The sequence below is a fragment of the Platichthys flesus genome, chromosome 4, assembly GCF_949316205.1.
Source record: "Platichthys flesus chromosome 4, fPlaFle2.1, whole genome shotgun sequence".
NCBI lineage: Eukaryota > Metazoa > Chordata > Actinopteri > Pleuronectiformes > Pleuronectidae > Platichthys > Platichthys flesus.
Window position 1 is genome coordinate 12,044,111 of NC_084948.1, and position 60,948 is coordinate 12,105,058.

General features: G+C 41.0%; 4 protein-coding genes across 5 annotated transcripts; 3 read left to right on the forward strand and 1 right to left on the reverse strand.

Annotated features, from left to right (window-relative positions):
- Positions 1 to 5,410: 5,410 nt before the first annotated feature.
- On the forward strand, positions 5,411 to 8,336 carry zgc:162730 (uncharacterized protein LOC564559 homolog). Its single transcript, XM_062385491.1, has 2 exons — positions 5,411 to 5,570; positions 6,045 to 8,336. The coding sequence occupies exons 1-2, from the start codon at positions 5,538 to 5,540 to the stop codon at positions 7,320 to 7,322; spliced, it is 1,311 nt and encodes a 436-aa protein (XP_062241475.1). The 5' UTR covers positions 5,411 to 5,537; the 3' UTR covers positions 7,323 to 8,336.
- Positions 8,337 to 31,226: 22,890 nt separating this feature from the next.
- Positions 31,227 to 36,041, forward strand: zgc:114130 (uncharacterized protein LOC570332 homolog). The gene is made up of 2 exons (XM_062386185.1): positions 31,227 to 31,606; positions 33,069 to 36,041. The coding sequence occupies exons 1-2, from the start codon at positions 31,550 to 31,552 to the stop codon at positions 34,311 to 34,313; spliced, it is 1,302 nt and encodes a 433-aa protein (XP_062242169.1). The 5' UTR covers positions 31,227 to 31,549; the 3' UTR covers positions 34,314 to 36,041.
- Positions 36,042 to 40,998: 4,957 nt separating this feature from the next.
- trappc6bl (trafficking protein particle complex subunit 6B, like) lies at positions 40,999 to 44,389 on the reverse strand. Its single transcript, XM_062386008.1, has 7 exons — positions 44,152 to 44,389; positions 43,757 to 43,854; positions 43,246 to 43,313; positions 43,050 to 43,167; positions 42,497 to 42,580; positions 42,231 to 42,324; positions 40,999 to 42,026 (listed from the first exon to the last, which is right to left on the reverse strand). Exons 2-7 carry the CDS (start codon positions 43,850 to 43,852, stop codon positions 41,995 to 41,997), a joined length of 492 nt encoding a protein of 163 aa, XP_062241992.1. The 5' UTR covers positions 43,853 to 43,854; positions 44,152 to 44,389; the 3' UTR covers positions 40,999 to 41,994.
- Positions 44,390 to 44,478: 89 nt separating this feature from the next.
- bloc1s3 (biogenesis of lysosomal organelles complex-1, subunit 3) lies at positions 44,479 to 47,386 on the forward strand. 2 transcript variants are annotated; one of them, XM_062386005.1, is made up of 5 exons: positions 44,479 to 44,563; positions 44,722 to 44,837; positions 45,039 to 45,219; positions 45,691 to 45,791; positions 46,685 to 47,386. In XM_062386005.1, the coding sequence occupies exons 2-5, from the start codon at positions 44,724 to 44,726 to the stop codon at positions 46,865 to 46,867; spliced, it is 579 nt and encodes a 192-aa protein (XP_062241989.1). In that variant the 5' UTR covers positions 44,479 to 44,563; positions 44,722 to 44,723; the 3' UTR covers positions 46,868 to 47,386. The 2 variants fall into 2 exon arrangements, with proteins under 2 accessions (XP_062241989.1, XP_062241990.1); XM_062386006.1 differs by lacking the exon at positions 44,479 to 44,563 and having other exon boundaries at positions 44,588 to 44,837.
- The last annotated feature ends 13,562 nt before the right edge of the window (positions 47,387 to 60,948 follow it).

Below are 60,948 nucleotides of genomic sequence, written 5' to 3' on the forward strand. Positions count from 1 at the left end.
ATACTGCACCCCAAGTAACACCTGATGGCTTTGTCGACAGTGGTGTGCGATAGAAAAAGTGTTGCATATAGAAGTGCTGTATGAATTTATGGGCAAACTGACAATACTGTATATAGAAATATAGTTTATTTACCACACATACTTTTGATGACTTTGCTCTATTAATCAGACCTTGTTTCTTTATATAACAGCATATTATCAAAAGATTCAAACTTGATAAAACAAAACTAGAGAGCAGTTTTTATAAATGAGCAGTTGAGAGATGAGTTGACAGTCCGGAAACAGGCTTCTTTAAATGACTGATTTGTCACCATACAGTTCTTGAGAAAGGAAAACACCCAATGACTGCTTCCCTGTTGCTCCTCGGCACTGACACATACCCCCCAAAATTCGGACCAGTCATCAACCTGCCAGATTACTGGTAGTGGCGTCCATGCACGCAGCCTATGGTCTGATGTAAACACAGACACATGCAGCTGTGGGGGATTTCGCAAAGTTCTTCACCTTTAAAGCATAGACTGACGCCACAGGGGAAAAAGTAATGAAACTGAAATGAACATTTGGACATTGGAAAAGTAATTTTGTGTAAATGTATATGTTGGATATACATATTTTTGTTGTTTTCTACCATTACTGGGTGCCAAGACAACATAGTGAACAGTTCATTTCTGTCAAATAGACTAATAAAACAAATAAAAGTAAATGAGTAAACTGAGATTCAGTTTCACACCTCTGCGGCTTGAAAACAATGGTGTTGACTACGTGACTCTTGCATTAAAGAAGAAGAGTTATCCTCACAGTAATGTGTTTGCACATTCACTGGTTTGCAGTGAGTCCAATCCATGGGGCTCCAAAGTCCACATCTACTGGGGCATTATGCTACACAGAAACATCCTTATCTGTTACATGAAGCATATGTGATAACGGTGGAGACACTGTGTACCTGCTGCTCCGTAGACTGTATTTGGAGAGCCGGGTACTTTCCCCCGGACCCACCTCCCGCACGTAAACTCGTCAGGGAGATTAAACCTCTTGCTTACTATCTCTCCTCCCTCTTCATCCTTCGTGACCATCCCTCCATCTCTTCATTCTCTCTCTCCTGACAAATCGCCTGGCAATCTCGGTCGCAAGAGCAGCCGTCTGGGGTTACAACATGTTGGATCTGCTCCGAGACTGCTGCTAAGTAACTGCTGAGCCCGGGGCTGCTAATGTGTACACTGTTTGGCGAGTCACCATAGCAATGTTACGGGAGGACGAGGTTAAATATTTGCAAAGTATCACTTATTAGAGGCACAGGCTGGTCAAGCTATAGTGACCTGGGCCTTCATAGGAGAAACTGGGCCGAGGAGAGGAGGATCACAGGAAATGAAAAATAAAAGGCGAGAGGGGATCGATTCTGTCACTTTTAATATACAAGCACAAGCTACCAAATCTTTTATATGCCTTTCATAACCATTATCATCACAGTCGTTACCAATCAATTTTGGTTTCGCCATAATGGAAACCTGGGCCGTGTCCAGTGTTGAGCTCACCTGGCTGACATCATGAGCCATGTGCCGGTGACTTTGCAGTTTGCAGCCAGTCCAGGATGAGTCAGAGTGAAAAGTTCCCCAGATTCCCTCTGAGTGGGACCGACCACAGCCTGGTTCTCTCTCCACAGAGGAAATCCTGAGGGATGAAAAGAAACCAGGCTCAATAAATACAAGGTTGTTTCAGCATCATTACAAAAGTTATGTATTCATAAAGAGAACTGGAGAAGTGATTCAGTTGTTTTGAACAGTAGGGCTACCTTCCTTTCATAATTTACTGTAGGCTTTTGTCTTGTATATTTCTAAACATAATATAGACTTACATTTAGATGTAATTCTACGTATTCTTAGATATTCAGATTATTCAGCAGGCATACTGGTACTCCATATCAAGGTCAGGGTGGGAAGCAATGTACTTGAGAATGTTGTATTTGATGTACTTTACTTTCCCAATACTCCAGATTTACCTAATTCATATCTCATTAACAATATGAGATCATCTTCATTCTGTTAATACATTAATACATGCTTCTGATTATATGTCTGTGTGTTTAACTATGATATCGACTGTAGGATTAAATGATGAGAATATTTTGCCTCTGACCAGAACCATCAGTAACATTGGAATAATTTAGTTTGAGGTAAAAGTGTTTCTTTGAATTGATTCTAAAGCGTTTCATCCTGTATGTAAGAGGCCTAAAAGTAGCTCTTCTGACTGTCTGTGTGTTGTTGACCACGGATCCAGTCTCCTGATGCTGTTCAATGTAATGACGATGCTATATGGTTGATAAACACAGACCTATACCAGGTAATGATCCATCTACACTGCCTGGTCACATTACACAGTTGCAGGGCACAAAAAGCACTAGGAGGATGTGGGATATTTTCGGTGTGACCTTCTCTTGGTCTGAAAAGATTTACAGTAGACACACTGAACTTGTATTTATTAAACATTCAACTTTGACAGTAACACAGTTCCTTTTTCATCCTGGTGAATCCTTTTGAGGAATACGGTCCTTATATCATCCCGACAAAGTATACCGCAGTTGTTGTAAGTTTTCAAATTGAGCAAGATATTTCAAAGACTTTCCAACCCCTGATCTCTTCAGCTATTACGGAAACGTAATTTTCTCCAATGGATTTTTTCCAAACTCACAACCTTTTACCTCCATTTCTCAAATTACAGATTTTCCCACAGTATACTCATACTTCATACATAACTCACTCATGTGATCAAGCCCAAACATGTTAGGAGCCTTCGTTTTGCACCGTCATGTCATTTGAAAAACCTCATTGTAAAACTTGGCATTGAGAACTCACTCACTTAGTCACCAGAAAGATAAAAAACAACAACTTGGACGCCACCGTCAGCAGGAATGCTCCTTTAAGCTTGTGATTGTGTGAGAATGAACGTGTGTCTGTGCATCTGTGTGTGCCCGTGCATGTGTGTGTGCCCCTCCCTGTCAAGAGTGACTTTCAATGCAACTGAGGCAAGATATAGAACAGAAACAAGCAGGGCGAGGTAATCTAAATACACACACACACACACACAAAAACACACACACACACACACACACACAAACACATATTTACAAGCGTGTAAAGAAACACATACTACAAACATCATTTGCTTCCCCTACCTCATCGCCAGTTCGTGTAAAATGTCTTGTGGGTAAAGGGGAGAACTGGGACGAGAGTTGCGGTGAAACTTAAAGCTCAGGGTTTCTTAAAGCAGAAGTGGGAACTTACTTAGTACATTTACAATACCTACTTATATATTAATGTATTTTAATTTAATATTTTTTTTGCTTCAATCATAGGACAGTTGTAGATACGTCTTAAAAAATTCAGACTTTATGGTCAAAATAAAAGATGACATTATAAATAGACTATATATGAAGAAGGTATACTCCCCCACTAAGTCACGTATAACATTAAAATACTTTATTAATACATCAGTAATTAAACTCAATTTCTGCAACGACAATATACTAGTACAATTCATATTTCTACTTATTTGTAACAGTAAATAGGAAGTGAAAGGTTTGTGTAATTGTAAAAATACATTTTGAAATACTGCTTACAATTAAAAATCCATAATAATTAAAAATCTAACTCTGTTGTATGTCAGTTTCGTCACCTCGCGGACCATATTAAATTCCCGGGACCTAAAGCAAAATTTGATACCTACATTTTAGCTGGATAAAATAACTTTTGATTAACTTGACATTTCACATCTGTACAAATTTTGGATTCCCGATGTTACTTGCGGTGGCCACCCTTACCCGTTTACTGTTAATTGTAGCCCCGTTTATCCTTATTGCAGTGCCTTTTCTACACTTGCACAACATTTGTGTAGTACGCACTGTCACTGCCAGGACTTAACATGACTCATTTGAGTGGGTGGCACATGAAAATAATGTAGTCACCCGATGTGCTGTTATCAGCACAACTGCCTTAATCTCAGAAACGAGACAGAAACTGATACGAATGTTAACATCAAACAATGGAGTCTATTTGATATGTTAGTTGGGTTAGGCTGACTCTAAACAGGCCAGGAGATTCTTTCTTTTTTTATTTCTCCGCTTCGTCAAGCTTCTAATTTAATTATTGAATAGTCAGCAAAAGTAGAAATATATACATTCTAGTGCACAAATGGTAAAAAATTAGACGCTTTTGTTCAGGTTCATTTTGTTTGGACTATTTCGTCCGGTTGCTCATTTCATACTAACCTCCTGAAACGCAAGGGTTTCGGCCTTCTACAATCAGTACCTCTAATGATGACTGGAAGCCCTTAAAGTCGGTGTCACTGCTCTGCGAGAGTATTAGAGTTCTCAGTTTTAAATCCCAGAAACGAAAGGAAGTAAAGGGGAAAAGTAGCTGCATATATTCTGGTAACAAATTACAACCAAACAAGACACAGTTATTCATCGCCTCTCTGTGGGTTAAAAAACACTCCGAAACTCTTTGGTTAGGGATTTCTAACACTTCCTATAAACCCACAATTAGTCACAGTGTGTATACTGTAAATATTTGTGTACATTGCTCTACTTCTGCTGCTCCACTCCTGTAGGATGAAAACAATGAGGCCCAAAATAAAACTGTGAAAACATTCCCAGAGCTGGGATGAGGCATCCCTCTCTGCCTGATGGAAAAGAATCACATACAGAATCATGATAAAAAATAATAACATATTATTGAGGATTGATGTAAAAAATATATTTCTTTAAGCCAAAAACAGCCTGGCACCATATTAAATATGAGACTTTTTTATATGACATCCTAACCCCAACTCATCACTGTTTTACTGTGGTATTATCTTTCACACTCTTATAATATCTCATGTTTTACTCACTGGCTTTTAATTCCTTCTTATTTTCCATACATTTTATACAAATGCTTTTATGTTCATTGTATGTTCTCATGTCCTTTATATAAATGGGTCTTTGGAAAGCACTTTGAGATTTCATATATGATAGATACTTCATAAATAAAGCATATTGTTGTTCGTATTCTTGTGTATTATTGCTATCTATCTATCTATCTATCTATCTATCTATCTATCTTCATACTTATCTGTCTAAATAAATCAACTTATTATTATTAATATTATTATTTATTTTTTATTATACATTTACAAATAAGGGATCCATAAATGGAAAGAGCATTTAGGTCCTTATATCTGAACAAAAAAAACTGAAACTTTTCACCCAGCTGGCTAAAATTATACACTTTTCTTTCTTGTTTTTTTTCTGCTGTAAGTTTAGGACCCGCCCCTCGACTCAGCTTTCAGGGTGAGATCAGAGAGGGGCGGGTCATCCGGGAACTTAGCGAATGGAAACTCCTCCCAAGGATCTTTCTCAGCCTTTATAAAGCGTCAGCCGGCGGAGCCACAGACAAAACTTTAAGTCAGGACACAGGTATCGAGCAGCGAGCCCCTGGATCAGAGCTGAAACCCTTTTATCCTCCTCCTCCTTCTTCTTCTCCCTTCTGCGAAAGAGGTACAGCATGTCCGAAATGCTCGACGACATCTTCAGGAAGGTGAGCGCAAAGCTGTTGTTGTGGAAAGAAAAATGGAGCTGGAGCGGGTTAGAGCTCTGTCACTCCCTCCCCGAAGAGTTTTTCTTGTTGTTGTTTGTTTACTCCTGCTTCTTGTTTTGCTGTAATCCGACAGAGAAAAGTTTTGAAACTCCGTAAACTCACAGAGGATTTGCTTTAGTGTGAAAAATATAGAGATTAAGGGAGGGAAATTCCCTTTCCCAGATTAAGTTCATAAATTAACATCAAGTTAATTTTTTTTTTCATAACTTTTGTTTAGACATTTTTTGTGTGCTCTGAAGATAATTTTTTTCTCTTCAAATAAATGTAAATATTAAAAAAAAGGAAATAAATCTTAGAACCATGATCTAAAAATTATAAACCGTTCCAGTGTTTTTTTAGTTTGTTTATTTGTTGTTGTTTTCCAATTAGAAGTGTTGAAGTTTGTATAGTGACAGTCTGACTCCTTTCTAACAGAACTTCCTGAACTTGTCCATGGACGAAGCCATACTTGCCACACAGTCTCAACTCAAAGTCCCAGGGCAGAGTCGCCTGAAGCGGTCGCCCTCCCTCTTCGACCCCCCCTCCCTTCCCGAGTCCTCCAACCACAGCTTGAGCGACGAGCATGTCAACGGCGATGACAGCGGCAGCCCCTTCTGGCCGACCAACATCTGGAGCCAGGCCCCCATCTCCAGACCGAAGCAGCCGCCCTTCAGGCCCGACCGCTCCATGAGCCTGACGGAGTCCAGCAGCACCCTGCTCTCCTCGTTCGCACAACTGAAGAACCTGGAGGCTTTCCCCTTGGGTCCTGCGACGACTGTGGCACCCCCGCCGGGCTTCCCTCCGTCGTCCTCCTTTTTGGCCCAGATCCAACCACAGCTGTCCTCTAACCGTTACAAGACTGAATTGTGCCGCGGCTTCCAGGAGACCGGCAGCTGCAAGTATGGCACCAAGTGCCAGTTTGCCCACGGCGAGGATGAGGTGAGGGGACTTAACCGCCACCCCAAGTACAAGACTGAGCCGTGCAGAACCTTCTACAACTTTGGCTATTGCCCCTACGGCTCACGTTGCCACTTCATCCATGAGGAGAAAATCAGTGGAGCTCCGTTTCCCTCCAAATTCGCAAACCAGCGACAGCCAAATCCTTCATGTCTCAGTGGTCAGAATCCACGCCACCAGCTCCGTCAGAGTGTCAGTTTTGCTGGCTTTCTGGAGTCTTCACGCAGCTCCTCTCCTCCATCGTTCCCTTCCTCCTTCAACGATCCTAACCTGGGCTTCAGCCGTGCTCCCTCTGTTTCTCCACCTCCCGCTGATCTCCTCTCTCCGGTGTTTGCCGACTCCCCTGCACTGGGAGCAGCATTCCAGTTTGGCAACCTTCAGACCCGAGCCAGCGCCGGAGACATCCACAACATTCCTACCATCCAGGAGCCAAAGGCCTCGCGCTGTGTGTGTGGCCACGGGAATAACTTTAACAACAGCAGCAACAACAGCAACAACAGCAGAGGGTTTGGCAACATGGAGGCTGACGGGCACCACCAGGACAGCAACACGCTGTTTCCTGGCTCTGGAGGCCACGGGGCTTTCACCAAGCCTGCTGCACTCCAGCGTTTCTCCTCTGAGGACTCCCTGGAGGACAGCTACAGCAGCTCCAGCGGAGGTTCCAGCGGAGGCTCCAGCGGAACCGAGTCCCCAACGTTTGACGGGTCAGCCACCAAGAGGCTCACTGTGTTCGAACGTCTGTCCCTGTCTGACTAAGAGGATGCGAAGGGGAAGAAGAGAAGAGAAACTGTCTGGACTTTCTTCAGAACCAGATCTAATCGGGACAAGTCAGCTTTAGATGACACAACAACACTTAAAGCATCTTAATTTATCTTAGCAAAAATGTACAAACTACAAATACTGAGATTAGTACCCAAATGTTTCAGAATCTATTTTTATACTTAAAAAGCCTATCAGACCTTTGTATGTGGTCTTCCATAAGAGCTTACTCCTCTGCAGGTCCGGACAGCGCCAGCAAATAGTCTGGTTTGTAAATTGTTGATTAATTCCAGTGCCTTAATGATAATACTTGCTCTCAGTGCCACAAACAGTGTGTTTGATTCTGTAGCCTTAATCAGTGAGACCTGAAGTGTGTCATTGATCCCATTTTTATCTGTGATATGCACTTTACAGCTGATTCAAATGGGAGAAACTGTCAAATCTCCCAGTAGCATTCAACCAAAGCTTCATACTTCACTCTGCCTGTGTGTATGTCTGTGCGTGTGTCTGTGTATATGCATGTGAGGCTGTGTGTGTGTAACCATTTTTCTAAATCGGCCTGGGGTGCACAAGTAAATGAATGAATGCTTAAAGATCAAAATAGTTAAATGAATGTCAGTGAGTTTAGAGTTAAATATTAGTCTAAGTCAGAATTGTGACTTATTTTTATTCGATTTCCTCCTGTAAAACGTTCTGTTTTCTAATTTGTGCGCTGCACCCCGTCCCCCTCTTTGTTTGAAAACCTGGTTCAGGGACTTTTAACACCACAGTATTCCTTTTGGTTATTGGTTGCCTTGTGTTGTTTAACTTAAAAACTAATATATTTATTATGATATTTATTTGTGTTTAACGAATAAAAAAATGTATTTTGTACTTTATTTATGGAGAAATCTTTCAAGGTCTGTGAAATGCCAATGTGAGTGGGGACAAAAGCAGTTAAAAAAGAGAATCTTATATTTTTAATTGCCTGAAAGGGACAAAAATAAAATCTGAATGTATAAAGAAATGAAACTGACTTTGTTTATTCTGTGAGAATTTGATACTTCCTTATTTCGCCCTACATTTACAAAAAAAGGCCACAAACATAACCGAGTATACATTATTTTATAAATTGCCACTCAGATATTTGAAGGAAATGACTGGCAATGCAGCATGTTATTAATGCTGTAATTAAATGTAATTGGTTTTAAGAATTTACTATTTTCAACCTCATGAGGAATATAACCTAGTTTTTTTGGGGTGAAATCCAACAGTAAACTCAAATCTTTAATAAAAATATATTACTTGAGGTCGTTTAAACTAACCTGAAGGTTTAGGATCAATTTGAGACAGCACATTTCATATTCATAAGCCCAAGGAGTTATGAACACTCCTGCACTTTACACTTAAGACTTCATATGAATTTATTTAACCTCTACTGTTTTACAACGGAAACGAGGATTGCATGTGGAGTCCTTTCCCCTGCTGTGTTTAGTGGCACACATCATCTTTGTTGTGTATACAGTGCAGTATTTAGATCACCTCACGCACGGCCACCATCACACGGCCTCTCATTTCCAAGTAAAAGCAGTAGTGTTTTCTGAAACACTACTGAGCTGTTTTCAGGGATGCTCCATGTATTTTGTAACAAAATACCTCAGTGATCTCTACAAATACAGTTTACGTGCGCCAAAATTCAGGTGGTTGTTCATTGGTCAGGAGCAGCAACCAAAGCTCTTTACACTCTTTGAGAAATGTTCGACTTTATGGGGATTCCACACATTCCAAAACTTCATTAGGCTTAATGTCAGAGATTAGAAAAAGGAAAAATACTTCTGGATGAATAAACAGCTGATGACAGCGTTTCCATGTTGCATCTACAAAAACCAATACAGAGACTTCACAGTAGGCTCATGGCTGTACCAGCCTACCAGTCTACAGACCTAGGATACAAAGATAGAAGACATGTGTCATGACCCTGTGCCCCGAACTCTAAAAAAACGTGTAAACAGGTTTTGGATTGTCTGTTTTGGAGCATTTTAGATCATGGACATTATCTTGTTTAACTTGTGTTTTGGATTTGGGTTTAATTTGTTTTACATTCTGAATTCTGTTTCCTGTTTTATTTTGAAATTATGCTCCACCACTGTCTCCAGCTTGATTTCCTGCCGTTGTCCAGTTTTCACGCTCTTGTGTTCATCTGCACCTGTTCCATGTGAGTTTTACCTGTGATTCCTGATGCCTGTCTTCCTTTCATAAGTCTCTGTGCTTCCCTTTTTCTTTGTCAATTAATTTCCTATCTGTTGTTTGCACCAGTGCCTTTTCACATAGTGTTTCTCTGTGTTTAAGTTTATTTGGACTTTTGATTTTTTCGAACCCTCCCTTTCTTGAGAGAACACAAAAAGATACTTTTAGACTTATCTCCTGCATTGGGCTCCACCTGTTCATTACATTGCAACACAACAGCTCCTCAAAACTGAAGCAACCTTGTAGCTGGCTGCATTATAGTTCATAACACCGTCCTTTCCTGTGTTAGTGGAGTAGAAATGGACAAAACTAAAAAGTCAATGCAAACATCAAATACCTCTTGTCTAATTAAGGTAATTATTATTCCCAATGTGTGAAACGCCACCGTTAATATCCGGGATATTTTAGCTATATTTCTGGATAGTGTGAGGAAGTGGAGACGTTTAATCTATCTTTGTATACAGTCTGAGATTGTAATATATAAACTAATGTATCTGCAAAGACACACCTGCTTAATATTTGGTGCTTTTGGACAATGGAGAAAGTCATTGGGTTAAACAAATCTTTCTACACTGGAAACTTTCAGTTACTGTTATATCCAGCCTTCAACCCATTTGATGGATCACCTGAACGTCCTGGGCTTACTTAGTCGACCGAGGTTTATTGGCTGAATGACAGAACCTGTTTAGGACATGTGGGATTGTGTAACGCACATTTGCAAGTTAAGCAGAAGTTCACGAAAGTACCCTGTTGCAATTTCCTCATTTTAATTCCCTGAGAGGTCTTGCGTTGAACAGCGAGTCACCACAGCCAACACCCCTGTACTGTGTAGCAAGCCGGCAATCTGGACACAGTGTTAGAGTAGCAGCTCATGGTAACTGAGAAACAGACCCAAACATAAACAAAAGAGGTTTCTGAAATATCGGATGATCAGTCTGAAATAGTTTGAGATATTTCTCCCTTTTTTTTGGCCTTACAACATTGCACAATCTTTGCTGACTGAAGTGAAACATAAAGCAGATGATGATTTGCGGCTGGAAAATGTAGTTGCGGAAGTCTCTGTTTGTGGACGGTCTACTGAATCTGATAACCAAAAGGACATGTGGGGGCTTCTTATGAACTCCAGGGCTTGAGATATGGCCGTAGGGGGAGTTTATATTTTCCGTGCAACCCTGTGGCTGCTTCCCCCTAACTTGTACTGCTCCCTCTCTCTGTGTAAGCATGCAAAATGAGCATGTGGAAGAGATCGGATTCTACACCTCAGCTGGTTTTGATCAATTCCTAATAAATACTTTCTTCTTCTATTTTTGACCCTAGTGTCTGGTGGATTTAAGCTGGTCTCAGCACTGTCATTGGTTCCCATCCACATCCACCCAAATGCTGGTGTTGTGTGTCTGTGATGAGAGAACACATGGTGGCTCAACAACAAGTGTGTGTGTGTGTGACAAAAAGATGTGACACATTTAGACGCTATCCAATCCGAACCCAGAGGAATTCATTTTGTCTTGCCGCTGCTGTAACTTCGGGGAAAAATGACATGAGGTCAAATTTCATCAGCAATGGTAGTAAAAGCAACAACTCCAATAATCCAACACTGATAAACGACGTCATCAAACAAGGTCTTAGGTGTTCTTGGAGAAGGTTGGCGGTTTGATCTCGCTTTTTCCCATTTGCATGCCAAAGTGTCCTTGGGCAAGACACTGAAGTCAGAATTGCCCCTCATAGAAAAATTGCTGCCCATAGATTGCACTGTGTAAATTTGTGAGTAATTGTCAATAAACCTCCATGTAGCCCTTTTCTTACTATTGAAAGACCCCTAGCAGATAAAGTTACGTATCATATACTTACCTACCAAAAATGTCCCCTAATGTATTTTCCAATATTTTTTTTTTTTTTTATATTTGCTTCATATTTCTGTTCTCAAGCTCTCATGACAGACGCTCTTGACCGATATCATATCTTCATTTACTTAATTTTGCCTCAGGCCACCAGAATGGTTCAAAAACCCCAAAACCACAGTGGAGGAGTCACAAAACCAGGGAATGATGTGAACACACCAGTGAACCCGCAGTTAATGTGAGTACATGTTTTCAGTGTTCAGTTACTTTTTGAAATCAGTCAGCATGAACACAAAAACATATTGTTTCTTGAATGAAACAATGTAATGCAATGTTTTTCTTGAGACCAAACCAAGCGACCAAACTACACCCTTAAGGGTTCTAATCATCTTCTACATAGTTGTGTGTCTGTGCTTCTAAATTGAGGTACACACTTTAAGGCCTACAAATTATATAAACATGTCTGAGGCAGCCTTTAGTCTCAGTTTCAATATGACACTTATTTGTCTGTATTCCACACTAACTATGAAAATGCTAAGTACACTAGTTAATTTGTATCTGGGTTTTAGACACTCAGTAGACCTCTGCTCTGACCACTTTACTGTGCATTGTGTCTTTAAATCTGGTTTCCCTTTGGACCGGTGGCAGGATGTGTTGCTATGGTGATGGACAATGACCAGTGAGTGTAAACAGTAAAAGACAAGAAAGAAGGGATCAGGGAGTTGTTTGTTTGTTCAGAAATATTAACCTCCCAGCCCGAGCAGACTGGTTAAAGTTCACTAAAACTCTGTATACTGGAGTCACGTAGTGGGACAACAAGTTAAAATGAGATATCTTTCATCAGAATGTGTCTCAACCTCACTTCATGTGTAAAATAATGAGCTAAATCAATGTGCTAGGTATTCATTGAACTATTAACTATCAATTGTTAATTTTGATTTAGTATCACTTTATAATGCCCTAATCCAACAGCTGCTACAGGTCATTCTTTACACACTACCACTTTCTGTGGAGCTGTTAATAATCAACCACAAATTTGCTGGTGTCAAATATCTCCCTTTACACAAGTCACCTGATCCTGAGCACTGTACAAACAAACACACACACACACACACACACACACACACACACACACACACATATCCAAACCCATAAACGCATGCACACACTCGCGCATGCACACCTAAGAGATAAAGTTCTGAGCTGGGCGGAGATCGGTTGAATTGAGGTAATTACATATGATGCAGAGTATGAGAAGGAGAGAGAGAGATTCTTATCCAAAGATAACATTAAGCAACAGTCTGAGGACAACGGTGTCATTCATGCAACTCACAGCTGCAAGAAAAGAAACTGCTCCTGGGAAAATCTTTTCACTGTGATCCTAGAATGAGGAGTTTTCTGTCAGTGATCTCTTTTCAGTTTTGCCGGATAGATTGATTTTCTTTAAACGACTCACATAATCACATTTCTACCTGCGAAATCACTCCTGAACACCGATCCTTCCCTCCTTCCCTCCTTCCCTCCTTCCCTCCTTTCCTCCTTCTCTCTTTCTCTGTCATAACCTGCAGATGAAGCATTACGGTTGAGTAATCTTTCAACTGCAAACCTTTGTCCACCATTCAGAGAATGACGCAGGGCATTATGTAACTGTTCATTGGAAAACGTTTCCTTGGAAAAGATAAAATGCCCTGTGGGTTATTGCACCTTAAAGTCTGTAAACTGAGCGTTGAGCCAATATTCCACCCATAACCACCTCTTCCAATGAGAGTTACCAACTGTCTGAAGTGTGTGTGAGTGTGTGTTTGTGTGTGTGTGTGTGTGTGTGTGTGTGTGTGTGTGTTCTGTGTGTAAAAAATGAAACCAAAACGCTCCCTTGGTTTTTCCACAAGCTTTATGGGTGTGTTTCTTGGCAGTGTATCTCCAGATGATTAACTTTTATAGCTGATCAGTCAAAGGTTAAAGGTCAAGTTGAACAAATATATGGGTTAGTGCCCTTATGGTAAGTGATGCTATGAAGATAAAGTCCCAATGAAGACAGAAAATGTTGCCATGCATTCTTACATTTTTTTTTCCAGATATCAATACATGTTATAGGGCTACAGACATGATGTTTAGCTTAATTAGCAAATAATCTCTGATGATCTTGGCTTTCATCAGCTCCTATTTATCTGCCTATCTCAGTTTAAATACCAGACAAAGACACAGACACTAAACATCGGTCACTTTTCAAAGTAAATCCCCATAAAGACAAACCAGTTGCATGTTTTATGTGCTAGCTGAACGATGTATTGATGCTAGAGTGTGTTATCAGAACAAACCAGCAAATCACTGACAAATACTGATTATGACTTAAACATAACAATAGTGAATACAAGTTAAATGAATAGGAAAGATGACTAACTGTCAATTTCTGAGAGAAAATAAGCAAACATTTTGTTTTAAATGAAGTGAAAAGGGTATAATATGTTAATCAGTCATCATGCATATAAGTCATGACTGTTGTGCAATCAGATTATTATCAGTTTCTCCTCCGAAACACCAAAACAAATCATGAGGAGAAATAAGGCGAAACAGCAGCGTCAGTCAGTCAGACTGAGGAGGGAAGGAAGGAGGAAATGTTTGAGTCGTGACATCAGCAGCCGAGTGGAAGTGCTATCCTTTTATAGCCATGTTCTCTCCCTCTTGCACATTCCTCAGCTCCAGAGCTCAATCCAAACCTCCTCCTCCTCCTGCCCTCATTTCATACAACATCACAGCTGTGAGGCAAACACGGAGGACAGGGGGGGGTAGAGACGACGGAGGATGAAGAGGGCGGGGGGTAGAAAATGGTAAACTAGAGGACGCAGGAAAAACTCCCTAAACTCCCCTCTATCCCAGCCGTCCTGACCACTTCCTCTGCCCCCTCGCTCAGCTTTTACTTTCACTGGCTGGTGTGATTGAGCGCCGGCGGAAGAGCTGAAGGAAACCATGACAAAGTGCTCTATATTTCCTAATTCACAGGACAACCATTCAATAAATGTGTCTTGAAAAGCCCCCTAGACTCCCGCATAGTCATCAGGGGGGGGGGGGCGTGATACGAGTCAAACACAAACCCCTGTCCTGACATGGAGTGTTTCTTCAAGCGTTATGTTCGTAACACTGCTAATAAGGAAATGCATGTAAAAGTGAGAAGATGGGACTGTCAAGGTGTCAAGCATTTAATGTACCCACCTGTACGGACGTGTTATAAACTAATTGCAGTGACCTTCCCATTGTACGGAACAGGAAGTGAATCTAGATGTGTTTGTACAAGTAACCTACAAAGCACAAACAGCTACCGTTGGCTGTGGCGCAGATATTAAGTGACTTGGATGGAATCCAACTATTATGGATTAGGTGCTGATTTATTAAGACATGAAAAGTGCAACAATATACTTTATTCACACAAATCAACTTAGGTGTCAACAACACAAGTGGTTCTTTAGATGCTGTCACATTCCCCAAGACAGATGTTGGAAGCAGTGAAGAATCTTACGTCCCTACCAGAACCATTTTATTCTCATAGATGATCCTTTATATTGAGGAAATATGGCTAAAACTTATATTTGGAACGAGGAAAATAAGGATTTGGGAAGCTAACTTGAAGACATTTCGCTTCCCTCAAATACTGTGCCATAATTACATTTTTATATTGCCAGAGAGCAATAAAACAAAACTGATACATTGAAAACACAACTGAAAAGGCATATACAAGTAACATTTACAATAATATGTAATATGTATATTTATCTTATTAATTTCCAATTTAGTCATTGCAATTTCTTTCAATTATATTTTCAGTATTCGAAAAAATGCAACTCAAACTTCACTTCACTGACATAGACTTGGAGCACAAAAGGCTGAGTTTCATCATATTCCTTGACTTTGATTAAAGACAAATAACTTGCTTATCTATCTGTCTGTCTGTCTGTCTGTCTGTCTGTCTGTCTGTCTGTCTGTCTGTCTGTCTGTCTGTCTGTCTGTCTGTCTGTCTATCTATCTATCTATCTATCTATCTATCTATCTATCTATCTGTCTATCTGTCTGTCTGTCTGTCTGTCTGTCTGTCTGTCTGTCTGTCTGTCTGTCTGTCTGTCTGTCTATCTGTCTATCTATCTGTCTATCTGTCTGTCTATCTGTCTGTCTGTCTGTCTGTCTGTCTATCTATGGCTATTTGTCATTTCACTGCCTGAACACATTTTGCTGACCTGGATCAGTGACAACATGACAGCTTGTTTATGATTTAGATTCATTTAACTTTAGTCTCCCATGAGGGAGGTGTGCCACCCACTGCAGCAAACACTCATGTGGTTGGTATCAGAAGATAAAGACCAACAACACCAGTTGTCCAGATTGCAGGCCTTGTTGGTAAATGATATCCAAACTTTTATGAACTTTGTGCCTGATGTGATGGGTTGCACCAACTGTTGGGCAGAGGAAGAAAGTCCCTTCAGACAGTTTCACATCTGTTTGTTTTATTAAAATACATATTTCACAACAGGCTGGCCTGTACACGTTCACTGCACACTTCCTGTTCACGCTCAGTACATGCTTCTGCTTTTAGACCTCACACTTCCTGTTTTTTCTTGATGCGGTATGAAAATAAATGAGCCCTGCGTCAGTGTGTTTATTAACCACAGATGTGTGACCTGCACAACAGAATAATAACATCTTTATGTCATGGAGAATAGATAATTTTATCGTCTCAGACATCAGCAGAGGAAAGAAACAGTTTATTACGTGTGTGTGTACGTCTGTGTGTGTGCATCTGTGTGTGTGGGTATGCATAAGGCCTACATTTGATATAGCATTGACTATGGTTACTGTTGTTTTATGGATAGGAGCCATCGCCTGTATGGAAATCTGATCTCTGTTCTATTCCTTAAAAAAAATAACGCCAATGTTGACAAACTCTGTTTTCTTGTCGATGAAAACCAAGTCCAGTGTGTTATTTCTTCTGGATGGAAAAATCAACATGTTGGCGGGGCCTGGGTAAAACTGTCTTTGGGTTGGCATGGTTCAAATCCCCAAGAATGAGAAATCCACCTGGGTGGGCTGTCTGTTTCTCGCTGACAGCCTGGTACAGTTCACTGAGTGCCGCCTCTGAGTTTCTTTTTGTCAGTTTTGAACCAGTTCTATACAGAATTGGTTTCATATAGGAACCAACCCACCAATACACCAAGTGTGGAGGCATTCAAATCCAGACTTTGGTTCCTAGTAGTTTCAGAAAAAGTTTCAGTTTTTAACAAGAAATGTCCTTTATGTACTTGCTCAATGTAAAACATCACAAATGTTTATCCGATTCCTCAGAATTCATTGTTAAGATGCTGTCATCCGTATTGCGATCGTCACTATTGGTCACAGACCCACAGTGACGTATCCACAGAGAAATATTAGCAGAGCTAGAGTTTGTTTCAGCTCTGAAAGGTGTTAAAACATTGCTGTGGTTTTATGGCAGGCCACTTGGCTATTCTAGTTCACAGTCGCTGCTATCATCACAGTTGTTTCCGATGCACCACCAAAAAGCAGACAGATACATTTAGAGACTAGCTGGTGAACACGGGTTTTGCAACTATCGGGGGCCCTCTGAAGACGGGCCAAAGCTAAAAGGAGAGAGTGAGGATTGGTCTTAAATTCATCAGGTAGATACAAACACCACTCCGAATGAATGCTTAGGTTTAAAATTATACCATTACTTAAGCCTTTTCTCCACTCGTCAATAAACCTACTAGACACAGGTTTTAATCAGCTCCGTCTCTGATTGGCAGCAATGTAAATGTGACACGGAGGTGAACATCCTAATTCGGCAAGACAGCGAGGTGACAGAGCGAATCAGTTGCCTGTGTGTCTGTGACATCGAACACAACCTACTGCGGTAGAAAAACAGAACGGCTCCTTCAATCCTCTGGAGAAATTCAAAGTTTTTCAACAGTTTTACCCGTGTTTCAAAAACCTCCATATACATTCTAGTTATGGTGTAAAAGTGCTTTCAATGTCAAAGTGAATCGGCAGCTCTTGTCTAAGGAAAGCATATACACCATATTAGACATTGTAATTAAGATCATCTCACAATTTCACATCTTTCAGCAGCACAGAGACACAAAAAGGTATCTGCAAAAGGTATCAATATGTTTATATTATAGATATTTACTAAAAGTCTGATTTATTTATTGTATTGTTTGATTTATTAATCCCATTATATCTTTATCTTCTAATTATTATATGACAATTGTATTACATATTTAGCTAATCAGCTTTATTAGGCTCCATATAAAAAGTTACAATAATAATTTTTCCACGAGTCATAATATCACACCTTTTGATATGATTTTATTCCTCAGAACGCTAAAGCCCCTCTGCTGAGGGAGCAGTATCATAGCTCGGTCTACTTCTTGTCTGTGGACGTGTTATTTTAGCTCCAGTGTTTTAGTCTTAAGCTAAAATCAGCAGTGGGCTTGTGGCTGCTGAGCCAATTCATGACACAGCACACACATCTTAGCCTGGGGGACAATAGGCCTCTCTGTGAGGAAGCGCTCACACACACATATGCACATATACACACACTGCTATGTTTAAACAGGTGGGCAGAAAATGAAGTGGTTAGCGAGGTGTGTGTGTGTGTGTTTGTGTGTGTGTCTGTGTGTGTGTCTGCACACGTCTTTCTGTAGTTATGATGACTGATTTTAGTTCAATACTATAATTTTGACGATATTTTGACTGGTCCTCACAAAAAGGAGAAGCGTTGTTTTAGGCTTTAGATGGTTTCAGGGTTGGAAATAGGTTTGGTCTAGTGTTAGGCTTTGGCATTTAGTGGTGATGGTTAAGGTTAGGCTGAGGGGCTAGGGAATGCAATTTGTCAATGAGTGTCCTCACAACTATAGAGAGAGACTGGTGTGTGTGTGTGTTTGATTATTGAAAGGAAAGGAATGGATAAGGCGTATGTGTGTGTTTAGCCTTGGCCGCCCTCCCAGGAATACATACCACAGTGACACTGGCAGTGCAGAGACCAGCAGAATTCCTTCTTATGAAAATAAGCATCATGGAAACATAGAGAGAGGAGAGGAGAGGAGAGGAGAGGAGAGGAGAGGAGAGGAGAGGAGAGGAGAGGAGAGGAGGAGACAAAGGCAGGAATATCACAAAACTGGAGATAAATGGAGTTCACTTAAACACCCATGTAATACCTTGTACATAATGTATATGTTATAAAACAGTAACCATAATAATAAAGATAATTCAGTTTTTTTATTTAGTATGTACTTTATACAACAGGTGTGGACTCAATAGCAAAGGAGGAGGCCTTCGTGGGACATGTACAGGCTGAAGGCTGAATCCAAACTTTAGTCAATCATCATTAAACCTGTAGTTGTTGTTTTTTATTCCAACATTAAAGAGAGTTCCTGAGCACAATGTTAATGTTACATCCGCAGCACTTGATGATATCATCTTAGCTTACTGGGTTATATATAGGGCGAGCTGTTTTTTTAAACCTTGACCCGGCTGCTTTGTTAATACTTCCTGTGCAGTTCTCAGTGGATTGTGGGATAATTTAGTCCAGGAATCTGTTTTTTGAAAGAGCAGATGACATCAGATAACATCCCTGACAGAAACAGAACATTACTGACTTCAAGATGGTTCTTATTAACAGCCGAGCAACAAGTCGAGTGACTAAATCCACTTCTGAACAAAAGATGTTTTGACAACGCAGATCATATCTTTTTTTATTCAATGAAATCATAATCATAATGTTTTTTGTGCGAGTTCTCATTTAGTTTTATCTAATTTTCCTCATGAAAAATAAGCATTATTCAAGACAGTGTTACTTGTCACACATATACGCAGTTTAGTTTAAGGAGTTTTGTCCTAGATTACACCATAGTGTGCCAATGCTCATGTTGAACATATGCAGAACTCTACAAATCTCCAGCTTGGGATTTCTCAATCACAATCGTCATAAGAAAGCGGTGGTCAGGAAACCAAGCAAATACCCTTACCACACACACATATCATGCTGAGGCAGCAGTCACACATGTGGTTCTGAGCCGGAACAGCTTATACTGGGAAGTTACTAACGGTCAGGCATGTGAGCTGTGTGCATGTATACATAGAGATGGCCTGATGAGCTTTTGGGAAGTGACTTTGTTGTGCGTGAGGCATTGACGGCTGTAAAAAAAAAAAAGAGGAAGTTTGGCATCTGGTGACGCTGGGCCGACGGTTTGGCTAGCGGTCCAAACCAAGTGCTAATGAGCGCCCTTTAACAACGGGAATAAACTGATTGGGGATAGTGGTTGTTCCCAGAGGTGGGAGGTTTCTCTGCTCCTATTTGCTCCCAGGAGAATGTGGCCCAGTCTCTAGGTATGCTTTTACCGCAGCTTTACAAACACACACACAAACCATTTATCATGACATAATGTTTACATTTCTGTGGCTGGAGAGCTCCTCGGGAGACAGAGGAGCACATCACCTAGAAACGGCTTCCAAACAACAAAAACTGAGCCTGGACGAGTGGATGTGATCATTTCTGTCATCGCCCTTTGACTTTTCAGAGTAAAAAGACACTGTACATGTTTACACTATCATTTCAAAGATGTCAAATTAGCATTCTTTACGAGCTAGGATGAGTATTTACAGTTGTGTATTGTTTATGTACTGTAACTATTCACATGTATCAGGCCATTTCCACTGATAGACATCCAGTAGTGGGACATAACAGAGTACTGTGCTTGAGTACATTTGTATCCACCTGTTCTTTGCTTAAGTTAATATATTTTCAGGTATTTTACACTTTTGCTCCACAACATATATCAGCAGCTATCTGTATTTCTGACTTCACAATGCATTACATTACATGTTCATGTTGTTTTACTTATATCAATAACAAGAGAGGAATTTGTCCACTGATCCAATCAGAGGGGGCAGGTAACATAAGACCCCGCCTCCTGCAGCAGCATCACATGATGTCTGTATATTGTCTGTATTTCTACAAAGCTTTTCTAGTCTAGATTATGGCTCAAATTGCTTTACAGTACCGTTTTTCCATTCACGCACACATTCGAACAGTGCAGCTCTCTGCCACACAACACTCCCACACTAACGTCACTGGCGAGGTTCAGTGTCTTGCCCACGGACACTTCAGCATTCGAAATGGGGTCAAACTGTTGACACTCTGGTTTGTCTATGACCCATTCATAGAAAAACCAGTACTTAACTAATACTTTAAGTATATTTTAATAGCAACTGCTTTCTTACCTTTACTCAAGTATATATTTTCAACATGGTACTTTCATGATATCCACTTCTCTGAGTACATTTTTGTAAGTTATTTGTACCTTTACTTAAGTTTGATGTTAAGTTTTTGATCCACCACTAATAGACATCTCATAAAATGTTTGATTTGAAAAATCTTAAATATGTCTGACCTATTTGCAACTAGTTTAAAGAAGAATACATTATATTAGTTATTATACAATAATTCTTAGCAAACACTGGACATTACATTTTAAATTGTACAGCATACATACACATCTTTTATTAGGAAAATTTGGATTCAAGCACATGCAGACAATCACGTGGCGAAACAATTGGAAACTTCACTGCTGTAATACGCAGACAGTATACATGCACGCTGGTACAAAACATGGAAACTAAGTTGGAACAGGAAACAGTGTGGTGCAGCACAGACGGCCATGAGACACAGACACCTATGTATTGTATACGTACATACACACACACTCACACACACACACACACATCTGAACTCTCATACCGATTATTACAAGTTTCCTGGATACCAACGTGCTGGATAAATAAAAGAAAATGGAAGACGTCATTTGATACCAGGCTCCAGATCCATCAATATCCCTCTGATCAAACACACCGATCAATATTATGAGGTGTTGCCTGGATACAGTTGAATGAGCGGAGTGTGAGAATATACAGACCAGCAATCATCCTTTGGAACACATTCAGCTGCAGGGAGACATAAACACACACACACACACAAACACTGACGCTCACATCTGCACATCAGCAGCTATTGCAGCATTCCTACTCTTCAAACTGGGTTAGTGGAAAAATATTTTCTACCCAGAGTAAATTTCACACAAACAAACTCATAAACTTGATTATACCATCATATACAACTTCTTGCACACGCACGGTGTAAAGTGAAGGCAGAAAGAAGGTCGCATGGACCTATCGTGCCCGAGGTGACGAGAGGTTGGAATGTGATGGGAGTAAGAAACACTTTCATGCCAAATACATCAATTCTGAGGGAGTTCGAATATCCGTACATACAAATTCATGCCCCACTTCTGTCTGAATCGTAAACAGGTCACATGCTGAGAAGAACGCATGCTCACAACAAGTCTGCATAGATTAACACACTCATAACACACTCACACAGACACACACACACACACCCTGAACACCCTTTCAATACAATTTCTGCAAGGCTGCAAGGTGAACAGGCATCGCTTATAGTAAATACACATCGAATTTTATCAATCTGTATTATTGCTCAATTTACCAAAACGATCATATAATAAAACCAGAGATAAACAAAGTAACTGTTTAAAGAATCATCCTTTTCACAGTCACACAAGTGAACATGTTATCTACGCACTGATGTCTCTGTCCACAACAGCAAACAGTAATGTTCCCTTTCTCAAAAACTACGAATTTAGGCAGAAAAACCAATGAACCAACACCACAGTTCTACGCACAGAAATCCCTGACCCTGGGCAAAGTAGCAGCTCTTTAAACAGCTCCGGTAAATAAATATGTTGCAACATGGACTCTTATGACGCTCGTTGTGCATTTGGCTGAACGGCGTCCAAACACCTGACATCACTCCGCTGTCTGCCCCTTCATACCAGTGATCTCGCTCCTCTCGCAGAGGACGCCAGATGTGTGAGGTAATGACAGGAAAAACCCTCCCCTATAAGATTTTACGAAAGTAGATATGTTTAAATGACTTTTATCGTTATGTAAAGTCTACTTTGGGCTGGATTTGTTTCATTAACTTAAAAGACAAACTGTTAAAATCACATTTATGTCTCTCTCATAGCAGCCAACAGACTCTCTCTTCCACTTTACACCTGACAACACACACACACACACGTGTCTTTATGACTTCAGAGGGCATTACATTGATTTCCCCTAACCCTAAGCTAAACCTAACTCTTACCCATCATTAACTCTTGTCTTGAACTTAAACTTTAATGATTTACCTTATTGGGACTTGCTGGACAAGTCTTCAAAATATGACTGTGAAAACAGATTTACGTCCAAACTACAAGAGTAATACCTGGGCCACACACACATACTCACACATACACACACACACACACACACACATACGCACACACACACAACCTATCTCTAACCTTTACCAGGACAAATCATTCCTTGTCTGACCTTAACCCAACCACAATTCACTTCTTACCACAAACCTTAACCAGGAGCTCAGAACTGCTGTTTTGTAATATTGGGACCTGGCCTTGGTCCCAATGGGGTCAGTTTATGCAGGAATAGGTCTATCTATTGAAGACACTGACAGAAACACAGAGGTCTGATTAAATCCCTCTGTGTGGAAACAAAGATTTAACTATTCCATTTAGTTTTTCGGTTGAAGAGACGCTCCAGGAACTGTTGCTTCATTCACATACTGTTGGAGTGGCTCACTTCCAGAGGCAAGGGTTGTGTCAGTTCCACTGTTCGGCCCTGAGCCTCAGGCGGCCTCATGTTACCTGCACAACTCTGACTCCGAAAATCTAGTTCTTGCAGGTCTATGATAATATGCCCATAGAGATGAATAAATACACATGTACAGCGTCAGATAACACATGGCGTTTCTCCTTTCACTAAATGGAAACTGATTTTGTCAAATTACTGAAATATAACCGCCTCACTGAGGTCCAAAGAACTTATATGGAAATAGTGCAACAGCTCCTCTCGGTGGTGAATCAGACGGATTCTATGTCTGCATGTGTTCATGCTCTTTATCCCTGTTCACTTCCTGTCTGTACTGTTGCTTCACCAATCAGCTGTTAATTTGGTTCACCAGGGCAGAGAAGTCCTTTAGAAGCTCCTGCCATGAGGTGGAGAGGCCTCCAGGAAAACTGCTGGATTCAAGCTGGCTATTTATTTTGTTTGTCTTTCAATATTATTACATTACATTACATGTCATTTAGCTGACGCTTTTGTCCAAAGCGACTTACATTTTTAGAACACTCAACATTTATGAGGGGACATTTTAGGGGTTCAGTATCTTGCCAATGACACTTAGGCATGCAGATGGGAAAGAGTGGGATTCGAGAACACCCGCTCTATCCCCTAGGCCACGCTTTCCCCAATATAAGAGATCCCATGGTTTGAGAGGCTTTTAGGGTTTTCTGACAACTTTTGGGAAATTAAACAATATTGTGTGAAGTACTGTAAATGTTTATTAAACAAAGTTTGTCACAGGGGTATTGTTTAAACTCACACCATCAATCCATCTCTCTTTCCCTTGCCGTGGCACTTTGTCTGAGCCAAACTAAATCTCAAAGTGCAGATGAAACACATTTTATGATTAACCAAAACTAGTGAGTGGGCCGGTCTCATCAGAGCAAAGCATCAATCTCGATATGATTATAGTACATCCAAAAGCCGCCCTGTCACACTGTGAGGTTTTAGCTCAGAAAATCCTTCTCTCGGTTTAATGAGCTCACTGTGCAGAGGGGATGACAGCAGCATAGCCAGAATACACCAGCAGTGGGCAGTAGAAAGCAGCAAATACAAGATCCTTGTTTGATCATACAGAGGATGTAAATGTACAGTTCTCTTCTACCTCTGTTTTGCTACCAAACAATGTGAGCTTAATATACACTTTATATGGCCTTCTCTAACAATATGTCACACAAGCCACATCTATTCTTCTTTGTAAATACAAAAGACTAGTTATTTACAATGAATACAGTCAACTGTGCAATCAGTTAGCTTGAACATTATTACACCATATAACTAATACTTATAAACAGAAGATCTGAATATGCTGTAGCAGACCCCACCCTCTGAAAAGCCTCTGCTGTTGAGCGATGGGGTCGGGTTCACATCCCAAACATGTGAATGTTGAATGGGTAAGAGACAGTGGACCTGTGCAGCCCAGTGAAGCACAACAAACACACAAAAACGAAATGATAATTTCTTTGTATGTTTTTATCAAGAAAGAGCTCTACACAAACTGAGTCAAGGGAATACATTATTATTATAAACAGGATTTGAAAAGATGAATAAAATGCTAGAATAGGATAAAAACATATGAGTGTCAATAAACTAAGATATTATGAATCATTTTACATTATAACGCAAATGTATACACTAAAATGGAGGGATCAGTGTCATATTTCTTGCCAAAGAGTAGTAGAGGAAGCACTTGAACATTCTACATCAGTAAAAGTACAAGTAAATAGATGAAGATGTATACTCAAGTAAAAGAAACACATTGTCTTTTCTGCTAAGTACTTTCTTCTGAATATATTTAAAGTTAAAGTAGCCTAGTCCGGAATGCAACTTTCCAATACATTTTTATGGCTGAGTCTCGGCCTCTTCCAAATCCATTTCAGGTGCTTCCTCGTACTCTGGCTGCAGGAGGCAGGGTGTAACGTTACCTGCCAGCTCTGGACCAATCCAGAGTAGAAAGTAACGATATCTACTGATATATGTAGTTGAGAAAAGTGAAAAAGTACCTGAAAATACAGATATGTGAAAAATTGATTTAAGTACACTAATAATGCATTGTGTTACATCCCATCAATGCTAAACTGAGACAAAGAAACCTTTCCTCACAGTTAGAGTATAAAAATACTTATCTGCTGTTGGACCCCGAGTTTACACAGCATCACAAACATTACATTACATTACGTTTAATTTAGCTGACGCTTTTATCCAAAGCGACTTATAATAAGTGCATTCAACCCCGAGGGTACAAACCCAGAACAACAAGAATCAAGAAAGTACAATTTCTTCAAAAAAGCAAAACTACAAAGTGCTATAGGTAGTGCCATTTAAGTGCTACTTAATTGTTAGTTTTAACATTTTATTCATGGTATAGAGGAAGAGTTTTGTTTTTAGTTTGCGGCAGAAGATGTGTAAGCTTACTGATGTCTGAATGTCCATGGGGAGCTCGTTCCACCATTTAGGAGCCAGGACAGCAAACAGTCGTGATTTTTAGTGTTTAGCTCGTAGTGAGGTAGCAGCAAGCCGATTGGCAGAATTAGCAGAGCGGAGTGAACGGGGTGAACAGGCTGGGCTGTAACGTTTGACCATGTCCTGGATGTGGACTGGACCCGATCCGAACACAGCTGACTCCTCTTTTTTCTAAAACACTGTTCAAAGAACGAACGTCATGACTGTCACACTCTCCCTCCACCCTGACTCATTGTCTCCTCCTGCCCTGTCTTCAGACATTTGTCACTGTTCTCTTGTTTTTCAACCTCCGCCGTCCTTCTCTCTCCTCTCTCCTCTCCTCCTCTCCAGCTTTCTAATTGAATCCACAGGAGTGAATTCCAGCAGGCAAGAGGAGAGGCTGCGGGAGGGGTGATGTCAGAGGTCAAAGGTTGTGTTATGACCCTTGCCTGGTGAGTAGAACCCTGCTGTGCAGTGTGTGTGTGTGTGCATGTGCACGCATGCGTGCATGCGTGTTTGTGTGTGTGTGTGAGTGTTTTTAAAACAGCAAAGAGGGTAACTTGTTGAGTTACTTCTTATGTATTTATGCATAAACGGACATTCCAGTGCAGTCACTCCGGTTATCATGTTTATTAATGAGGCGCCAGTCATGTCTTCATGCTGGTTCGTGGCTCTGTACAATACACAAATTTGATGTCATTGAACTGCTTTAAAGATAACATCCATTCGAAAGAAATTTAAATAATTTTCTCCCTTTGACGTAGATAAAAATTCCTGAACACAGTATCGTAAAAAATAAGTTATGTCTTAATGTAAAGGTGGTGTAAGCTATTACATCTCGTACACTGAGAGCAATACGATTTCACTGTAAGTAAAACTCTCCTCCTAAATTACAATCTGAACCCCGACGACCATTTGTTAGAACAAACATGCACAAATGCACACTTTCTCTCTCTCTCTCTCTCTCTCTCTCTCTCTCTCTCTCTCTCTCTCTCGACGAATGGGGCAGGGGGTACATTGTGATAGAAGGAAGGTGCTGAGGAGGAGGGGGTGAAGAAAAAGAGAGGAAAAGAGGAGCAGATGTTCATCAGTTCTACAGACCCCCTCCCGCTCCTCCTCCTCCTCCTCCTACCTCTCCCTTTATTATTTGCCTGGTAATAGTGGCCTCTTATCTGAAGACGCCTGTTTGAGGCTGTTGAGGAATGACTTCTCTTAATCATCCGAGTTTCAATGGGCTGAGCCTGCAAGTGTATGAGTGTTTGTCACTCTCTGTTACAAACACACACACAAATGCAAATGGTGCTATAACACAAATGTTTTACTCCACATATTGTCTGCAGATTTCCACACATCCACACACACGCACACATACTCTCAAAAATACACAAACTGTTGACAGTGTATGGTTGCGTACAACCCATATGAAAATAGAATAACAAGCTATTCAAAATATAAAGAATATGACTTATACACATATGTGTATAACATGGTATATTAACTGACTCTCACTGGGCATACTTCCCATTCTCCCTTTTTTCGGACAAACTATAAATTACTTCATCATTTCAGACCATTTATTTAAAAAAAATCCTGCAGGATTATGTGTGGAGAGGCGGCACCCTGCAGTCAGCAGTCTTTGGGTAACCCCACACCGCCGTGTCACCTCTGTAAATCTCCTCTAATATCCAACAGATGTTGCATGCAGCAAATCCCACTGCAGGAAAGGTCATGGGACAGAGTGAGGAAACGCGTCCCAGGAACCTATCTTTATGTATCTGCTCGATTGATCCCAAATCTGGAGATAAACCTGTTTGAGCATGGAGCCAGTCTTACTACTCCACCTACAATCCTCCAGTTCCTTCCTCTCTTTCTTTCTCTCTGCGCACTCTCTAATTTCCTCTTTTTTCCCCTCTAAATAGCCCCCAATCCTGCCCCTTCATCCCCCACCTCGCCCCCATCTCGTTCCCTTCTATCTCACCCATTCACCAGCCCCTCCATGTGTGTGTGTGTGTGCGTGTGTGTGTGTGCGTGTGTGTATGGGGGTTGAGTCGCGGAGGGCGGGCCATTAGTTTGTTAGTTGGTTCTGCAGCTCATTGAGCTCATTGTGCTCAGAAGGCCCCTCTATCCCAGCTGGACTCAACAAGGAGTGCCCCCCCCCCCTCCTTTTCCTTCAGAAAGCCCCACCACCACCTCAACTCCACCACCCCCCACCCCTCGCTGCACTCTCAGTAATCCCTAACTCGTCCCGAAAAAGGAGATTTGTTTATTGAAGTAAACTCGACTCGCTGACCAAAAAGCTTGTTTACAGATAACAGTTGTTTGCTCAACCAAATTAACAGAAGGGCCTGGTTACCTCTAGGCGTTCGTGCTGTTGACATCTCGCTAACAGCTTGTTGTTCACAGTGGTGGTCTTCATCTCAGTGTAAACAGTAAACAATTAAAAATAAAAACAAACAGGACTAAACACTTAAAGGCAATCAGCTGAATAGCCCAGCATTTCGTGTGAGTTAGACCCGAAAAGTCAGTCGCAATAGAATTAGGCCTTGTTCCCTTCTAAGCATTAAAATGCATATGGTTGTATGATGAGAAGACACAATATCTGGATGTGGTCAACAAATTAGTTCCTATACGTAGGATGTTGCTGTGGCCTGGTTGTTAGGATATTGTATAGACATGAACTTCTGGGAAATGCGTCCGTCTGAGTATTTCTGACAATCACAAGTCAGAGCTTACAATCAAGGAGGATTATTAGCATAATTGGCTTTCTTCATGGAAGACATTTTGTCATGTCACAGTAGAGCTGTTTTCAAACATCCATGCCAAACTATCTCCCACATTTTTCAAAAATTGCGTTTCATATGAAGAATGCAGCAGGAGACTGTCCGCATTAGAAATGTCAACAACATTAGGAACATTTCTGGAGCTTTCAGCTGACGGTTGGCATCTGATCATGCACGAGGTAGGACTTGATGTATAATTCCACTGCTGATATCACTTGTTTTCGTCGATAGTCTATTGACACTGGCAATAGACCAGTAGATGGGCGTCAAAGCCCCTTTTTCTCATGCTGACCTCTTCAGTGGCATATTGTACGTGTATGGATCCTCTTTTTCATTCTAAGATATTTGTATTCTTCCAGTTTTCCAGTCTGTTGTAGACTAGAAGCGTCATAAACGTCCACTCTGAAATTTTCCAGTAATTTCGCTCACCACAGTAACTTACTCGACCATTTACATTTACATAGACCCTTCAACACTATATTTGGACTTCAGTGTATCGTCTGAAAGCAGAATGTCTTAAATCCCCTCACAGCCAATCGTGCATAATCTACAACATGAACAAAAATCATCTTATCCACCCATACAGAATAGATTTCTATTTCTATTAGTTGGAATTCATGCGGGGAGTCGTGTGGACCTTTTTCACATGTCCTGGACACTGTGGACATCAGGACACCACAGGTATGTGAGGAAAAAAACAACTCAGGTTAACGTACAAACTCACAAGTCAAAACACGGCTGGATCAGACAACCCTCAGGCTGTGGAGCAGTGGAGTATACCCATACCATTACATCATCACAAACAAGAGGGGAGGGGGTGTTGAGACCCTCTGTCAAACACACACAAGCCCGCATACACACATAAACACACACACTCACACACACACACTTAATGGTGACCACTTGGCTGGACCAAAACAAAGCTTTTCGGCTGGCTTTGTTCTCAGCGGAGCTCATCTTTGTAAAGGGGCCTCCGAGCGCAAACCAGATTTCTTCTTCTACTTCTTAAAAATACACAATCATGTTTCAAAGCTACATTACAGTACATTCCTCTCCCATGCACACATATTTAGATAGGTGGTAAATACCCTCTATGTTAAAGACGTGGTACTTTTCTTCTATGCAAACATCCTTGTGAGTACAGTTTGAGCAGGACCTTCCTCCAGAGGGGAATCAAACCTTTATATCCGGCCACAAGCTCCACTGAACTTTATGCAGAACAAACTGTAAACTGTTTCTCTCCGTGAGGCTGCCGTTAGCTGTTCACCAACTCGACAAGCCGCTGTGGGCATGCTGCTGCAACGCTCCTTACGATCCCAGAGGTGTGACAACTTCACTCCTGGCAGACCAGCGAGGGTGTGTGTGTGTGTGTGTTCTGAAAAGTTCTATCTTTGTGAGGACCAGACGTCTGCAGTCATGTGAGCAGAATGGGCCCTTTATCATCCTTGGCAATATTCTTTAGGCTCAAATTTAGGGTAGTATGTTGGGTTGTGATTATTGCGGGATTTGAGATAAATGTAAGCTTTGAGTTTAAGGTGAAAGCAATTTGTTTTGACAGTTCCCTTGCAAATGCAGAGGAACAAGCCTGTGTGTGTCTTTGAGTGTGTGTTTGGAGGGAGTGGGGCCGTCTGCTACTCTCATGGCTCTGCGGTGGAATTTTTCACACATCCACCTTTACCTTTGAAATCAAAGTCTTGACTCCTCCGTGTCTGTCTCACAGTGATAGCCTGTCTCCATTCTGTCGCTTCTTCCCATATGTTCAGTTTCTTCTCTCTTCTGCCTTTTTGTCCCAGCTGTTGGCTTTTTTTCTTGTGGGTGTTTGTCTGCACACATTGTATGTTCCTTGCAGCTCCCTTTGTTCTGTAATGTTTCTTTAATTTGTTTTAGCAACTGGTAAAGAAAATCCTGAATTGGCCTCTTTGTTCGGAAGCGCACCAAAATGTAATGGGTTCTTTCCTAACCCATTCCACATCCTTTCATAAAGTTCTGGTCAAATGCTGGTCACAAACAAACAGACAAATAATCGGAGAGGGGTGAAAACTTGACCTCCTTGATGAAGGTAATAATAACATATTAGTGCAAGAAGGAATAAGAACATCAGTCATAATGATCAAACCTCAGGATGATTGCATGGGGCCTTATTATTTTGATAGCAAGAGTTATACATTTTCAGTTTATCAGACAGAACTTCTTATAACATCAAAGCCTCTGTTCCTCAGCCAAAGTGCTTTACAATCATGGAAAAGTAAGGTAACACAAGCTTGGATAAAAAGATAAATGTCATATGTATGTAGCCATGACAAAACATCTATATGTACTCTGTGCAAATTTGTATGTTCTTACCTAATATAAAGAGGTTCTGTCGTTTCTTTTAAGTTTACGGACTGAATTTTGTGAAGATTATGGCTTCTTTGTGGATCACTCAATCAAAATATATTTATATAGAACCTTTCATTCCATTCAAATCCAATTCAAAGTTCTTGATAAAACATAGTATGTTAAAATGAGTTAAAGACATTCAGATTTAGAGACCATTGCATACCAAATCAATCAATAATAGAAAATACAAAAATAAAAGAAAGAAAAACAAATTATTATTATTATTAAATAATTATTTTGTTATTCATATATATGTATATTTATACTAACTTTCTTTTAATAATAATAATACAAGTAATATTATTAAAGATTGTAATAATAATGACAATATTAATTTAAAAAAGACTACACAACAACAAAAACACACAAACCATATAGGTGGGTTTTTAATTTATAATTTATAAATCACTCTATACTGCACTTAGGTACTGATTTAAAGTATTGATACTATTTCATTGTCCACGTAAAACCTGCAGGTAAAACCACATCTCATCCAATGTTAAACTCAAGACGCCAAATCATGTTACTGCTTAAACTTTGTTGATAAGAAACGTTTGCCCTTTTCTCCAGTGGGGGGGAGGTGGCCCCTCAGAAAGTGGTGCACGGCCCTGGCGGGGACCCTCCTCAGACGCGCAGGATGCTGGGAGGGGCTCGCGGCTCCGTGTTAAATCCACACGTGGTCGGACCGTGGAGCTTGTTTGGCTCCGCAGACTCTGCTGGAAACTTCTGACCGACTCATGCCAGCGAGTGTCCCTGCTCGTCGGTCTATCACTGCGGGGACAGACGGGACCGGACCCGGCTTCACGAACCCAGCGCCATGCCATCTTTCCCCAAACTCGAGCAGCTGTCCGACCTGGAGCAGATGATGTGCGAGGTAAGCGAAGGAAAAGCAGTTAGTGAAAAAGTTGTGGAGCCAAAAGTTTGCTAGCTCTCTGCAGCGTGTTAGCTTAGCTGGTAGCCACGCTGCTAACTTTACGCCAATCGCTCCCCTCTTCCCTTTAAAAAAACCCAGCTTCGAATCTTTATCAACTTTATTCAGTTTGCCTGCTGGTGTGAGTTTGTTGATTTAAACAATCTCCGTTGGCCGTTTGACGCTTTAAAGTGGGTTAAAGCGAAGTTAGCATGGAAGCTAACTGGTCACAAAGTGAGAGCGTAGAGGAGGCTGATGTTAAAACTTCCTCGCAGCCCATTGAACTTCCTGCTCCGGACCTAGGTCACTCGTGTAACTAGTCTTGGTCGGACCAGTTTAGGTAGTAGCTTGTTACCACTGGTTAAACTGAAGTATCGAGTCATATCTCAACTCTGTTAACGAAAGACACGTTGAATGAGAACAGCTTCAACTTCCGGAGCAGTTGTTGCATTAAACAACCACAACTCTCGTGTTGCAGTTCCCTTGTGTTTAACCGTGCGACTGTACGTCAACTCCAGTAGTTTTCACTGGTTCATATTGTATCGTATGTGGTCCAACGTCTTAAGTTTCCATCACAGTAGAAGATGCTTGTGAAGTATGGGCACATCAGGATTTAACATGGTATCAGAGGCTGACGCTGGATATCCATGTTTATGTAAGAAATAAGATGGTTTTTTAGCACCTTTAGCTCAAATGCCTGCAATGGATTCATTACTTAAATTGTTAATTTCATTTTATCTCTTTGATTCGATATACTTGTAGGAAAGGAATATAAATGGTTAGGTAATCAAATCTTTGTTTTAAATTCACCAAGAACTTATTTTACACCAGATATTTAAGAGGAACTATCCCTATCAGATTATAAAGGACGAGTCTCATTAGACATTCTGATGTCTTAAGTTATCCTTATTTTCACATTGTAGACATTTTTTACAAATTTTTACCTTTTTGTTTTTAGATATATTCTACTATACAGTAAATAAATCGTGCTGTACTTAATTGTTAATTTGAGTGCGGCTTTTGTGACCATCATCCATAAATTTGGTTCTTTTGTAAAGATTTTTTTTCAGGGTGTAGAACACAATGGTTTCACAATGCAGCTTATATAATCAGCTGTACTTGTTTATATTTTTGAATGAGGAAAACGTATAAAAGTTAATATTTTAAAAACATCTGTCAAGGATGCTTAAGATAATTTGTAACCCTGTTGGATTAAACATATGTGGCCAGTTATGGCTATTTTGCATATGTCAATTGTAGCTTTGAGTGTGGAAATGAAGTTTAACAATTGGACTTAAAATTCATGTTTTGTACCCAAGAAAATTTCAATGGGAATTTACTATCTCTAAACCAAGAATGAGCTGCAGAGATTTTGGACATTCATTCTAGAGTTGTGCAGCTAATGTTGTGTTGTCTGTTCTTACAGCAGTTACTCAGTCTGGACCTGATGGAGCCCAACAGGCCGCCACCGTCCCTCAGCCTGGAGATGAGAACACCAGGCTACATTGGTCAGCCGCGCAGCAACACATCGTTTTCCCTCTCGTCTCTCTCCTCTCCCACTGATCTTTCAGAGAGTGTATTTCTGCCCTCCAGCCAATGGGGGCAGCAGTCAGAAAGCCCACCGCCCTCCCAGATGGCTAATTCCTCCCAGTGGGGGAAGTCGGCCTTTCTTGCCCTGCGCTCTGTCAGCATGGTGGAGACCAGCAGCACCACAGCAGCAAGTCTAGGCTGGCCCGGGACAGACTTCCAGCACTCCCAAAGTGACAGCCCCACTGCACTGAGCACTAGCTCCTCCCTGTCCACTTCATCTCTCTCCACTTCCTCTTCCTCCTCACGCTATAAGACTGAACTGTGTCGCTCTTTCACGGAGAGTGGGTTGTGCAAGTATGGCGGCAAGTGCCAGTTTGCCCATGGGCAAGATGAGCTGCGAGATCTCAACAGACATCCAAAATACAAAACTGAGCCATGTCGTACGTTTCACACCATCGGCTTCTGCCCCTACGGGATCCGCTGCCACTTTGTCCACAACGGTGATGAAGAAGAGGAGCAGCAGTCCTTCTCTCGTTCAACCTCTTGCTCCTCAAGCATTCCTCAGCAGCCACTTAGCTCCTCTCGCATGCACAGGCCCCCTCTGGTTAGACAGAGCTTCAGCTTTGCTGGGTTTCCCTCTCCTCAACAAGCCCTTCAGCACACACTAGCTGATCATCCCCCTTTGGCCGCCTCCTCATTCAGACCTGCTCCCCCGGCGTCTCCTCCTTCCTGTGCCGATATTACTGACCTCCTCTGCCACGCCTTCCTGGAGATGGACTCTGCCTTTGAGGCCTCACCTGCTGACAAGTTCCAAACCCTCATGGGCCCAGCCATCACAGCAGATCCCCAGTCTCCATTCCTCCCTTCCCCTGACTCCGGCTGCTCTCCCTGTGGGCCCTCACCAACTGACTCCCCTTCCCTGAGACAGAGTCCTGACGCTCCTGGGGTCTTTTCACGCCCACTGGGCGCCCGCTCCCTGTCCTACACCTCTCTGTCTGACCAGGACCAAGATGGGAGCAGCTCTGCTAGCTCGCTCAGCGGCTCTGAATCCAGCAGTGGCAACAACGAAAGCAATGCCCGACGTCTGGCAGTATTCAGTCAGCTCTCTGTTCCTGATGATCCTGCTGAGGTCTGCCTTTAGGCTGCAGTGTGCGGGAATCACAAACATTTACACTGACATACATTCAGACACAGACATGATGTCCCCATTGGACACAATACATACAGCACACACATGGTGCTGATAAGTTTTACACATAAATCAACATTCCCCTTTCACACACTGCCACTGGACTGACGCAACGTTCTTTGCACCGTTGTGGCCTTGAATGAAACTAGGACTTTATTGACAGAGTCTGAATGCTGACAGAGATTGGCTAAAACGCCGGTGTCATTTGCAGAAGGAAGGCCACAGTGATAGTGTGGCAAACGTTTGATGGTTTATCAGAATAAAATGTTAATTGAGCAGATGGCAATTAAGCTAATGTAATCACAGTGTGATTTGCCCCAGTGCCGTCTGTTAAGACCGACCACTCTGTTCAGATTCCACCAGCATCTACAGAGTGATCCTCAAAATGTGATAAAGCCAAAGACGTCTGTTATGTAGCACAAACGTTTTTTTATTATGGTGGGACAGACACATAATGTGTTTTTCAATTAAACACACACAGTATCTCAGTGAGTGAAATTATCCTTGTCTGAGGTTACGTTCAGATCACTGGCCTTGAACATGAATGTTACGTTTTTAAACGGCCAAAGTGCCTGTCATGTTATTTAAAAGGTCATGTTAGTGTTGAATCAAGATTTGTTTGGAGAGATGTGACGATGGGTGTGCAACTTATTTTTCCTTTCTTTTTTTTTTGTGACATAAGCTAGTGTGAGTTCAGTTTTGTTTGTTGTCACGATAACTAAAACTGTTGATCTTCTGTCTGTTGTGCCTTGTTGATAAACCTGCTATCAGTAAAACGCCAAATTACCAAAGTCACCCTGTCCCACGAGAGGAGGGAGAGGGACTCGGTTTGAGTTTACGACAAAAGCCACATGGATCATACTTTTTGCCAGTCTGATGTTTATGACATCGTTATCTGTAGGACTTGCCAGCAGGAAAAATTGGACAGATTTAATGGGCTTTTGATATTTGAAGTGTCAGCGGGCACTGCAGAACTCTGAGGGTCAAAGATAGACGACAACCGAAACGATGTGCCATCGCTCTGCGTCTTGTTTCATAATCTGATGTGGTGTAAGCTTTTGGCTCAGAAGTAAATATTTAATCAATTCAACTTTCTGTTTTTACCTTTGGCGAGGTTTCTAAAAACATCTGTGGTTTCTAAAATGTATTTTTTGATTCTTAAGCACAAACATTCCCAGGAGTGTGATTAATTTTCTTCCTCTCTTGTCCACAGGCAGCACTGGTGTCCCATGTTCGATGAATAGTCATGTTTGTCTCTCAGTGTTAATTCCTCCTGTTAAAGGCTTTCTACTGTTACGAATGTGAAGCGCAGTCACTTCCATGTATCCTGTTTTTCCAGGTCTGTTGCCTTTACTGTGTTAGATCCAGCTATTGTACAGTTAGGGTACATATGCGTAGAGTTTTAGAAATGTTACATGGCTGTTTTTTGTGTGTTTACGGTGTAGTTTAGTAGAAGAGCATACACTGCTGTTTCCGGTCTATTTAAAATCACCTTTTCATCGACATGTCTGATGCCTGTTCAGTGTTTAAGGTGATTATCTTTAGTAAATTAATTTCTTTAATTTATTTTAACGTATTTATAGAGTACTTTGAGTTGTTAATGCTTGTATCAAGTTTAATATATTTGGGTTTCTTTGACTTTTTTGTACCTGAAATAAAGTTTAGTTGTGTTTTTTTAAACTGTTCAAGTTTATTTTCTTTACACATTTACATATACATTCCTCACAAAGACACACACACACACACAGAAGCTTCTGCTGGGAAACGATTGAGTTGCTGATGCAGCAACTCAGAAGTTACAAGTCACATGTGTGTTTCCTTCCTTGTAGAATGCTGTTCTGGCGTATTTGCCACAATGTTGAAACATTGATGCGAGTTGCAGGAAGGCAGCAAACAGGAAACCATGTGAACCGTCACTTACGGTTTTCATTCTACCTAACACACCCATGAACTCCAATTTCAGAGCTTGGCCCTATAATGTTGACGTGAACAGTGTATACACAAAGGCACGTCACACACAATGAAGATAAACGCATCCTACTCGGAAGCTGCTATCTTATACTAGAGGCATACACTGATAATGGGACAGATGTTCACTGGACAGCAACACAAACTGGGTCTCAGAGGTAGTAATTGCACAATTGATATAAACCATCTAACAAACAGTTACGAGCAAAGTTTGTCTATTTGAAAAAAAAAAAAAAAAACTAATACCGGGACATGTACACTGGGGGGGAAAAGCTTTCAAGAAAACATTTTGGATTTATTCAAAGGGGCCACCATTAGTATCCAGACATCAAACCCCTCCTTCATCCTCAAGTTACACTGTACAGAAGTGAAGAGAAGACTCTTCACACTAATTATTTTCCTCCATGATGCAGCCTCTGCAAGATTGTATTTACAAGCCAAAGGCGTTGGCCGATTGCTTCTTGAGGCTTTTGTTATTCTTTTATTTAAAAAAAGCAGGAAGAAAGTATTAAGTTAATGCAAACCAGGACTTCCACTTCCAACTATTTAGAGGTTGTTTGGTTTAAAAACAAATACATGTGCTACATACATAGTGTTGCATTTTAAAGGCATAGGTAAGGGGCAGTTAAACATTTTCTGATTGCAAATTTGCAAATTAAAATCTATTCGAGCACATTTGTTAAATCATGCCCATCCCCCCCACTGTGCTTTAGAGTAGCAGGACACTTTTTTGTATGTGTGTGTGTGTTTGTGTGTGTTTGTGCGTGTAGTCATTCTACTAAGATTTCATGTGGAGATAAGAAGCCTTTTGTTAGGGTTTAATCTTTCCAATCCTGGGTTCCTACCCATTTCTCTTCTCCCTCACTGCCTCCACTGATTCCATCCATCCTCTCGCAGAGTTACTGTGCTTTACTTCAATGACGTCCCCTCATCTCAACCTCAGTGAGACTTTCTACAACTCTACAACTCTCTTACACATCTACACATAATTAGTCTTTAAATTCTCAGATGTCCATAAAACGAGACAAAGAAAAAGAAAGGGCCCCAGGAATCTTTCTGTCGTGCACAAGAGCAACAACAGTATTATCTTGTCACTGTTAACATGAGATGGCTTCGCTGTCTGGGAGTGATTAGTGGCTGTAAACGGGATAAAGGCATGTGTGTGTGTGGGTGTGTGTTGCATTGTGTCTGATAGACATTCTCCCACACTCTTGCCCTGTGGGATATAGGAAAGGCAGGCAGATGGCTGTATTCAGGTCCACCGCGGGTCAACATATGGCCCCGAGAGACAAAGTTTGTGTTTGTGTGTGTGAGACAGAGGAGCTCACTCTTAACTATGCATGAGTGGAGGAAGCTGAATAGGTAGGTGAGAAGGAGGGAGAAAAAAAAGGTAATAGTGGGGGGTCAGGAAAAATACACAGCGAGATAAAGAAGGGATAGTGACAGCTTGAGAGGATGAAAGGGGGAAACTTCCAGAGAAATCAATATATGGAGATGTGCTGATGCTCAGGGAAAAATAAAACCCGCATTTTGAGGCTGTTAGTTTATTCTTAGTATTGTTCAGTATAATTGATTTAGGAATAAAGCATCCAAGTGTGTTCATACTGGGCCATTATCACTTGTTGACAAAGTTAACATTTAGCATTTTCTCAACTTTTTTCTTAACCAGTTAACCAGCTTAAACTATGCACATTTTAAGTAGCTACTGCTAGCTTAATTAATGCTACGCTACTTAACTTATTGGCCTACTGAAGGATAAACAGGTTTAAAGCTGGAGTGCAGGACTTTTGCAAATACTGTATAGGTGGTTGGCTGCACTGTGGTCATAAACCCTGTCTCCTCCGTGTTAGATGATGGGACATGGACCGAACTAATCAGTTTAAGTTAAATACATTTGTCGTCAAGATGTTAATACTGATGTTTGCTAAAGTGTTCATGATTCTGGTAAGTTTAGTTACAATTTACAGTTTTGAAAAGTGGGACGAAGTGAAGCGTCCTCTGATCAGATCAAACTTCTGATAGCACCGAGATAGAATGAAGAAGTTCAGCCTGCTTCATTTGGAATCTGGATGTTTAGGAGCTCCACGTGTTCACCGTTCTACGCTCGGGGTTCATCAATGACTTGAGACTGAAACGGGTGATTTCCAGCAAACTAAAGTGAACTGCAGTGAGCTGCTTTCAGGAAACCTGACCCAGATGTCTCTGTCATTTTCTCACACTACAAAAGAGAATTCAGCCGCTCTCTGTGCACAGTGTTACTGAATTGTAACAAGTCATCAGTTTGAGTGAATGAATGCTGGTTTTACTCACACAGTCCCCCCCCCCCCAAACACATCCTTTCTTTCTTCCAGTACCTCCTCCTCCTCCTCCTCCTCCTCCTCCTCCCTCCCTCCCTCCCTCCCTCCCTTCATTCACCATTCCTCTTTTGTGAGGCTTGGTGACATTGTGATGCAGCAGGAGGAAAGGGAGCCAAGCTTTGTAGAGCAGCACAACAACAGCTGTTGCTGAGGCCCCACCATCGTGCCTCACGCTCACTGTCCCAAATCTCCATTCTACTGATATTTAGTTGCAGGTACGAGAGACATCTCACACCCTCACCCATTCCACTCCCCACACCGCTAACAACTTCCTCATCTTTATCTTGCCTCCACACTGCTTCCCCTCTGCCCCCGCCTCCAATAAACTTTTCTTTTCTACCTTTCATTCCCCTCCAGACTCCTGTAGAGGCTCTTCTTTTCTCTCATCTCATTTCCCTCCTGCCCACTCTCCCAATCTCCTCCTCCACCAACTTTCTAAAATTCCACCCCCTCCCAGGCTTTCTCTCTAATCCCTCCTTCGTTTTTTTTTTTCTTTCTTTACGGAAAGGATTTGGGCTAAGTGTTTAATGGGTTGCAACAAATGGGCAAAAGAGTGGGCTGTCAGGTGCTGTGCATTAATGCAGACACCTTACTCAATTTTCTTGACTGTTTTTCGTCCCGTGGCAATCGCTCTGTCGTAAAGAAGTTACAGTAACCACAAACCTCGAGGATGAGAGGTGTGGAGTGGCGGTCTACTAACCAGGGATCTTTCTTAACTTTTTTTGAGATTTTAAGCTCTTTCAAGTACTCTTGTATCGAGGGCCTCCAAACATAAGTAAGGACTCGACCCACTTCAAGCGAACCCAAAGTCTAAGACAACAGCGTGGGGAAACTTTTAAAGCAGTACAACAGCAATGCAACTTTGCACCTGCAAGAAGTTTTGGAACTTGTGAAAGATTGATTCCTTAAAAGAATGATCAGAACTGAGAAAGCAGACTCTGAAGTGTCCAGTCTTTCGGTTCCTATAGCTCAGCTTCCAAAACCACTGAGTCCTACACTTTCCATTATGTAATCAATGGCTACCCTTATATTAGACCCTCCCTCCCGATATATCCGTGCAACTTGTTTGTAACACAGGCTTTAACCCTGATGACATCACCGTAGCTAACTTTAATAAGCTGCATCCCAAGTATTTCTCTCGCTTTCCTCCCACTAGTAAACCTCTTAAGCTGCGTGCTGCGGTTTGTGAACAAACATAATTGAGTGGGTTGGCTATTGTTTCAATGTTGGGGGGAAACTCACGCCTTTTAAACCGGCGGATTAATAGTAGAAATGGTAGCCCAGATTAAATCAACTGATGCTCTACGAAAACAAATTGTAAAATGTAACTTTAAAATGTTGATCAAGCTCTCTGTGATAGCTGCATTTGTGTAATTTCATGTGCCTCAAGCAGGAGGCATGTCTAGATTTAAGCCCTTCTGCCTCGACTTCCCCTCCCCTATACATGTACATGTGGTAACCTAATTTATTTGTCTGTTGAGTATGTTTTTTTTTCCAGACAAATATGTGAAGTAATAGAAAAAATACTGAGTCTGGATTTTCCTTAAATGGGAAAAAACATATTTTCAAGTTGTGTATAATACTGACAGTAGTGACAGTAGATGTAAATATGGAAAATAGCATCCACAGCACTGTTCTAGGCCGAAGCCTGGGTAAGACCCACACTGAGAGAACATTACACTGATTTCAGGGGAATGATAGGACACGGCAAGGGAAACGTTATCAAAGCAAAGATACAAGCAAAGTGAGCACCACCATTAATGTCATACCAAACCATCCAGAGGGTTGAAGGGTAAAGTATTTCACAAAATGTTAGTATGCTTCTGACTGAAGCCATTTGAGCTTGTTGTGAATGCCAAGGTAGAGCTAAACCTGCTGGAACAAAACCTTTAAGTGCAGCCCACTCACGTACAGCAGAGCCTCTTAATACCGAGCTCATGACGTGGATCAATAACATGAGAGGAATATTAATATTCTAAGCTGGGATGATGGGAGTTTGAACCGCTGTGACTAGTGTACACTTTGAAATGTGTTGTTAGGCAGAGGAGCCTTTTAGAGCATTTAGAATTAAACACCTCAATGAGCATTTTTCTGTTCATATATTGAAATCATCACAGAGGTTCTCATTCCAGGATCTTAGTTCGGGTTTAAAATCACAAAAGGGGGGGGGGGGGGGGGGGTTATAGAAGTTTAGCATGTTTGTAAAAACATGGGTCCTCATTTCTCCCACACAAATACTGTGGGAACATCAGAAAGATCAAACTACAGCTTGTTGTGTCCCTCTAGTGGCACAAAGAGGCAACTACTTCAACCAGAGGTGAGTTTCTTTATTGTTTTGTTCAACGAGTTGTCGCTGCTTGCCTGACAGAACCTCGTTGTTGTAGTATTCTTGTCTCAACATTATTCGGCCAAAAGTGTTTAGATGCCAGAAATAAAATAAATATTACAACATCACATACAGTCTTGCTCTTTTAGGTGTTGAAAAAAGAAAAACACATGCCGATGTTTACAATACTGTACAAAAGACAAAACATGTACACCTGGGTGCAAAATTGAAAACACTACAGAGGACGAGAGTGATGCTTACTAAGCAGCTGTCATTCCAGTTTTGTTTATACAAAAGCCAGGTCTAGAAACTGTTATCACTTCTAATTGTATAACATAACACAGCTGAAGTTTAAATAACTGCCAAGAATCTGCTGCAAGGCAGAACAAAGCACCAGGTGCTGTTACAGCGAAACAAGAGCTGAATAAGAAATCTGAGGTGAAATCATTTTCAAATGCTCAGTAGCTTTTATTTGGATGGATGCTAAATAAAAATGGTCTGGCAGTTGATAATATGTATGTATCATCTAAATCTCTGTCTTATCCTTCTTTTAATTTTTTTTTATTTCAAATTATTTCTCAGATCAACATGGCAACATATTATAGAGAGTATTAAGTTACCTTTTCATGAACAATACATCCACATTAAAAACACTGACAGTTGTTTTTTTTAACAGGTGAATATTTAGTTAGAGTGGAAAGTAACATTTCATTGAAAACAAGAAGCAAAAGGAATAAAACAAATATTTATCAGACAACCACAAGTAAGAGATAAGCTCTGGCCAATGCTGTTTGCTCTGTCAGGGTTAACAGGTTATCAGCAAAACCCTGGCTCGTCCCCAGCTGTGTAAACCAGGGCGGTGTTTGATTCCCTCTGTGGTTGGACTGCTTGGTGGGAGGACACGAACAGCCATCCCTCTCTAGGATTAACAGAACCCCACAGGGGCCTGTTCATCTGCACCACGGTGGCAAAGAGGATCAGGTCACAACTTCTGGATCACCACCTGGAATTTACCTGGAAAGACAACGTGAAGTTGAGATTTACTGTTTGTTTGGACCTTAAAAAACAGACCAATCCAAACTTCAAGTGGTTGCATACACTGCTAAATGATACCTCACATGAAAAACAGCAGTTTGGCTTCTACTGGAAGCCAGTGAGCATGTTGTGTCACCTCACACTTTTCATTGGTAAAGAGAATAAAATACTGTCAGTACTTACAGGACGGCATGACAGAGACCTCAGCCGTCACCACACTGTCCAGACCAATGTTAGACAGAGCTCCTCTCACCATGCCACACGAAAAAGCGAGATACTGAGAGAAAATACACACAGAAAAATGAACCTGAGCTACTGCAACAGATTTGGACTCATTTGGTTTTGTATGAAACAACAAAGCCTACGTCTGATGTGGCAGTTTTATCAGACTGAGTAGAATTGTTGCTCTGTGAGCGCTTGTGAGAAAGCGTTAGAGGGTAAATACTGACCTTAGGAGCATGATCCAGATACTGTTTTCCATTGGAGAGCTGGGTCAGAAGAGCAAACTTGTTGTCCTGTAGAACATAGGTACCCTGTGGTGGAAAATACAAAAGTGTACAGAGGTTGTAACAAACAATGGAACACAATTTAACAAACACTGAATGTGCATTTATGTTTTAGCGCTTAATTTAACACTAATATTTATTATAACTTCAAAATCTATTGATCTCTAGCTCTAAATGCGCTCAACATGTTTTTACACCTCAACGATACACACAATTATTTTTCACGAGTCACACTAAATGCAAACATAACTTCTATTAGTATATAAGAAAACTCCAGAAACAATCTATGACCTTATGTGACTATACTGTGAGCTATTTGCTGTAATGATCTCACTTAAACAATAATCAGTGTTTTTCAAAATGGGATCCAACTTCCTTTTATATGAGGCCAGATATCCCAGCAGCCTAAGAAACATCTGTAGATGTCAACACTCTACAGACAAAATAAAGTGTGGTATGTGTGCGTAAGAAATAGCATTAGTTTGTCTTGTTTTACCTGATGGTTTGTTCGGAGGTTGTCAATCTGCCTCCTGAACACCTTTGTCCAGAAGTCTTTACAGATGAACTTCATTATATCCAGCTCATCCTTGAAGCTGGGAGAGTCTCTGGTCAACCTGGACAGAACATACATTTAAACACAGATGAGGATGAACGTCACACAGGCACATGCATGTATGTTTGTGCTCGTCTACCTCTCGATGAGCCCTTGTCCCACCCGGAAGCCCATGCCTTCGAGGACAGAGACGCAGACAGCTCTGTCCTGGAGAGAGGAAGAAATCCATTTGTTTAGTTTTCAAGTTTTATTTGTCATATGCAAGTTAACACCGGGTCAACAATAGGAGGAAAGGTGTCGGACAGGAAGAAACCGCTCAGCTCAGCAGTGCAATAGTTGAATATGATATATAACTAAATACATCCAAAGGTGCAGTGTGACATACATGGCACATGAGGTAAACACTTTCACTGGACGTGGTGTGTGTTAATATTATTGCACATGTGTATGTAAAGTTATGCACTGTGTGTGGATTAAACAGGCAGTAAAACAGATGTGCAGAGGGTTGTTAGTGATGAGATGAGGGCAACCTGTTGGTAGAAACATATGGACGTGTGTGTTGTCTGCTGTGAAAGATGACACGGTGAACACTGTAGTGGGTTCTCATGTGTATTATGTATGAACACGCAGAGGGACTGAACTGAACGCACCTTGTTGTCCATCACTCCGTTACTGGCTTGCTGCTCCTTGTAAACATGGGAGACGATCTCCATGTGGAGAAATTCAAACAGAGCCTCGTCCGTCATCCCTGACAGACAAACACACACGCGTCAGTACACAGACAGCACACAACAGGCTCAGTTAACACAGCAAGCGGTGATACACAACATCACATATGGTTGTTAGACCTATTTTACTGCAGCTTAGCATTAGCTACACAGTTAGCACCAGGAAGCTAGTGCGGTTAGCTAGCGACATCGTCCAGTTTTTTTAATCTTTTTCTTTGTCGTATGAGCTGAACTGAGAAAAAAAAAACACACATTCAAACCACACTGATAGTTTTTGTTATTAAATACAACAGAATGAACGAGTAAATCTATTGTACCTGTCAAATTACTGAAGTAGGCACGAAGTAAATATCAGCCCTCTTCCTAGATTGCACTCGATATTGACGCCAGGACGCTCCACTGAATTCGCGCAGGCGGTGTTAGCGGGTGTCAGCCCATGGAATGGAGAGAAAAAGGCTCCCGGAGTTTGTCTTCTTCACTTCCAACAATAACTAATGTCGTACAGAGAACTTATATATCAACTCATACAACTTATTGGGCTTAAGTAGAGGCCACAAATGAAGTATGTGATGCAGTGTCTGCCTAAAGTACGCCGGGTGATATTACAAACACACTCTAGATGCGTGTCCTCCAATCGCGGCGTGAAACGTCACTTGTCATGTGACCGTTCTAAACAAGCCACTTCCTTGTTGCTCATGTGATTTGCGTGCTCTTGACTTCACTGAGAAGGTTTAGTGATGTTTTTAACCGAATATTTTAACATTGAGCTTTTAGATAACATGTGAAATTCATAGTTTATCTCCGAGTTCAGGGGGAAATTGTGTGTCGCATGTCTGAGAGTCGTTGCATGGTTATTTAGCCTAAGACGTTTTGTTGTGTGTGTGCAGTCATGTCCAGCAGGTTCCAGATCGTGGTGCAGGGTGAAGCGTCTGAGACGGACTCTGATGATGAAGTCTACATCACTTCCCTGCCTGCTCCACAAACTGCCTCAGCCGGGGCCAAGGTGGGTGTGTGTGTGTGTGTGTGTGTGTGTGTGTGTGTGTGTGTGTGTGTGTGTGTGTGTGTGTGTGTGTGTGTGTGTGTGTGTGTGTGTGTGTGTGTGTGTGTGTTTTTGTTGCTGTTGTTAGGAACATTAAACCATGTCTCCACCCGCTCGTCCTCTGAATCCCCAGTTGGTTGTCTCTGTGATGTTGAATGCTGTCAGGTTCCAGGGGAGGCGTCAGAAACCGACAGTGAGGGGGAGGCGGTGGACCGAGCCTCTGCAGTGATCCAGGAGAGCGCTCAGGTTCTCAGCAGAGACCTGCCTCCTCTCATTGTGGTCAGAGATCATCCGGACATACAGTCCATTGTGGAGGATAGACCCAGCCCCACGCACAGGCCACATGGTGAGGAATACCAGTCCTATTTATAACAGTAGCTACTCCAATGATGAAACTTCCTGTGTGACAGGAATGTCTTTTATCTCACAGTCTTCCTCAGTGAACAGATCCTCTGGATGTATGAATTAATCGATTCAGCTGCATTTATGGATTTAAAACAGATGAGTTTAAGAAGCAGTTGAGAACTCTGAACAAGTTGTTTAGATTATCTGTTTATAGGAAGCTCCTAATTGGCTGTACACACTGTACTAACATCATGAAATACAGCAAGTGAACACGATCTGAGTAGCCATGCTTAGGATCATACATTGTGGTGATAAATGTGATGAACAATTATCACTTTTCAACCAATAATTAATACATATTTTCATGACATCTCAACAATATTTTGGTTCCGATCAACTGTATAAGTGAACCGATGGAGGACAAGTTAAGTTTTCAGTTGTTTCTCTGACCTGCCAATCTGTTCATCTCCAGGCGACACACTCTTACAACAGAAGCTGCAGGAGTCCAATAGTCGGCTGTATCACAACGTGTCACAGACAGTTCGGCAGGTTTATAGCAGTGCCACCAGAGAGGTATGATATTGTGTTTGACGCGCTTTTCATTATATATATATATATATATATATATATATGTATATTTTTAATAGTACCATTAAACCCCTTTCATACATTACCTTTAAAGATATTGTAGTGTGACAAGGCACTAAAGGGCCTTAGATACTTACAAATGTAAGTGGACATGTATACCAGATATGTGCATGCTTATAACAAACTGGGTTTCTTCATTAGCACAGGGGCTGACCTGCTGTCACTGAACTTCTTGTGCCCCGCAGATAAATATTTATCTGCGGGGCACCAGTCTGTGCAGACCCTTACACATTTCTGCCTTCTGACACTAAGTCTGAATCCAAAATATTATGCTGTATAATTTGTTAACAGACAAATGGATCCAAACAAAGGAAATAGAAAAATGAAATAAAAAATCTGACACTGAGTCCTGAGATCAGAATCTTCTACTGAAAATAATGGGTTTCGGTCCAAAAGTTCTAGTGTTGTCGAAATGAAGTATCTTATTTTGTTGTCAAGTATCCTTACAAAATATTGCCTTAACCACTGGGGCCACTTCACTTGGAACTAAATGACAAATTTGAGTTGTGTACAAGAAAAGCAAAGGCAATAATGCTGCCACACTAAATTCAGCTTCAACAATGATATGACACAGTAAGTGTATTCTGTAATGTCAGAAGCATAGCATTAGAATGGAGAGGATAATGGTCACGTGTTCAGAGGCTTCAAATAAAGTGGATTCGGTCTTAGAAATATGAGAATGAATTTATTATCGTCTGACCAAAGTACAATACCTTTGTCACTTGTAATTTAGCTGATTTAAGTCTTGTGAATTGCAAACGATCATTGCCTTCACCGTACTTTATAGTGTTTGATCTGTTTGATTGTTTTTTGTGAAGGTGCGCAGTGCGACCGCTCAGCTGAACACATCGCAGGGGGCCATCATCAACGCTTCTCACAGCATCAGGTTAATTCTGGACGACCTGAAGGCCGTGTCCGAGAAGATTGACATTATCACAAGCTGTCAAATTCTGCCTGATATTAATATCATTCCAAATAATTGTACTGCACCTGCTCCTTAAAGAGAGAAATCAGAAAAATCCTTCGAAAACATAGTTCAACATCATTATGGACATATGTTCCGAGAATATCAGAGACTAGCACACAAGCAGTAAGAAAAAACATGTACAAACCCAGCTTATGCATATCAATATACAGCACATATATTTAACAGTCACATACTCAGTCAGGCATTTACTGTATATATTGATCTGTCATATAATGTCTGATCCTGTGTCTGGAGTCCTGGGGACATTTCTGTGAAGAGTAAGAGTCAAGCAAGGAAAACAAACACATAAACAAGTCATCTGCTGTTGCGCACGTCTCCTCCTGCACATTTTTGTTTACATTTCCCTGCAGTACTTTGTATATATTCATACAGCAGAACATGTCAAGTATCTTAAACCAATGAGACAGACTTTTTATGTGGCATATCGTTTCCTATCTTTGATGTTTTTTTGTCCCACACGTTTCTCGTGTGATATTTGTTTCCCTTTGTTTGTTAAAATTGTATAATAAAGTAACACATTAATATAAATTGACTTTATACCCTGATGGTTCATTGATGTGGCTTTGAATTAAGTAAAATTGTAGATGAGTGGAATTGGAGTTTACATTTTTTTTAATTTTCAGCTTGTTTTTTCAAATTTGTGTTTTTGCTTCAGGCCCAAACAATGCTGCATTCAACCCAGTTTAGATGATTTATAACCACACTTTAGGTTCTTTTCAATGCGCACATGTCACAGATTACTATACCAAAATCTAAAGGGAGCTCATCCAGCTTCTCTTTATCTCCCTCTCTCTGTTGTCTCCTCTCTCTCGCACCCATCGCCAATCTGTCTCTGTGACTAAAGCTCCATCTCCCAGTCTGCCCTCTCCAGCTGTGTTCACTGGCTCCGGAGGCACTCGGAGGAGCCACCAAGTATCTCAAAGTTAAAATGTGGGGCCTCACTGTCACACCGTCTCCCACTCTGTTCGGTGCTCTGGTCCTAATACACATGGTAAGAAAAATAACAATCCTTTATTTCGCAGTTTCGAATAAATTATTTTATAATGTGAATATATTTTTCGAAGCTGACTGATGAGCTGTAAATAAGCAAACAGTATTATTGTAGAGACGATTTATAAATATTGACTGAATAACAGTAAATAATCCTCAACAGTAACAATATCAGAGTGTCATTGAATTGTGACGTTTTACCAAAGCACTCCGCCCCTCTCGCGTCTTTCCATCCGTCCTTTCACTTATCCAATGCCATAATTCCACATAATAATTTTCAGGTGGACACGTCAAACCATCGTGTAGACATACATCAACAGCACTGTCAGCAGGTTGAGGACCGAGGCCACAATACCCACAATGCTAAGCACATGGTCGGTATCTAACTTGCATTCTTTAGGAAGAGCAGAAACAGGATCAGCCGACTAAAAGAGAGCAGACAAAAGAGCATATCGTTCATAATATTCATAGTCAAAAACTCAGTTTCAATTTAGTGTCTTGATGTTTCCGCCACCTGATGGCGCCATTGATACACATGACACAAAACACATAATTGCTTGTATCCACTGTAATCCTCTCCATTCATCACTTGCAGTTAAATGAATGTGATTTTCACACTTGTGGTGTATAAAGAAGTTATAATTCCATCATTATTTGACTATCATTTCCTTTAAGGTCCATATGTGCATACATTTTATATCCTACACACAGCATACACATTTTAAGTTTAATAAAAAAAAAAGAAGTTAAGTTATGATTTATTTTTAGAAACAAGATAGTAAAAGTCTATTTAATTCTATCCTCCCTGTCTTATAAAGTAAAACGGTGACAATAGAGCGACGAAAAGGGAAAATTCCTCTGATGAGCTGAAAAAGTTTGTTTCAGAAATTTACCTCCCGGCTGTTTCTCCTTCCTCTCACTTCTACTGGTGCAACAGGCTCCATTTCTCACTCTTCAAACTCCCTCAGAGTGAAATCAACTTCAGCCTTAATTCCCTCCAGTTCCAAAACAAACGGATCCAAATGTTTAGAGGGATGATGGCTGTCAGGTACCACTGGAACTGGTTTCTTTTTTTAAGACTCCTGTAACCTCCTCTCTCTGAGCTTTGGAAACCCACAGGTCTGTGATAATGGCTCAGACTGTAATATAGGGCCATGAAGCTGCTCAGCTGCCCAGCCACTATTTCTGTGTCGGGTCATCTATAGCTGGTTTTTAACTGTCTCTGTGTGTGTCCACTGGATAATGTTACCAAAGTAGTGATAAGGCCCCAAATACATCACTAGTGCCCTCTCATTGTGTGTGTGTGTGTGTGTGTGTGTGTGTGTGTGTGTGTGTGTGTGTGTGTGTGTGTGTGTGTGTGTGTGTGTGTGTGTGTGTGTGTGTGTGTGTGTGTGTGTGTGTGTGTGTGTGTGTGTGTGTGTGTGTGTGTGTGTGTGTGTGTGTGTGTGTGTGTGTGTGTGTGTTTTTCTGTGTGTCTGATCGTTGCTGTCTCTTCAAGTGTGATAGATAGGATTCGTGGTCTTGACGGTGGGCATAGAGACAACTTGAAAGTCTGTAATGGATGTAAAGGAAGAAACGTTAGCTTTACCATTTACATCACTGTTGATTGTTCAGCTCAAAACGTGTGATTCCGATTCATGTCCATCATGTTTAAAGAGGGCGGAGGGGCCGAGCTCTTGCCATTGGACAGCTTTGATTTAAACACGCTGAGGCCTCGTTATAGACGCCGCTGAGGGGCAGAGGTGAAGTGTTAGTTAGGGTCACGGACTAGAAAAGCTCCTTCAGGTCATTTGTCATCTGATACCACGGATTTACTCCATGCAAGTGATAGATTGACTCAGTTAGAGACTAGAATGGCTCTCAGTGCATTGCAAACACCCAACAGTCTCCTTACCAAACCATTGAAATTCACTATCCAGATTTTTATTTGGATCTGCACCAAATAGCTCACACTCATAAATATTAGTCCCCTAAACAGGTCAGAATGTTTTCATCAAGCTCCATGAATTTTTCCCTGAGAAATCGATGAAAATGTTAAGAAGTGCCCGATCTCACAATCTTAAAGCAGGTGAAAGGAAAGTCTTGGATCGTCCTTCTGATTCGCATCCGCACCAAAATGTAATGGAATCTTCCCTGAGTCATGAGTTTTGTGGTAAGCCATAAAAACAAACAAACAAACACACACACACACACACATAAAAGCACAACTTTCTTGGTGTGAGGGAAGGCTTTAGGTCCAGGTATAAAGTCGAATGATTAACTGCAAGAAGTGTTGTTAGTTTTATTGTCCGTCTGCTTATCTTCCCTCTTTCTCTCCGTTTTTTTCTAACTGCATCAAATGTTCAAAATCAATGGCGTAAGAGCAGCATGTATAGAGATGCTCTTCTACCCTGACCTGAACAGAGGGGGTGGAAAATGGAGGGGGCAACAGAAGTGATTAATGAATCGATCAGAGTATAATGAGACCCAGAGGAACAAAGGAACAGCTATCTTCACTTATGTGACTCGTTTTGAAGCTTAAGAGGCATTTCTCACATCCCCAGAAATCGTATTATTTGTATTTAAGTGTGTGCGTGTGCATCTTGAAGACCCAGCTGTGCTGACTGAGCTCCAGGCTTTGAGGGCTGCATGAGTGATGAGTAATTTGTAATAAGGGCAAACACTGAAAACACATTGATAAAGAACAACAATGTCAGTGGTTATGATGATGATGATGATGATGATGATGATGGTTATGGTGATTGTCACATCTTCTTACCCTCCTCGTCACTCTTGATTATACGGACGTTGAGGTAAAACTGGAATGACACATGTACATGAAAACCAATGCAACATATATTTTAGTAGAAATAACATTATTATATGACCGACAAAAGACAACCCCCCATACAAAATATTTAAATCTGATGGCTTTAGATATTAATTTGGATCTGTGACAAATTGTACACACATTAATATCAGATGGCTAAATATTACAGATCTTTTAAAATGAGGATTTGTGGATTATTCCCTGAAAAATTAACAATCTAAAAAAAAAGGCCCTTTGTTGCAATTATTTAGACAAATAAACCCGTAAACAAACTACAGGGGCACTCAAGAGACGTTGGTCCATGCCCCTAACACACACCAAATTTCAAGAAATGTTGGTTTAGTCATTTTTGCGTAATAATAAAACCAAGAAAAAGAAAATAGCAATGAAGACATTACCTCCCTGGCAGAGTAAATAACATTAAAAAATAGAAAAATGCAGCATTACCATGAAGTATTACTATTAATAGCAGATAAATGTAAAATTACCAGACCATATTTTCATTCTTATAAGTCAAACCCATTTCAGCAATGTAACTGATTTACATTTTGTTTCTGTTTCTGACTGGATTTCCAGTTTTTTATATAAATGAAAATACATTTTAACGATCAAATTACTGTTTTGACCGTCAATTACTTTATCAGATTTATTTATTACAAAATGAATCATTCTACACTTATTCACTGTCTATAGGCACATATATAAAATAGTGTACATGTCTATATCTGAACAGCATTCATAATATCTTCCTTAACAAGAATATTAACATTGTTTTTTCATTTATTTTTATAACCTAACAATTCACTGTACAATCTCTTTCCTGTAAACTGTGAGCTGACAAGGTTTAGTGATAAAGGTCGGTTGGTACTGAAGAATGAAGCTGATACACTGACCTCACTTCCTGATTTCTCTCAGCAGGGCCGTGATGTAATTGATTTTTAACTTTGCAGACACACTGTAGCTTGTGCATTGAACGTAGGTGCAGCCGAAGTCGCATGAGCAAAAACGGTGTGACTCAGTGGGTCTTTTCCTTCAAGCCTGGCTGCACTTGTGAGGGGATGTTACACTCAACAGGCAAGTAGGACAATATATTACTGTTTACATGAAACATCTTTCCTTGTTCCACTGACAGTGGCTCGAGGCTCCGGGCCTGGGATGGGGAGTTCATGCTTGAGCTGGCAAACTTACTAAAGACTAAAATAGGAACACAGCAAACAATAGACCGAGACAATGAGGAGGGAGTGTTGATGCTTGCAGCGGAGAGAGTGCAGAGGGTAAGGGAGAGCATGGAGAGAAGACAGCCACACTGGATTATTTAATCACACAATAGATTAAGTGGTTGACAGTAGCTGCAGTATCCAAGAGACTATAGGCTGGTTTGTGTGTCTGTGCGTGTGTGTGTGCGCGCAGAGGGCAACCACCAATATTAGCCAGGTCAGTGGCTGTCTCATGGGACGCCTGAGGACGTGCTGTTAGTTTATCTGGCTGGGTGAACATGGCTGCACCCAACAGCACAGGTCTGCCAGAGCAACTATACGCTGTACTTAAAAAGAGCTGTGCTCTCTGGGTGAAAACCTTGTTTCATATATGGTTCGAGCGTTCAAGACAATGTTGGAAACTAGGATGCTTCCCATTGACAAACAGGAAGTGTGAACAGGAGGAAACACACTCAGAGGAGCTGGAGGGAGCAGCAGCAGCCACACACACTCCAGTTGCATCCCGCTGATAAAAAGTGAAGCTATGAATACACAAGTAGACAAGATTTTAGTCTTAATTTAGTTATTCCAACCCATTTCAGTGACTTTGCCTGAATAAAGAAACAGAATGTGGATGAGGGCACAGCCTCAGTTTCCTGTCACCTGAAGACACGTAGGTTGTAAGGCAGCGTGGTAAAACCCAGAGTAAAACAAGTATGAAAATGACAGCTGGATGTTTTCTATACATTATAGGAAATCCATGGCAAATTTAAGTGTAGAAAATTATTGTATGTGGATCTACATTGTGATACACATGTGCCGCATCCTTCATTTTTCATGTCCGATTGGATTTTTATTGAAGAAATTAGTTTTTTCAATCAAATGGACTAATTTATGAGTTTCATAAGAGTACCGTTGGGCCTTGGTGTATTAAATTACATTACGTGTCATTTAGCTGATGCTTTTATCCTAAGCGATTTCCAATTAGTGCATTCAACATCTATGATGGGCCATTCGGGGTTCAGCATCTTGCCCAAGGACACTTTGGCATGGGATGAGATCCGTGCCGCCGACCCTCTGGTTGCCATGTCAGCACATGTCAGCTAGTGGGCAAATATCTTAAAAATAAAAAATTGAATTCATCGGAAATAAAACAAGAGAAGCTTTAGATTTTCTTTAGATTCAGATTTTGGGATTGAAATCAATTATCTTGGCTAATCAGGATTACAACAGATTTAGAGAGAAATCTGTCTTTTCTCCGTCTCAATTTTCCTGAAAATCCAGAGTTCATGTGTATTTGTGCAGTTGGAGAGATAATGTAGAATATTGAAACAAGCAAACGAGCTAGAGCTTGTTGTATTGACTGTGACATTTTTTTTTTTGCCCAAACAGATGTAACACAAGGAACAAAAAAAGAAATTCTGCAGATGGTGTTTTTTTTTTCTTCACTTTTATTGGCATTACTACAACTATACATTATATATAATCATTACACGAAAAGTACACAGGATCTCACAGTTTTTGTTCCATGGCTACTCTTAACCTGTTTCTCTATCAGATTTGTCAGCAATGAATATAATACTCGTACGCAAATCTCAAGGATGTAGGCTCCCTGCTCTGACAAGATAACTTTATTACCTGCTTATATAAACACACATAATCAGTGTGGTAATTATTCTGGACTTTCCCTCTTTGAAATCGACAGTTTGGTGTAGCAGCAGCAGCAGCAGCAGCTACTGTCCTGGAATGTTAGTCGGTAAATCATCAGCCCGTCACACGGACCTCTGGTGAATGGATCGTGTCTGAGGCTTTCTGACACCTGGCAGTTGTTTGAATCACTGTTCCTTTCTGCTCTGGAAAGGACTCTGTGTTAAATGAGAAGTGACGATCTGTGTCCATCTCAGGCTAAAAATCGATTCAGCTCACCGATCAAGAAAAAACCATGAGGATGCGTCTCAGTCGCTGTGGCTCCCTCAGCCAGATTTAGAAAATCAAGTCTTAAAATGAACGTTTGGAGCCTCGTTCACTTGTCGTCTGGGTTTTTGTGTTCACAGTTCATATCTGGGGCAGTGGGTGGGAGTCCCAGGTGTACTCTGCTTATTCCCTGGCAGTAAACATGGTTTCCACAACATAACACACACAAAAAGGCATCAAATAAATATGAAACAATCTAAAACTCTGAATGTTGATTCTGAGTGGCAGATTTGAAAAGTCTTAAGTCTGTGTGTGCATGCGTGTGTGGGTTTGTGAGTGTGCGTGCATGCGTGTGTGTGTCATATTAAGGAGATGGCTGGATGTCTGTTGGCACAGCAGATGGCAGGACTCACCCTGAAGGCTCTCTCCTCTCATCAATCTGTGTGGACGTGTCCCTGTAGTGTTCTTTACGAAAAACTTGAACTGCATGCAGAACACACGATAAGACTTATTGTCAAATATCATCAATAATACTGATTGCTGATATGAAGAAGGTCCCGCATTGACCAAGGCTACAGAAGAATATAAATCTACATTTATTTATTTGTTCTTATTTTCTTTTTCAAGTATATCAAATATTATGGCTCAATATACAATCTACCCATTTTAGTTTGTACATACATTTAAAAAGAGATTAAAAAAGTTTTTATATTAGCAGAAAAAAATTAATTTCTTTCGTTTGTTTCAGTCTAAAAATATTTGTTTTACAATTGGCCCTTAACTGGGATCATTTTCAAGTAATGCACCCTTTAAAAAAGATTTAAGAAATAACTGACTGTTATAGCAATGGTTAATAAATCCTTTTCTAATGCTTTATAAATCAATTAGAAGATTTTTTTTATACGTTTGGCTGGAATCTGTTATGGAATCTGGATAATATACGTGTTATTATTCATTTTCTCTCCAGGCAAATACCATCAGTCACACTTTGTTCTTATTAATGGCTCGTAAAGCAATAGTAAATGTTATATTATTAAAACCACTGTATACCAGCTCATGAATCTTAATGGGTGCCTTAGAAGAAAGCATTGCCGTGAAACATTTCCAGTCATAAACCTGAGCTAAAATGTTGAGCGTTTGTTTTGTTTGTTTGCTAACATCAAGTGAACCTTTAGCGAAGTGTTGACCAAAATATAAAGTTAGTTCACAAGTGTTCACATGTGCACAGCTGTGGCTCCGGGTGTCACAGTCTGACAGCGGGTGTCTAGCCAACCAAAGGTGGCTCGTATATCCTGTGCTCTGTTGCACACTTAAAATGGATTCAGCTCAACAAACTCCAGCGTGCTATTATCGGATTTGACAGGAAGTTAATGTGCAAGTCACATCGATCTCGACGAGCTGGCTGTCGACCCGTCCTGATGTGCGCTGAGAGATGGTGTGAAACTAAACTCATGAAGCTAGAGAGTGTGAGTGTGTGTGTGTGTGTTTCCATCTTTGTGAGGACCAATGTGAGTGTAGGTCTATAGGGTGACGACATTTTGGCTTTCAGTTCTATAAACTGGGTTGGAACTGGTTTAAGTAAATTAATTAAGTTTGTCACAATTGTGTTTTTATCAAAGTCTTTATTAGATCCCAACCTTCTCTTCATGGCATATTCCTGAATTGAATTGCTGTTCCCAGCTATTGTTGGTCTTTTATCTCTGGTATTATCATTATTATTATAAAGCTATCATTATAGTATATCATATATAATATGATGATATATATTATCATCATCAGAGCTCAGACCACTGGTTCCAGCAGCAACAGCTGGCATCCAAATTAGGTTACTACCGCAACATTTGCCAGGTTGTGGGTATGTATGCAAATGTAATCTTTAAATACAGTTTCTAAAGTACAGAAACGTGTGTGATTCTGAATGTGCAAGTGAGAAAGAGAGAGAACTAAGGCAACTGAATTCCTGGTAATTGAAATATTTAGACTCATCCTGGTTCATGGCGGTCTCAGATCCTATCTCTAATCTAATCTAATAATTCTGAATGGAAGTGTGGAATTTGGAAACTGTGGTCATGTGTTCCTCCAGCATTCTGTAAATATGGCCATGGAATTACTTGTCAACACCTTCTACACCTGCACTTAATAAAAATAGACTATTGGCAGTATAAAAACCTTGATATTTGATGTTTTCGTCCCAAACCTGTGGCTGTGGCTTTCAAGCTTATCCGAAGAAACACTCATTGATAAACTGTTTCTAAAACTAACATCATAGACAATATAACAAGGAATCTGAATATGGAATGATTATCAAAAGTACTTACTCACACAAGCCAACATGTTAAGTTACAGTATAGGGTAAGAGAGCAATCAGAGGTGCTGGTCATTCATCATAGGAAACAAGATGTTCCAGTCGTCCTTGTTGGTAAGTCTTTCCCAGACCCTCTGATAGATTACTGTCTGAGATGAGGTCCTTTTCACGGGTACGGGTGTGTTGACATTTTGTATAAAAGTAATGTGCTGTGTGAAATTACGGCAGAGACTTGCGTAGGTCCTCTCAGTACTATGTCTTCTCCGGCTTCAGCTTGTTGGTGGAGAGGAGAATGACGAGGATGAAGTGGAGATTCAGGCTAGTCCCTCCTGCTCGCTTGTCAGCTGCGTTTATGTTTGCTCCTCCATTAGAGACGCAGCACTTAAACCTAACGTCATATGCGTAGTGATATGCTGCGCCGGCGGGAACGTTGCAACCCAATCCCGGGGAGGTATTTGTGTGTTGTAGACAGATTGCGAGGCCTTGTAGGGAGGTTCTATGTCCTCTTTTTCCAGACAATCCACACCGGTTCCCAGAGACTTCTCTGCTACTGTTGCATACCTTTGTATTGTGCTGCAACAGTGCACCATCCTGATCTGTGTGACACGGCATCAGTTCCATGCTTTCCCCTCTCTGCTGCTGCTCTGTGCAGATCCAATCAGAGAAACAAGATACAAGAAATAACAGAGTTAATCTGTGGCACCAACCGCCCTCGTAGGGATCTTTGCCGATGTGCAGAGCTGCTGAAGCATCAGCACCATCCAGTTTCATGCCTGGGTGTTTCCAATGTACGTAAACACATAGAAATAACAGATTTACAAAAAAAGATGGCAGTCTTTACATCACTCGTGACAATTTGCTTGATAATTTGATTGTAGCGATATAAGATCAAGTAAACATCATGTGAATGAGTTCGTGCTGCATATTCAAAAACAGTGTGGGACAAAAAATTTCACATAAAAAATAAAATTTTGTTACGTGTATTTCTGTAATAAATTACACTTCTCATCTTAAACTCACTGGATTTACTTTCAAATCCTCTCATCACCTTCTTTTCCCACTATTATTGGAAAAACATTAGATTATTAGGCAAAGAAAACCCCCTAGGAAATACATAACCCCCAGACAATGTATCAGGGTGTGCTTAGCTTAAAGATAATATACATGTGTGTATGCTACGATCATTGGAATCATCGGTACAGCTGTGGTTATCGTAGGTGCGGCGGGTTAGCACACATCAGATGGAGGTGTATATGTACACGAAGACAAGCAGCAGGAGGTTGAGAACAATGCCGATGATGCCCAGCACCGCCAGGAATCTCTCCTCTGGTGTGCTCAGGTATGGACACGTCAATTCCATGGAAAAATCTTTTTAGTGACTCTACTATATAGAAATTAGGATTCAGTGAAGAGCAATCATACAGAGGCTCTGTTACAGTAGTTGAACATTGGCTGGGAGCAGATAGGCCGAGAGAGGCCCCTCTGGCGTTAAGTCACTTGGCGTTTTTTGTACCCTTGTTTAAATTTATCTCTAAGTTAACTCAGAGTTCTTTGTTTGTTGGACTGTGTCGATAAACCTTATTGGCAGTGACTTCTTAAACACGTATAGGAACAAATAAAAAATGCAACAAAACAGACTGTCACAGAGTTAATAGACAAAAAGACAGATGCAGCGACCAAAGACAGATAAGAGCTACACTCCTGCTATTAAAGCAGTCCCGGAAAAGCTATACCACAGTCATTGGTCAGTATAACAAACACCTGTGACCAGTCCTGACCGGCACTCTCAGCAAGTGCTGGAGTAAGTTTGGATGATTCCGCCTGCAGCTCCAACACTCTGACGGGCAGCAGTCTCCCGGCCAACGGAGATACGTCCTCAGGGACAAGTCGTGGTGCAGGTGTAGATAAATATGGCTTCTCTCCAGCTGAACACACCGCCACCGATCTCACGTCTCAGCACTTACTCCGCATAATCAAAACCTCAGAGTATATAAAGTACATCAATACTTAAAGAGGAGGGAGGGCAGTGTGAAGCAAAGTTGGCGACACGGTCAAGGTCTCTTCAACGTCCAAGAGAGACACTTAGGTGACGGAGGTGTAGATGTAGACAACTATGACCACTAGAAGATTGAGAATGGTCCCGATGATGCCCAGCACGGCTAAAATTCGCTCCTCGCGGTCGTTCGTGTTGTCGTCCTCTCTTGCGTGAGAGCTGCAGACATAGCGGCTTCCGGGTACCATATTTAGCATCACAGAGCCCCACCCCCACGGGGCGCGGCGCCTGGAGAAGGGAATTCCAGAGAAGAAGGTAGATGGAGGTGAAGGAAAGGGATACGGTTGAAATTGAAGGAGAGAAAGGAAGCAAATGGAAATGGGAGGGGGAGGAGAAACAAACGGGTTAATTATATCTGACACAAAAATTTCGCCCCTCTTTTCAATTTCAAAGTTTTTCATTCATGCAGGTTATAAATATCACTCACAAGAAGGCAAAAGGTCAAATTGATTTTGTTTTTAGCTATATTTGCTGTCCAGCCTGTATACTTCAAAACTTTTCTTCCTATTTTCTGTCTTCAATGTCCCCCATTCTCAGAGGTGGTTTTGTCGTCCTTATCCACCTTCTCTCTTTCTTAACTCCATTCCTCCTCTTTCACTTTTCACCTCAACTCTCCTACTGCCCTTGTTGTCACCTCTTTTCACAACGTGTTCCTCTTCCTTCCTCATATTTTGTCACTTCTTTCGCATCCCGTCAACTGCAAGACAAGTCCAACTCAACAAGAATACATCCGACCCAGTGCCAACAGCACCTATAGTGTTTGTTGTGTGTCTCACCTAGGTTACCTTATCTGTCTTTCCCATTCAACACCTCCTTTCTCCGCCCGTATGTGGTTCGTATAACTCGAGAATCGTTAAGTTGATCAGCTTCACACTTGGCATGTTACATTACATTACATTACATGTCATTTAGCTGACGCTTTTATCCAAAGCGACTTACATTTTAGAACACTCATCATTTTTTATGAGGGGCCATCTAGGGGTTCAGTATCTTGCCAAGGACACTTAGGCATGCAGATGGGATAGAGTGGGATTCGAACCGGCGACCTTCTTGTTGCATAGCACCCACTCTATCCCCTAGGCCACGCTCTCCCCATGTGTATTGTCAAGTGGTCAAAGAAGTGCAGTGTAGAATGTATATGATTAAACCTTGGGATATTCGTCAGGTTAATTTTGATAGTTTGCATAACTGAAATCCTAAATTGCTTGGTTAAAATTAGGTTTGATTTACAAGAGGCTGGTTGTGTTTATCTCATGAACATCTACGCAGTTTCGTGGGGGTCATTTGCTGCAGTATTTCAATTAAAGCTTGTGTTAAAAATCTTAAAAATTCTAGTATAAAAAATGTATTGCACTCCTTATTCTTCTTCCCTGCTCTTCTTCCATTTATTCCCCTCTCTCTCTGTCGTTGAGCATTACTGCTGATTTAGGATCAATGGTGTCCATGAAAAATGAATGAGGTCGGGCGCTGATGAGGGAATCATCCGCCGTCCTCTGAGACAGTTTGGGAACATCGAGGGAAAGGGAGGTTAGGATGAAGACAGTGCAAATGTGTGACTTTATATCTCTCTCTGTGTGTCGGAGCTAAATTAAGTGTGACTCGTGGTTTTCATCCAGGATTTAAGGTTATCCACGACACTTTACTATCTGTAAGTAGATCCAGTGCTGGGATACCTCATCCAATTTTATCAATAATTCACCTCCCTAGGATAAATGACAAACAAGTATAGAATATAGAAAAGATCTGGTTTCATGATGTATAATCAAACTCTCCCAAAACAACTCAGTGTCAAATGCTGTAATTGAATAAGAAAATCATCTCCATTCGAGTCCATCCGTCTTTTTGCCCTTACATCTTTTCTTTACTCTCTACTTGTTCTGTCTTGATATTTTGTTTATGTTGTGGGTAAACATTTCAACTACCATCAGTCATTGTGGTCAGCCCAGGGGTGTGTGTCTGTGTGTGTGTGTGCCTGCATGCATCTGTGCAGTGTTAGATTTGTGTGTGTAACGACAGGGACATGGTTCTATCTTTTGATGCAGCTCAACAATTCAGCAGGGTAACATGATTATTTCCAACCCAATTAGAGGGACTGCATGGCACCCCTCGAACCACAGAGACATACAATAAACGATAATGAAGAAAACATGAGAAAGCAAATAATAAAGTGAAATGATATAATATAGGCCTGATTTATGTAATATGGTCCAGAACTGTGCTAAATAAACATACAACTAATTTCTCTGTATAAAAGTGATCCCTGGAAGTGTGTTTTCTTTCATACCCATCGCATAACATCAAACTGAAGTCCTTGGTTCCGGTGTGCTACAGAAGTTGAAGCTACAATCCTTCAATTTGAATGGAGATGCATTATAGCTATATTCAGTTATGTACAAGTGATGCAAAGCTTATCCAAAACATAAAGTATTCCCCAAAAGTGAAGCAGGCTGTTACTGACATCTTGTCAAATGTGACCACTGGATTTTAGGAGCACTTTAATGGTAAAACATCCACATTAAACAATATGTGTCTGAGCTGATGATATCTCAATACCACGACTTTGTGTCCACGTCTGAACTTTGCTAATGTAATCTGGGTTCTACATAGAATTTCTATCATAGTAGCAAATCCATCTGCCATTGAATGTTTCTTAAAATTCTGTGAAAATCTAAATTGCATTGCCAACGGAGATTCCCCTCATTAACGGAGAGCCCCTCATTTAGCATTCACTGATCCTCACGAAAATGAAGACAGTTATGTACCATGACCAGATGCACAAAAAAGCCTCAAGGAGCATTATGAAAAACGCAACAGGACGCCCGCCATT

Excerpts from the sequence above, each read along its gene's own strand:
- trappc6bl (XM_062386008.1), bottom strand. The coding sequence starts at position 43,852 with ATGACGGACGAGGCTCTGTTTGAATTTCTCCACATGGAGATCGTCTCC. Across the intron at positions 43,314-43,756 it reads ACGGAGTGATGGACAACAAG|GACAGAGCTGTCTGCGTCTC; the intron begins GTGCGTTCAGTT and ends TCCTCTCTCCAG. Across the intron at positions 43,168-43,245 it reads GGACAAGGGCTCATCGAGAG|GTTGACCAGAGACTCTCCCA; the intron begins GTAGACGAGCAC and ends TGTTCTGTCCAG.
- bloc1s3 (XM_062386005.1), top strand. The coding sequence starts at position 44,724 with ATGTCCAGCAGGTTCCAGATCGTGGTGCAGGGTGAAGCGTCTGAGACG. Across the intron at positions 44,838-45,038 it reads CTGCCTCAGCCGGGGCCAAG|GTTCCAGGGGAGGCGTCAGA; the intron begins GTGGGTGTGTGT and ends GAATGCTGTCAG. Across the intron at positions 45,220-45,690 it reads CCCCACGCACAGGCCACATG|GCGACACACTCTTACAACAG; the intron begins GTGAGGAATACC and ends GTTCATCTCCAG.
- zgc:114130 (XM_062386185.1), top strand. The coding sequence starts at position 31,550 with ATGCCATCTTTCCCCAAACTCGAGCAGCTGTCCGACCTGGAGCAGATG. Across the intron at positions 31,607-33,068 it reads TGGAGCAGATGATGTGCGAG|CAGTTACTCAGTCTGGACCT; the intron begins GTAAGCGAAGGA and ends CTGTTCTTACAG.
- zgc:162730 (XM_062385491.1), top strand. The coding sequence starts at position 5,538 with ATGTCCGAAATGCTCGACGACATCTTCAGGAAG. Across the intron at positions 5,571-6,044 it reads TCGACGACATCTTCAGGAAG|AACTTCCTGAACTTGTCCAT; the intron begins GTGAGCGCAAAG and ends CCTTTCTAACAG.